The sequence below is a fragment of the Rhinolophus sinicus genome, chromosome 14 (assembly GCF_057876585.1).
Source record: "Rhinolophus sinicus isolate RSI-liver-muscle chromosome 14, RSI-T2T, whole genome shotgun sequence".
Taxonomy (NCBI): domain Eukaryota; kingdom Metazoa; phylum Chordata; class Mammalia; order Chiroptera; family Rhinolophidae; genus Rhinolophus; species Rhinolophus sinicus.
In genome coordinates, this window is record NC_142514.1 from 116,843,426 (window position 1) to 116,915,514 (window position 72,089).

The following is a 72,089-nucleotide window of genomic DNA, read 5'->3' on the forward strand; positions in this document are numbered from 1 at the left end:
TCTAGCTGAACTACAACTAAGGACATAGAGAAGCCACCTCGAGACTGGTAAGAGGGACAGAGACATGGAATGGGCTAGTCCCACATGCACGTGTGACCATTAAAAATTGGGAAGAATAGCTCAGCTTTGGCGGTCCCCCCGCAGAAGAGCAAGGGGTCCCAGCCCTACACCAGGCTCCCCAGCACAAGATTCCAGTGGTAGAGAGAGAAGTCCCAATAATTTCTGGCAGTGAAAACCAGCAGAGATTGTGGCTGAGTGAGATGGAGGGCAGCTAGAGTCCTGGGTGTTCCTCATAAAGGGCCCATGCACCGATTTACTCATTGATGGACTCATTTGCTCTGGGCTCCAAAACTGAGGCAGCAGGTCGAAAGTCATCAGGTACATACAGCGAGGAACTGAGTTGTCTGGCTTCAGGGCAAGGGCTGGAAAGGCAGCTTTCTCCCAGACAGAAGTGCTGGCAGAATCCATTGTTTCTTTGTTGAGCCCTGTCCCCTCCTGGCATGCAGACGCAGGTGATCACCATATTTGAGTCTCCATCCACCTATCTAAAATTGTTCACCTTCCATGGTGACTCCCTGAGACCATCCCACCCAACTTTCAGGCACACCCAAGCTACTTCCAGTGGCTTTCCATAAAAACAGCCTGTCTTGGCTCATGCTAAAGACTTTCCTAAAATCTTTTAAAGGTTTACAAAACCCAAACAAGGAGCATCTGGCTTCCACATGTCCAATAGCCTTTGCTGAGCAGTCCCAAGCACAGCAATGGCAGCAGCCAGGCTCAGTTGGCAACTTGGTCTCTCAAGGCACCTCTAAGCCCAGCATGGGTAGGGGCCATCTGCAGATTGCTTTGTGGCTCATGCCAGGTAGCCCTGGGCAGGGGACAGGCTGCAGTTGAACTTGGCCTGTGACAGGGCCCCTCCCAGGAGGTTCTGGGGCCGGCACACTCTGTGGCCAGCTTCAGACCAAGCCAAACCATCTCTTGTCTGCCTCTGAGGACAACACACACAAAGGGCAGACTGGACAGGCACCAAATCCCTACTAAAGAAAATCCTGCTCCATAGGGTCAGCCCCATCACAAGAGTTCCTCCACTGTAGTCACAGGAAGTCCTCACAATCAATCAGCCCAAGGGTCAATTCCTCCCATTGATGTACAAACAGCAACCTAGACTCAAATACAACAGGAGGGCACACACAACCCACATAAGGGACACATCTGGTGCACCTAGCTCAGGTGACCAGGGAGACTGACCCACTGGGCCCCACAGGACACCTACTACATAAGGCCACTCTACTGAGACTGGGAGACATAGCAACCGTACCTAATACAAACACAGGGAGGCAGCCAATGTGGGAAGACAAAGAAACATGCCACAAATAAAAGAATAGAAAAAAAGCTCAAGAAAAAGAACTAAACAAAATGAAGACAAGCAATCAACCGGATTACAGAGTTCAAAACGCTGGTTATAAGGATGCTCAGTCATCTTCAAAGAAAAGGCAATGCAGGGCTTGAGGCTGTGCCCCCTCCGGGGGAACTTCAACAAAGAAATAGGAAACATAAAAATGGAGATAGAAAACATTAAAAAGAACCAGTCAGAGTGAAGAATACAATAACTGAAATGAAGAATAAATACATTAGAGGGAATCAACAGTATATTGGATGAAGCAGAGCATCAAGTCAGAGAATTGGAAGATAAGGTAGCAAAAACACCCAATCAGGACAACAACAACAAAGGAATTAAGATAGTTGAAGGGGCCTCTGGGATAACATTCCCATCATAAGGATAGCAGAAGGAGAAGAGAGCGAGCAAGGAATTAAACACCTATTTGAAGAAATAATGGCAAACTTCCCTTAACATGGTGAAGGAAATAGATATACAAGCCCAGGAATCACAGAGTCCCAAACAAGATGAACCCAAAGAGACCCACACCAAGGCACATAAAAATGCCAAAAGTTAAAGACAAAGAGAGAATTTTAAAAGCAGCAAGAGAAAGCAGATAGTTACCTATAAAGTAGCTCTGCTAAGACTATCAGCTGACTTCTCAACAGAAACTTTTCAGGCAAGAAGGGATTGGCATGAAACATTCAAAGAGATAGAAAGCAAGGACTTATGACCAAGATTACTCTACCCAGAAAAGCTATCATATTATTACAAGAAATTTTAGAGGGACTTCTTTATGATGAAAGAAAAAAATAAAAAATATGAACGGTAAAATGGCAATAACTACATACTTATCAACAATTACTTTCCACATAAATGGATTAAATGCTCCAATCAAAAGATAAGGCAGCTGAATGGATAAGAAAATAAGACCCTTACATACAAAGGTCTACAATTAAATTTGGGAACTCATCCTACAAAAAGTGTTACATACCTCATTGCTGAATATCACTACTGTCACCTTTGAAGTACTCCCCTTGGGGAGCTATGCACCAATGCCAGCACCCAGTCTACCCTTCAAGGCAATTTTGGAACTCTTTTTCTGGAATGGCCATCAGAGCTGTCCTCGTATTACCTTGATATCCTGAATGTCATCAAAATGCTTGCCTTTCAATATTTCCTTTATCTTCGAGTAAAGAAAGAAGTCATTGGGGGTAAGATCAGGTGAGTACGGAGGGTGTTCCAATACAGTTATTTGTTTATTGGCTAAAAACTCCCTCACAGACAGTGCCTGGTATTGTCATGATTCAAGAGCCATGAATTGTTGGTGAAAAGTTCAGGTCATCTAACTTTTTCACACAACCTTTTCAGCACTTCCAAATAGTAAACTTGGTAAACTGTTTGTCCAGTTGGTACAAATTCATAATGAATAATCCCTCTGACATCAAAAAATGCTAACAACATCATTGCAACAAGTTCACAGACTTAAATGTCATACCTTATATGCTGACTACAAGAGAGTTACTTCAGATCAAAAGACACACAGATTAAGAGTAAAGGGATGGAAAAAGATATTCTATGAAAATAGAAACAAATAAACAAAAGCTGAAGTAACAATACTTATACTTTAAAACAAAGTCAAGAGACAAAGAAGGACCCAGTAATCCCATTTCCGGGTATGTATATGAAAAAACCCAAAATGCTCCTACTTCAAGGGGACGTGTGCTTCCATATGTTCATTGCAGCATTGTTTACAATGGCCAAGATGTGGAGGCAACCTGGATGTTCATTGATGGATAAATAGACAAAGAAGAGGTGGTACATACCAGGGGTGCCAAAACAATGTATACACGTAATTTGTATTCATCTTTTGTTATCAGTATATATTGAGTATTACAATTTCAATACAGTTTTCTCCTTTCTTAAAATATGTATACTTTTTTTTGCACCCCCTGTATATACAATGGAATATTGCTCTGCTATGAAAAGGAATGCGTTTTTGCTATCTGTGGCAGCATGGATGAACCTGGAGGGTATTGTGCTGAGTGGAGTATGACATACAGAAAAAGACAGATATAATGTGATTTCACTTATATGTGGAATCTAAAGAGCAAAAATAAACAAAGAAAACAGAAACAAACTCATAGATATAGAGAACATTTTGATGTTTGCCAGATGGGAGGGGGGTTGGGGGGTAGGTGAAAAGAGAGAAGGGATTATAAAGTAGAAATTGATTGTTACAAAGTGGTCATGGTGATGCAGGGTATAGCATAAAGACTATAGTCAATAATATGGTAATCACTATGTATGGTATCAGATGGCTACTAGACTAGTCAGGGGGATCATTTCTTAATTATATAAATATCTAAACACTACCCTGTGTACCTGAAATTAATATAAAATAATATTGAATATCAACTGTAATTTGAAAATTTTTTAAAAAGGGAGGGGAAAGGGGAATAAGTGGTTCAAATTTCCACGTATAAAGCAAGTAAGTCATGCAGATGTAATGCACAGCATGGGGAATATACTCATAGTTAATAATATGTGATAGCATAGTATGGTGTCAGGTGGTTGCTGGACTTATCATAGTGATCACTTCTTTAGGTATATAACTATTGAATAACTATGGTGTACACCTGAAATTAATATAATATTGTATGTTAGCTATATTTTAATAAAAATATATTTTTTAAAAGAATTAAATCAAACGGTAAAAGACTTTTTAAAAAGTCATCTGCTGTGCCCCAGTCTGACAACTTACAGGCAACCACTTCAGCATATTTAATTGTGTCTTCTGGTATTCAATTTAATTTCTCTAAATAACATGCTTATGCATTTATTTCTTGATTTATCTATTTTATACATTATCTACTTAATTCTATTATGTTCGGATTTAGCTCTATCACACTCCCAACTTTCCATCCTTTTTCTTCCCTATACTTTTTCTTTACTCATATCACAATTTTTTTAACTAAATCAATAGTTTACATTTTTGATTATGTAAATATTTTTACTTCTAAGTAAAAGTAAATTTTTACTTCTAAGTAAAAAAAATAAACACGTTTACTTCTAAGTCAAAATAGCTTATGATTCAACTTTTATTTACATATAACTGTCTCTTCTTCCTTGAAAGATTTTTTCCCTAAACGTTATTACTTTATTTTTCATTGTTTAGTTCTGTGTGTCCATTTCAAGTTTTTTCAAATGCTCCAGCTAATTTGATGTGTGCCTATCAATAATTATCCAACTCAAATAGTGTCTAGCCATTTAATTTAGTTCTATTTGTTTCTCCCTGAGGATGAAACTGTCCATACTGACCCAATAGGTCTCTAGCCTTGATACTTACCTGTTTATATTTAAACTGCCCTTCATTGCTTTTCTCTATTGGCTCCTCTTATTCCTGGATTCTGTATTTTCCTCTTTCTTGTTTCACCCTATCAATGTATGAAAACATTTATTTAAAATTTTTATTAAATGTATTGGGGTGATATTGGTTAATAAAATTATATAGGTTCCAAGTATAAAATTCTATAATACATTATCTAAATATTGCATTGTGTGTTCACCACCCAGAGTCAGTTCTCCTTCCATCACCATGTATTTGGCCCCCTTTACCCTCCTCTACCACCCCCATCCTTACCCCAAGGTAACCATGAAACTCTTGTCTGTGTCTATGAGTTTTTGTTTGTTTCTTTGTCTTGTTTGTTTTCTCCACTAACTTTCTGAGAGAGGATACATGGATAATTCAGATTGTTTTTTCTTGATATGTCTCTTGATTGATAGATTAATTGAGTATAAAAACCTAGGTTAAAGTCATTTTCCTCTAAAATTTTGAAGACATTTCTCTACTGTCTCTATCTACTCAATTATTGTAGTCATTTGAATTACATACTGGGATTTTGATTTGTTTTTTCTATTTTTATTTGCTTTTCTGAATTTCAAGGTAACATGCCTTGATGTGGGCCTTTTTGCATTTGTTGATCTGGGTAATTGGTGAAACCTTTCAGTCTACAAACTCCCAGCCTTCAAAGGAGAGAAATTTTTCTATTTCATTTCTTTGATAGTTTTTTCTTCTCTGTTTTCTCAGTTCTCTATTTCTGGAGCTCTTCTTGATTGGATGTTAGTTCTCCTGGTTTAATCTCTAATTTTCTTATATTTTTCTCCACTTTTTTACCTCTTCACATTTTTATTCTCTTTTCTGGGCAATATCCTTCACTTTATCTATTGCTTATATTTTTAATAAAATTAACCAATTTATTTGTATCAGTCCACGTACTTAGTTGCAAGCATTAGAAGCAAACTCTGGCCACTTAAACACAAAGGGAATGTACTTAAAACTGTTAATTCTGACTCCCTATAGCTAAAGGTTCCCCTTCATGCTGCTCCCTTAGCACACTGCATGATACTCTATTATGATATTTATCAAAAGTCTTTCTCAAGACAACAGACCAGGAAGTCCACAACCAAACTATCAGAGTTGGCACAATCTATATGCCTTGAATTGACCAAAGAAAAATCAATCAGACAACCAGCATATACACTGTTTTAACCTTTAGAATCCTTTGGTCTTGAAGAGTAAAGAAAAAGCAACAGCCCTACTTTACTAAGTCCGGGAATAGATCAAAATGAATAAGGTGGAAAACCTAGAAATCTGATGCAAACAGATGAAGATTTAAAAATAATGACAACAAACCATAGTTTGCATTGCAAATGGTGGTATTTGGCAAATCCCAGGAACTGAGGCACCAGCACTTTAACCCACCCATGAATGCTGCAATCTGGAGTGACCTGGCCTTTTTTAGAACCCTGTAATCAGCTCTGAGTCTAAACCTAGATGATGGGTGTTGACCTGAGCAGAGGACCAAAAAGAGAGGAAACAAGGTTGTATTATATATCTGGAAAGGAAGCACTATGTTGGAAAAAAAAAAAAAAATTTGAAGGAATGCAGTCATTTATTTAGAAGAAGAGTGCATGAAAATGTAATGAGATGAAGAAAAAGCTGTCACCAAAATCCTTGTTAGGGAAAGCACTGTATTTGTCCTGCAATAAATGTCTTAATTAACCACTGCTGGTCAGAGGTGAGAATCACCCATATCCTGTAGGCACATGCTCAAGAAACAAGAATTGATTGCTAAGCTGTTTTGTATAGTAGAGAAGTAAGGCATTAAATTCTCTTTAAAAAGAGGAGGAAGAGATCAGAAGAAGAAAATTCCCAGAGTGTTAAGAAAAGGAAAAACTGAGGGGCATAGATATATCAGATGGATAAATGAGAGCAAAAAATGACTTAAATATTATTTATTTTTAAAAAAAAATCACTTGGACCTCTATGTGACTTTCCTTGCCTGGATATTTTAAAAGAAAACTATAGGGTAAGCAAATGTTTGCAAAAGTTTAAACTCATGTCTTCTTAGAGGTAGAGAATAAAAGACCTTTCGAGACCTTCGCAGCCCTATGATACTATGACATTTCAGGGAATCAAGAGCATGATTAAACCTGAAGAACTATAATAAAAACAAACTTTAGGTGTAATTATAATACCCCAAAGTGCCTACTTCGTCTCTTTTGCTGCTGGTTCTTGTGTTTTTCACCTAAACAGCTTCAAACTGCAAATTAGCATTTTAAAAAAGATCCTGAGTGCTCAACGCAAAAAAAAAAAAAAAAAAAAGAGAAGTATTTCTGAATTCAGAACATGATTCTGGATCCAAGTCAATATTTTTGCTGCTGCTATAATTGATTCGATACAACAAATATTTGCTCAACAGCTCTCTGCAACTTGTATTAAATTTTATGGGGATGAGGAATCAAAGATGAGTGAAATATGATTTCCGCATTTAGAGAACTCCTAATCTAGTTTGGAGGACAGAAATATAATACATAATCCAAATAAAAGGAAGTAGGTACTACAATGGGGTTACGTGAAAATGCTTTCTAATAAGAGATTCTTATTTAAGACATGAAAAAATACATCCACTGCATTTCCTAAGTCTTGTCCTTTGTAATACGATTATATCCTCTTATCCTTCTTATCAAAACATGAAAACTGTATCAACTTAGCCATGTGGAGACAAACAACAAAACTATGACAATAGATGATAATGCCAAATGAGAGAAAGAATAAGGCTTTGAACCAGAAGTTTGAGTATAACTCCAAAAGGGCTACCATCCTGGTGGTCAGATTATTTTGCAGTGTAAACCAAAGTGTGGCTTCACCATTCAAATGGTCAAATAGGGTTGAAAGATACAACATACCCCAGAGTCGACCCTAAGGAGGTATAGGTCACGGCAGCCATTCCAATCAGATGAAATCAGGTTAAGATGAACATCAAGGAAACAGAAAGAAATTGTTAAAGGGCAATTTGCCTCTTCCTCAGGCTGGTGTGTGGGAGTAGAGAATGACTTTGATATGATGATGATGGTCTTGGGGAACAACAAATGCAAATGCTTCAGATCCCTTCAGCCACACCAGCTAAATCATGGTGTCATACACAACACTGTCAGCTTGACCTTGAGAGTTGGAGATCCCACAGGGTGACCACCCTTATTTGCTACTGTCTGTGGATGACCCAAAACCTGCTTCTCCTACCAAAGGACTGGATGTTTGCAGATAAAGAAACTACACCCCTTGTTTCAAAATTAAGGGTTGATATCTGAAGGACTTTATGGAGAAAAAAATTAATATTACTTAGTAATATGAAAACACAGATGAGTTTGCTTTCCTAATTAAAACTGTGCATTATAATTAGTGTGTAACAACACTACAAAGAAGTGACTCCTGGTACACTTTCTTTCTCGTTTCACTTCATATTTATTCCTCTTTAATAAAAATTAAGGGTGGGGAGGGCGGACACCAAATTTTAAATGACATGTGCTAGACTTCTGAAAAAATCATTGCTTCAGGGAAACAGGAACACCTATTTTAAGAAATAAAAGAAATAAAACAATGAAGTAAGAAATTTAAAAGGCTGTAACATATAAACACACGACAGCAGAACAACCAGTTCTGAGTGAAACAAAGCCAACTGCAATGACAAAATGAAAAATAAAAGCATTAACTAAAATTAAATTTCCCTTGAATTCAATCTCCAAGAAGAAAGAAAGAAACAAAGAATTAATTGAATGAATGTGTATAACTTTATCTAAAGTCCAACTAGTCACTGTTTTTGAAGGGATTGTTGAAGAGAAGACCTACCTTACAATAGTAAATTTGTTTTAAGTAATTGCTTTCCTCAGTATAGTAATAGAATAATCATACTTAAAGGTTAGAAATTTTCTTTTAAAACGACAGTAAGGAAATTGAGACATGAGAATAAAATCTAGAAACTTCTTATTTGAGCAGAGAAAGAAAAAAATGACAGATGGTAAAAAAAAAATAAAAATAAAAAAAATTGAAAATCAGCTTTGATGACCCAAAAGAAAACAGCGCCTCCCTGGGGAGAATCCAGCAGTGCACTATAAATTCAGACCTAGAAAAAGAAATCTATGAGAACTCGAACTCCCCAAAAGCTTCTTTCCATTCCCCATGGGCTCTTAATTTCTCAGGAATGAACATTTTCAGCCAGAGCCAAGTTTCCATTCTTGATACTAGAGTCAATAGAAGGTAAATATAAACAGGAAAACTCAAGAAGTTGAAGTTAAAAGTGACAGCAGGGTCAAAAGATGTTCATCCCTTACCTCCACAGAATAAAGCCTAGGCACTTAATGGGGTACAGAAGGCTGCCGTGTCTCCTTCTGTCTTCTGTCTTGCCCACTCTGCTTTCCCCTTAGGCTTCAGACCTACTGGGTTGTCATGTTCTTGGGCAAAGCAGGCTATCTCATACTGTCCCACTTCCTAAAATGCTCCTTTTCTTTCCTTTGTCCCGTTCACCTCTGCCCACCCATCATGGTCAGGAAACCTTCCCTGACCGCTGCAGTAATTCCATGACAGTGACAACCTATATCCGCCCTTGACCCCTGTTTTATAGTTGCTTTTCTGTATGACTGTCTTTCAGACCAGCTACTGAGCTTCTAAAGGACAGAGCTAAGTCATGTTTACTACAATACCACTAGTACCAGGCACGTAGCCATTTGTTAAGTGAATGAGTAACTAGGATATTTGTAAACTTGAATCAGCTATTCTTTCAACTTTTGCTGGCAAAAACGTCCTAAGCAATGTTTAGAGACTGTGGAGGAAAAAGAAAAAAAGAAATCCACAGTGAGCTCTGTGTTCTCAAAGAGAATGCTTTTTAATTGTGGAGTGGTTGTGTGGGGGTAGGAGAGATAAATTTAGGATATGTTTAAAAGATTGAGAAAAAGAAAAGTATGAAAGAGAAGAAAAACAGAGAGTACTCTTATAACCACTCATTAAGCTGTACAGATTTGCTTTGTGATTCTTTGAAGGGATTCAAGTCAAAAGAGAGTCTTGAGATGATTGCAGATAAATTATACCTTATGATTAGAATAATTACTATATACGACATTAAATTATAATTCTGTTATATATGTGTACATAATATGTAATACTATATAACACATAATGCTATATAATAATAAACATTATCCAGCACTTTCTCCCTTCCAGAGAGACATGGCCTATAAGAGGTTTCATTCAAAATACATATCAGAAACGACAGCTTCCCAGTGGTCCAGTATGGCTGCTCTAAGCACACAATACAGTAGATGCCCACTACATAGAGACTACAGGGAGAGTGTCAAGTGGAGTTTCCAGGAGATCCTTGAATGTATCTTTAAAAAACAAAAATCTGGGTTGAAAATAAAAATTTAGATTTCATCAGCATATATGTGGATTTTGAACAACAGTAATTAATGAGGTTATCCAAAGAGAATACGTAAAAGATGAGAGAGAACCCATAGAAGAGAATACTCAAATAAGATGATTAAAGATGGACCCTGAAGAGAGCCAACACTTAAAGGCCTGAATAAGGAAAAGGAAGGGAGAGACTAAGGAGCACAGAGACATGGGTGATATGCCTAAAATGTTGGGGTGAGGCCACAGTAACTGAGCATGGTAACGTAGATCTCTCTATAAATGTCATAATTTTCTTGTTTTATGATCTAAGCCGAGAAAATTTTTGAGATATTTATAAATTCAGAGAACAAATAAATTCATTATTTAATTTTCCCCATTTAGGATGACCTGCTCTAGGTACATTTAAACTTATATCACATTTCTGACCGTTGTCATTTTTTCTGGGAGTTTGAAAGGTCATATAACTCTTCTTCCCCAATCAAGGCTAGACCAGGGCTAAACTAATATTGAACCTGAAAATTTGGCACCCTTTCAAATTTATAATCTTTGACTATTTCTTCTATACTTATTTAAAGGAGTTCAAAAAAAATGTTTTCTATGAGTAAAAATCATATCTTTTAAGTATAAAATGAGATTTATCACATCACTTAACTCATCACAGCATAATATTTTAACTTATTTGGACCTACCTTTTATTTCATTTTTCTCTCACCTATTTAAGCAAGGCTAGAGTTAACTTGCATGGTTATGGTTTTATTTATAATATTTATTATTTATAATATTTGTAATTTTTTTATAATGTTTTTTATTTATAATATTTTTTAAAAAAATTTCTGGCTTGAGTGTTGTCAAAATAGTTCCTACCTTTCTAGAATATTTATTGTTCTCTTTGGTTGATACAAAAATTTTAATTTACAGGTAACTTTCACACTCTTTCACTAGCTCCTCAGAGCAACACTAGGAAGTAGGTCCTGCTGTGTAAGTCTGAGTCCTATTTTTCCAACATAGTAAATTGAGTCTGAATTATTTAGATGACCATTTTTTAAATTTTTTTTTTTTTTAAATATTTAAGTTTGAAGCAGTTTCAAACTTACAGAGAAGTTACAAGAATGGTAGAACTCTCACCCAGAGACCTCATTCAAGTTTTGTGCCAGTAATGTCCTTTGAAGATTCCGTGTGGCACCCAGCTGTCACATTCTTTTAATTGTGTTCAACCTGGAACAGCTTCTCAGTGCTCCTTCACTTTCATAACCTTTTAAAACTTATAGGCGGTTATTTTATAGAATGTTTCTCAATTTGGGTTTGTCTTATGTATTCTCATAAATAGGCTCAGGTTATATATTTTTGGCCAGAGCATTAAAGAAACTTTGTTCCTTTCTTTGCAACTTGTTGGGTGGCACATGATGCCTATTCATTATACGTGATGATAACTTCTTTCCTTGGTAGTGTACAAATTTTGTGGGATGATACTTTGTTATGATGTAAAAATCCCTTTCTTCACCCTGCTTTCACCCACAGTTTTAGCATCTCTTGATGTTTCTTGCCTGGATCACTTATCACTGAAATGGTTTCCAAACAGTTATTTTCTAAAGCCATTGTTCATTCTGCATTTATTAGTTGGCTTTCTACTAGAAGGAAGAGGTTTCTTTTCTCTCCATTGTTAATTTGTTTGTTTATATCAGTATAGACTCATGGGTTTCCTATTTTATTTAATGGACTATAACCCATTTCTATCATTATGTACTTTGATGCTCAGAGTGTCCCAGATTAGGCCAGAGAAGGCTCCAAGCTGGCTTGTATCCTTTTGGCCTGCTTCCATCACTAGTTGTGTACTTCCTTACTATCTAGCACCACAAGGTGTTCCAGTTCATCTTTGAATTTCCCTCCCCCAGCTCTACAAATTGCCATTTCCAAGGAGCCTGGTTCCTTTTAGTGGAGGTGGCTTTGGAAACCAAAATCTGGGTGTAAAGTGTGCATGTTGTGTCCCTGCTCCCAGGCCTTTCCACCCTTTCAGTGGACACTGATGGGAAATACACACACACACACACACACACACACACACACACACACCTACATGTGGCTCCATGTTTATTTCTATGTCATATTAGTTTACACCAATACCCTCATTCCCATTCTCTCGGGCTTCACTGTATTTTTCCTCCTGTCCATTTTTGTACTTCTCTTTTCTGACAGTGGGAAACCTGGCCCCTGTTATCTGTGTAGCCAGTCTCTTGACCCTGACAGGCTGCCACCTCATTGCCCCCCATTGCCAATCATTGCCACTCATACCTAAGTCCTGACACCGGCTAGGGCCTGCCTTCCCTAAGTTACCATCCCCATTTGGCCCTGGTTAATGGCTTTTTGGTAGAGAGGGAAGGAGGGGAGGGGGAGAGAAGAGGGAGAGAGAAGAAGGAGGAAAGAGACAAAACTCAAGAGGAAAAAAAATGGAGACTTCAAAAGAAACTACTATGCAAAATATCAGCTTCCAGAAATTGCTGATTCATACAATGAAATAGGTCTATAATTTAGTGAATTGACTCACTGAAATGACTGGGCAAGTGGAATGTGCTCCAATGGGACTTTTGACATCCTGCCCTTACACAGGCAGCTATAAACACATTTACTGTCCAACCTCAAAAACTCACATTGGTGATCATTGCATTACAGGCCTGGGATTTTCCAAGAATAAACAAAATGCTAACTAAAGACACTATGCTTGTCTTTCATGGTTCATGATCTAAGATAAACATAACTGTTAGCCCTCTGACCCTGGCTTCCTTACACCCTACCCCTCGCTGACCCCCTCACTTCCATCCTCACTGCCCTGCAATCTCTGCATGTTCCTTTGAGAGCAGTCTTTCTGTGCATGCAAACCCAATCCTGTCATTCCTTGGGAAGAACCCTCCAGTGGTTTCCCATCACAAACCATTAATGTCTACATGCCTTAGCCTGGCACATAAGGCTCCCATGACGTTACCTAGTCCACCCCTCTCTGGGCCCTTTAAATAAACTCAGCAAGCCCTCAAAAGCCCTTGTTGCGACTGTGGCTGCTCCAGACTTGTTTGGTGCCATTCTGTTCATCTTCTCCTCATTTTCTTTTTTTGCCAACCGTATTCCAGCTCTGTGTCCTGGAAACTCCTTTCAGTCCTGCTCCTTGGATCTGCAGCTTGGGTTCGAATGTTCTTCTCTCCTGGCTTTCACCATTGGCCATGACTCAACCAGCAAACAACTCCTGGCTTCTGCCTTCCTGATTCAGTCATCGGAACTGTGGGTGAGAAGCGTCCTCCAACAAATAGGTCTCTTGCCCACCTTTTCTGCCCGCTCCCTTGGTGCAGCTGCCAGATAACCTTGTATACGAAAATACCTTCAATTTCCTAAGAATAAATGCTCTTTGACATTTTTTCACCCCATAATCTCCTCAGCTTGGAATTCCTCCTCCCCACTTCCCTTCATCATCCCTCCTTTTCATCTCATGAATCTTGTTGGTGAAGTCTAACTCCTTTGGCAACCAGAACTCAACTAAAGCCCCACGCTATGGAAAGCCCACCCTGAACCCTCCTTTTCTCCATCCCACTCCCATTCTCAAATGAGGACAGACCTTTACATACCTTTATTATTCCACTAAATTAAGTGAGATATTTTGATTTTACATCCAAGTCTCTCACTGGAGATTCTGAGACCCTGGTAGGCAAGAACAGGTTTGTATTTACCTTTTTGTACTTAGAACACTAAGCCTAGTACCAGCATATAGAATAAATGCAAGAGATTTACACTGAGTAAATAGATGAAGCATGGGCAAACAAATGAGTAAGTGAAACAGGCCACGGAGTTCATCACTCGTGTAGGTCTTACATTTTCTAAAATGTAAACTAAACTTAAAGGGTACATTGATATAATCTTTCAAAATTTCACTTACTATTTTTTTTAAATGTATGGTAGCATTAAAGGATAATTTACAAGAATGGTTAGGTATAAGGTGTAAATTCTTACCATCTTAACACTACCATTTTCAGTCCTCTAAGTTTTCCTCCAACATTTTTGCCTATATGTACATACTTTTCTTTAGCAGATATAGAACCAAATTTGTACAATTTTGTATTTTGATTTTTTGGTTAAAATTGTTTTTGTTTTTTTAAATATTTTATGTATTGCTATTTCATTTCTCATGACTGAATTATTTAACATGGAGTTGCCATAACTTATGTAACCACTTGTAACCACTTCTTTATTTTTTGACATTTATGTTGTTTCCAAGTTTTTTTGCTATTATATCTAAGCATAAAATAAACGTTTTTGCTTTTATTCTTCCAAATGATTTTCTTAGCTAAAATTTTAGGAATGGAATATGGCACCAAAAATTATGAACCCTTTTATATTTCTTGGTATGAATTACATAATTGCTTTTTAGAAGATTTCTACCAATTTGCAATATAAAGGCACATTTTTTTGTCACAAAGAGTCAGTTTTTATCTAAGATCTTACTCCAAGTTCTCAATCTTATTGCAGTAGTAAATTTTGAGCTCCTAGAGTGTAAAAATAGTGTCTTGTATCTTTGTATTCCCAGTGTCTAAAAAATAATTGATGCTCAAAAACTACTTATGAAACATGTGAATGAATGTATACATATATATATACACACAAACATACACACACATATATGTAATATATATATTTACATATATATATATATATATATATATATATATATATATATATATATGTAAATATATATGTAATTTGACAGAGTCATCTAAGCTAACTTCTCCACTACACCCTGAACCCAAGCAGACAGGCAGAACCTCACATAATTCAATCTTTTCTAAATTCATGGTCTTCTGTCCTATGGTCAAAGTCTTTCAGAGGCAACTCCACAAACTTCTTTAGTACGCGTTTTAATTGCTATATTGAACAGTTGTTTCCATCTCTCTAACCAAGATAATCCATGATACAGGGTAAATCTGTTTTCCTTTCTTCTTCTCTTCTCTTCTCATTTTTATTCCTGTGCTTGGTGAAGATAATAAACAAGTCATCTTCTGAAGAAAAGCTTGCTATGCCCTCTCTGAGCTTCTCATTCTCATAAGTGATATCAGATCATTTGCTTATTTTCTGTATGGGATTCTGAGGGTAGTCTCTGGTTTCAAACACACTATTTCTTTCTTCTATTTTTATTCCATCTAATTCTAGAATATTTGTTTACCGAGAAATTCAGAATATCATTTAATGTTATTCTCTGTTCATAATAAAACCATCTAAACTTTTAAAAAATAATAATATTATTATAAAATAGAGTATGATGTTATTTACAAGTTAAATAAATGAAAAAAAGTTTAAGTCAGGTATTCAGAGTGGGATATATTTACTGGAGAAGTTGGAAAGAAAGACTGTGGTAAGGCTGGGAAGCATTCTTCCAGACTGTGACTGAACTCCATGGAAATCCAGAAATGTAATCACCTCTCAAAGCTAAATTCACTAGAGATTGAAATATAGAAAGCAGAATAACAACTGGATCATTGGCAATGAGAAATATCATCATCAGTCAGGGAGCTTGGGCAGTCTGGTTGGCTCATCTTCACTGTAGGCAAAACTCACAGCAGTGCTAGAGAACTGCTTGGCAGGTGGAGTCAGCCAAGGGATCCACCCACCAGCCAACTAGAGGTCCAGTGTCTCCTAGAACACTGCTCGGCATAGGCATCAATGGGTGTATGCTTCCCGTACCTGTCAAGAACACAGACATTGAACTCAAACAGATCTGGAGTAAAATCTTAGAGCTACCACTTAATATCTATGTTCACATCAACCAATTTTTATCTTCCCTAACCCCAACTTTCATCACCTGAAAAACAGGATGTCTTAAAGTTGTTTGAAAAATGTACATAAAGTGCTTAGCTCAATGTCTGGTGTATAATAAGGGTTTAATAAAAGTTCTAACACCTAACGGTAATGCTACACACCTTTGTGTAGTTTATTTAAAATCTATCCCTCTGAGGACAATCTTGTTTTTCTTATTCCTAACTTTACTAATTCAATCAATTGCTCATTCATGCATTACACGTTCAACAAGTGTTTATTGAATACTTATTTTGTGCCAGACACTGTACCATATGCTAGGGATACTAACAGCATATGTAGTCCTTATCCTTATGGAGCTTAGAGGTGAAAGACAACACAGAAAAAATATATAGTATGTCAATGTGTACATTTAATGATGTACTATTTTATTTTTTCCCACAACTGTTATTTTAATCAATGGTCAATTCAATAAGCAATGATATCTTAGAAAAAAAATGTCACATATTTAGTTTTTATTAATCCATCACAATATTTCTGGGAAATTTTCACAAATCATGGTGAAAAGCAATTATGAAGTCTCATTTATGAACTAGACTGACCACTAAGGAACCATTAGCCATTTTAATCCTCTCAACAGCTTTCTGAGATAGGTTATCTCACAGAATATCATGAGATTATTCCCCACGTTACAAAACAGGAGATAGCTTAGGAAGTTTCACAGATTGTGGTGGACATTTTCTGGGTTTGGTTTTGATTTGTTCTTTGGTTGTCCAGCACCAATTTCCTCTCTGGGAGACATTCCCATTACATATATTATTGGTGGTCTCTATGGACTGCATCCTGCCTCCCAGTGTGAAGTCTAAGTTGGAAAGGTCTCCCTGTTTCTTGCTTCTGGACTTGAGGGTGACGGCACGTGATCCACGCCCAACCTGGAGACTCTCCCATTGAAGATTCCGAATGATGAGGGAGTGAGACAAAGACAATTAGAAACAAGAGCCTAATTGCAATGGCCTGGACTATCTGGCTGTGATATTATCTAGTGGTAAGAGTCAAGGGCCCAGCAATAGATCACTCCTTGGCTTCTTCTGCCCTTGGTTCTGATGCTTTGCCTACCTTGGTGCTCCAGCCATCCTGGCAATTCTCTGCGCTACCTGACTGATATATTTAAACAAAACAAAACAAACAAACAAAAATATATTTTCTCTTAAATTAGCCAGAACTGGATTTCATAGCCTGAAACTTAAGAACACTGACTGGTAACACATCTAGAAAGTGGTCAAGTCAGTGTTTGATTCTAGATCTGTCTAAATACAAAGCCTGTGCCCTTTGTAAGTTAGACAAATAGGCAGTCAGTTATTTATTCAACAATTATTCATCGATCCATCACATGCATAGCAGGCACCATTTCAGAAACCTAAATGTTAAAGATTTACTAAAACTCCTATGGAATTGAATTCAGCTAGGATCTAGCAAGAAGTTCTCTGCAGTCAACTCAATTCTATAATTTAAAACACTTTCCTCCTTGTATTAGTGATGTATGGAAACTTGGATTCTATTTAAAGGTTCTAAGAAATCTGCAGAGTCCCCAAAATATCACCCCTGCCCAGAGGCTACCAACTTCCTGTTTCATGTACACATACGTTATTTTTATCATCCAATTTTTCTACAGACACTGTATTTTCTACAGTTCTCTATGATACAGTCTTTCATTTCATTTCCTTTTAGTCATGGACTTGCTTTGATATGATCTTTTTAGGTTGGAACGATTTGGATTTAAATTATATTTTATACAAGACTGATAGAAAGAAAGCAGACTTTTCTTCCCTGTGAAGAGAAAACAAAATCAGGCAAAGGAAACACCCAGTGAGATATTATTACCAGCTTGAGTTTGTCATTTTTTTTGTAAAGGTCAAGGATGTTGCCTTGTGCTAACATTGAGGTGAAATTTATTCACACTTAAGTTTAAGTGACTTACAAGAACATAAATGGCTATTCCTCTTCAGTTTTTGCACTTAATTGAATTGTCATACTTAGGAATATTGGGATTGATTGCATTCATGCATTAGGAAAGTGGATACTGGAACCGTGTAGAAATATCTGCATCACACCTTATAGGCAGGAATTTAGCATACTCTCTAGAGTTCCAGAGGAGAGAATATCTTCTCTCTATTGGTCCCAGAGTTTCTTACTGTCATTCCTCAACTCCAACGCTCCCCTTTCTGTCTGCTTTTGCATTGGGTCCATCACTATAAGCTGGAAAAGTGGTTTGAGGAGAAAACAAGAGAACAAGATGACGAAGTGGAGGCAAGTATTCAAGGACTCAGTCCTTGCTCATCAATTTTAGCAGCTGCTATGAAGGTATAGTACTAGTGCTACAGAGGACAGGAAAGCATACAAGTGCAAATTTTGAGAGATTATTGTAATGTTCTTTTCCCTTCCTCAGACCAAAAAGTGACTGTTAGTATGTGTTTGCACATTCATTCATTCATTAAGCAAATTTGATTGGAATTTTTAATCACTCAGTTTTCAAGGAGCTTACAATTTAGTGAATTAAATGAGTCTACTAGATCTCTGGTTTCCTTTCTCTTTTTCTTCTGAGAATCATGTGTTGTGTGTCTCAGAGTACATGACAGAGGTAATGTTCACATGTGTGACAAACTTGAGTACCTGGGGTTATACACTAGACCCCACACATCGGCTGTAACTCCATCGTTTTCTCTTCCACACAGGGAAGTACATCAATGCAACAGAGAGAGCAACAGGGAGAGCGAGAGATCACTATGGGAATAACCTTGAATCTGGTCTAAATGTGAAGAAGGTAAGTCATTCACATACCTTCATGGCTTAACAAGTATTAGTAATAAATTATTGGCAACAGACTTCACAAATTACTTCCAGATACGAGGTATGTCATCACTGGAAAACACTGCTCTGGAAGACAAGGGCAGTACAGAATACTTTCTGGGACTGGGATGTTATTGATACTTTCTGTACATGTTTTCATTTCCTTCCAGACCCTAAAATCTTATTTCCTCAACTAATCCAGTATGTTTTCTAACTGAGGTATGCATCAGAATTACCGAGAGGGCTTGTGAAAACATAGACTGCTGGGCCCCATTCCCAGAGTTTCTGATTCAGTAAGTCTGGGTGAGGACTGAGAATTTGCATTTCTAACAAGTTCCCAGGTAATAGTGATGCTTCTGGTCCAGGAACCAACCACACTTTGAGAAGCATTGATCGAGTCATCCATTCATCCATTCAGAAAACAGTTATTAAAAGCCTACCAGGTGCCTGGCACCAAAGTAAAAAAAGATAAATTGAACATTATTTTTTAAAAACTAATGTCTACTGAGCACTGTGCTAAGGGCTTTGTTATGACCTGATTTACTCCTTCATGACAATCCTACAGAGTAGGATTCTTTTCCCTATTTTACAGATGAAAGTACCACAACTGAAAGAGATTAAGCAACCTACTCAAAGTCATATGGACACGTGTTTGAACTAGGATTCAAACCCATGTCTACCGGATGCTAAGCGGTGCCAGCAGACACCGTGCTATATATATGTTATGCTATCCCTATAACACTTAGAAGCTTACACACAATATTATTGTCAGTCTTTTGCAGATTAAAACAAAAAATGATGTTCAGAGAAGTTAAATAACTTGCCCAAAGTCACACCGCAAGGAGATACCTTTTAAAAAATGTAATCTCAGTTTATCTGATGCCGAAGTGCTTTTCCCACCTTTTTCCATTCTATCTCTAGATCAAGATAAATCTTAATCACAACCAGGAAAAAGGGCATGACCCCAATTAACCAGAGTGAGCAGAGAATGGGTAGTTTTGTCTACTGTCTTTGTTAACTAAGACATATCTCTTCTGCTAACTTTCTAACAGTTATCGGTTCACTTTCCATCCTAAGTCAGCACAGCATAATGTAATGTTTCCTTGATGATTCAGGATCTGACATACCCCAGAACCATCATTATAAACAGCATTCGTTACTGAGAAATGTCAAGTTAGATGTAGAAGACACAGATGATTGGATTGAATCAAGCCCAGAATTACTGAGGATAAATTAAATTATATTCTAATCATTTACCTTTTCCGTAATCAGAAAGGAAAAACGCCCCCAAACTGAGACTAATCAAATGTTTCAGTTGAGAGGGGTTCAAATTCATCAAATTTACCCCAGTTTGTGTAAGGAGCAGACAAATTTCATTAAAAGTGACTGTTTTTCTCCTTTTGTGACTTGGTAAATCACAAAGAATGAAGCTTTCCCTGACTCCTGTGTACCATTGTGTTACCCCATCATCAGGGAGAGAAATGAGCTGTATAATTACCTTTTGAGACATGAATCATCCTTGCTCTGAGGGTCCAGACCTGTTTGACTCTATAAAAGCAGCTCAAGGTCGAAGTGCAAATGTGCATTGTCTGCCGTCCCCCAAGCTGATATAATTACCAAGCCACCTTGAGGAGATGAAGTTACTCCCTGCATCTGGCCTCGCTCTCCTACTCATCACGGCTTTGAACTTTTCCACTGCGGCCCCCTCCCTATTTGCAGCCACCCCCAGGACCTCAAGGAACAACTACCACCTCATACAGGTTTGTGAATCTTTGCACAATTCCCTCTTCCTCCTGCTGCCCCAGAAAACCTAAAGGGGTATAATGAGAAAATACGGAAAAATCTGTTATTAATTTAAAATCATTTTTTAAGACCATTGATGCCTAGTAGATACTATCATCTGTGCAGCTAACACAGATGTCTGGTGCTCATTAGGTGTACGTATTGCATGATTGAATAAATAAAGGAATAAATATTTATCTAGGTATCTTGCTTCTTATAGAATTTGAGGTGGCTTGCAAAAATATATGCAATACGAAAAAAACAAAGAAACATTAGAGGACTAATATAGGACTAATATAGAGGACTAAGAAAGGCAGAAAAATAAAAATCTAAGTGTAAGATTCGCACACTAGAGGGGGATTGTAAATGCATTGCTAAAAGTTATAGCAGTTGTACTCAGGGAAAACTTGGTCAAAATCTAAAGTGAACCCAGTTTTTCCTGGGTGCCTACCTCTTTTCATTTGAGAATCTTTGCTCTCTAAAGCACATTCCCCAAATACCTCTTTACTTCCACTTTCTGTATTTTCCCCTTTTAAAATCTCTCCCAACTGACTGTTGGAAAGGATTTGATACAAGTAATTCATACTAGAACTTTTGCAAAGACCAGCTGTGACTCAATGTGTATTTGCTTCTAAGCAAATTTTGCATCTAATGGGAAGGCAGCTGTCTTTAACCTAAAGAAACAAGTCGTTAATGGTGGAACTTCCAACATTTGTGAAAGGTGTGTGGATGAAATGTGTTTACACCAGGACTTCTCTTTTGAGAGTGACAGCACATCTGTGATTACCAGCCCACCTCCGGAGTGCTTTCTTTCCTACCTGCCAGACTACACCATGTCCTGCTCCCCCAGTTGCCCTGCGGAGCTGTTTGTCGCCCATACACACCCACCAGCATGTCCCTACAGATTGTTTATACTACTCATCCATTCTAACTGGTCAGTCCCCTACCACACCAATTATTAAACATTTAGGATATCAGCACTGCATGTAAACAGTACCGTGAAAGCCAAGTACAGGCCTGCTGAATTGAACATTTTTTGACATGAGCTCACTTTTAAGATGAATTGAATTCAAAACAACGTGTCTCAGAATTGGGATCCATTCAAATTGTATTTCACTGGTGCCCCCTAGCTATGGGTCCCTTCTCCCCAAATGTAATTTTTTCCCAAACCCAGCTTCATGCCACTCTGATGCAGAAACTACAGTCTTTGTGACCTCCTTCTGAGCCAAAACCGATCCGAGGTGGCTGACAACCCTGTTTCTAGTCCACGTTCAAACAAACTGTGGTCATTGGCAATATCGGCCACAACTACTTGTTTACATATTGTCTATTACTGTTTTGTACCACAATGGAGTATGGCAAAACCAAAAATATTAAATATCGGCTGTTTACAGAAAAAAATTGCTGACCCCTGATGAATCTATGCAGGAATAAGGCCATACAAGACTTGGGAAAAGCGGTCCTTGCTAGGAGTATTTGCAAAGAATTAGTAGCCTTGGAATGTTGGGGATTTTACTGATCCCTTATTTCTTTTTCTCCAAAATAAGTGAGCACTCCTCAGTCTCTTTTATGACATACACTCAGAAAGACCTTTGACCAGGGACCAAACTTGTCAACAACTTGCCACCCGGCAAACTGCAGCTTCTCCTGCCGTCAATGGCCCAGCCGTCTGCTCTGGGCAGGAACAGGTTTCACTCTAGCAGGTTGGCAAACCTCTAAAGTGGGTCCCAGTGACAAGAAAAAATAATGTCCCATCTTACAGTTTATAGAAGCATATAACAGCTTTGGCAGCCTCACAATACAACAAATGAAAATAGGCAGTTTAAGTTCATTCATTCAACAGTTATTTATTGACTGCTTACTGTGTGCTGTGTGCCAAGATCTGTTCTAAGTACTGGATAAACATCAGTGACCAAAACAAGTAAAGTCCCGGTTCTTAGGGCATTTACATGGGGATGAGAGAGGGAGTGGGAAGGTCCTGGAAGGAGATAAACAAGTAGCAGTCAACAAGTGCCCAAGATTATTTCAGAATGTGACGTGATACTGGGAAAAAGTTAATTAGGATATAAAGAGTGACTGGGACAGTAGGGGACAGGCGGACATTTTCACCTGAATAATCCAGGCAGGCTTCTCTGAGGAAGTGACATTCAAGATGAACCTGAACTTCATGAAATTGCCAGTCATGTGAAGATCTGGAGACAGCTTTCTAGGCAGAGGAAACAGCAAGTACAGCAGCTGGTGGGGCAAAAGAACTTAGAAGCAAGCATCAGGCTAGTGTGGCAAGAGCTGAGACCACAGGATGAGGGTACTGGCTGAGTCTCAGAGACAAGCAATGCCAGTGAATTACCTGGGGCGTGGGAACCCGTGTCAGGATAAGCAGCTTCCACACTGCTCTCTTTCTAGATCTCTCACTAAGAGAGAACAAATGATTGCTTGTGCCTGGAAACACCAGATAGGCAATGTTTCCAAATTTCACACACTTCTTCCCAAGCCTACAAACACAATAATCTACACTTGAAAAAATGAACAGGTTTTTAGTTGATTTACTTAATGCCCACCTGTATCCTTTAAATTCTGATTTGCTGATGAACATAAAGGCTTTGAAGTGATGGAATGATAAAATGCTTACTTAGTCTCTTAATCCAGGATTTTATTCTGTTTTTTTGTTTTTTAAAAATTAGTAATATCAATACAAGATTCAAAACAGGTGTTAAATTGTCCTTAAAAATAACATAAATTTTCATTATCACATTACTATGAACTCTTAATTAAAGAAAATAGAAATAAAAACCTTCCAAATACAAACTGCTAAATTCAGATGTTTTTACCACCATTTTGCTTTCTGTGCATACAGATATTTTTAAATTGTTATTATATTTGATTCCTACTTTTCTCACTGATTATTATGTCACAATAAAATTTTGATTCTTATACTATTTTTATAAACATCATTTTAAAGAGTTACACATATTCTAGAATATAAGTGAGTTATAATTTATTTAATCATTTCTTTTGTTAGACACATAGATTATTTCCATGTGAATGTTTCTATGAACATCTTTGTACATCAGCCTAATATAAAGGGTTATTTTTTCAGGCTAGATTTCCAGAAGTGGAATTATTGAGTAAAAGGATATACATTTTAAAGTCTTTTGATGTATTTAAAAGCATTTTCACAATGAGAACCTCATTAGATCCTCACGCTGCTGTGGCCAGTAGGGCAGATACCAACTCCATTTTATAGATGAGAAAGCTGATCCAAAAGAAATGAAAGGAAGTGACCAAAACCTGTTAGCATCTTATGCATGTTTCAAAGAAAAAACATTTTATTGTAAAACGTGTATATGTTCAGAGTAGAAAAATTATAAAACATATATAACTAAAAAAGAATTCTTCTCAATTCCATCAATAAGATATAACCACTGTTAATCCTTCAGTCTATATATCTTTCAAAACACTTTTCTATGACTCAGGCCAGAACTAGGGTGAGGGGAGTGAGGCAGGACTGAACACTGTGTTTATGTAAAATTTTTATATTTTGTCTATCACGGATTTCTTTGCATAAATTTCAATCTTTTAAATATTGCATTAAAATATTATTTTTCTTGATTACTGGGTTTTTAGTAGTGCCCCACCCCCACTTCCTCACTGTACTCCCAGTTTGTGAGTATCTGTGTGTATGTCCACATGTGCACACTTTTGTTGACAAACATGGCTTATGCTATAATAATAGTTGTAAACCTACTTTCCACTTAATGTATCATGAGCTTCCTCCCTTATTGTGAAACCAAGAATTGTCAAATCAGAATATAGAGTGTAACATACAATCTAAGAAGAGAACAAAATATTTGAAATCAAAATTATCTCAGAAAATAAGAAGCATCTGGTCTTCTGCACAGAGCTTACCTCTGAAGAGCATAATTCAGATTTACCGTGAGCGTCGCCTTATCACAGCAACAGCTAGAGAAGATAGGTGGCTCCGAAAATCAATACCATCTTGTAAAAACAATCACAAACATAAAATGCGTACTTAAGATGGCCCAACCAGAGATGGACATGGAACTTGTCACACCTTTGTTTCCGAGAGCTTCATCCAGGCTTCAGGACGTGACCCTCCATGCTGCCTCCCCCTTTCCCTGCTTTAGGTTCTCATGTCATTAGATTTGTACAAGGGACAATCACCAGGGAAGTGAGCTTCTCTCACAAGCAGGGCAGGTAGCAAGGATCGGTTGACCCCATAGTGAAGAAGCAGAGCACCTTGTTCAAGTGAGTGAGCAAGTCTTACTCCTTTTTATTTTTTCCTTAACAATTACAGTCCATGTTCATAGCAGAAAACTTTGGCTGATAGGAAAGGATAAAAAATAAATTGTCGCCATAATTTTACAACCCAAAGGTAAACAAGATTAATACTCAGACATATTTCTTTCCATTATTTATGTTACTCATGTTCATTACATATGATGTATATTATCAATATATTAATTAGTATCTTAATTTAAAATATTAATATACATATTAACATTACAATAATATACATTATCATGAACATGAGTATAATATAAATATATACATATATATTTGGTTTGTTTTATTTATTAAATTATGATTATAATCTGTATAAAGACTTATCCTCTGCTTTTCTCAGTATATTGCCATTATATGGAGTGCATGATTGCATGCCATTAAATAGTTTTCAAAAATGTGATCTTAGTAGAGGCTTAGTATTATTTCACATGAATATATAATAATATATCTAACAAATTCCCTATTGTTAGACATTAAGATTATTGTCAATATTTTATTATTTATATGTATAAATATGTGTATATAACAAATGTTTCAAATATATACTTTACATAGTATATAAATAAATGTATTGTTAAAATAGTGTATAAATGTTATTTATATACAATTGATATACCTCATATATAAATATAAATTTTTATATGTAATAAAATATGTATATAAATCTTTAGCTGCTCTTTGTTTATTTGCCTGCAGAAAGTTGGGTGGGTGAAATTCCTGGGCCCACAGCACGCTCTGACCTGGCAGTTGCATGACCCTGCCTTACTCACTTTACCTTAAGCAGTCATAGAAAAGTGTTTTGAATTTTATATATATATTAGAGGTTTTAATGTGCAAATGAAATTTTATAATGTATGGTTAATTTTATCTCAAAGAATAAAAAGCCTGTCCCAGGAAACCTATCCCATGCAAATAAGTTCAACTCTACATATGAACACCCCTGGACTGATTAAAAGCCTCAATTGGGAAACAGATTGACCCTCTGCCTTTGCATAAGATGAGAGGCTGAAATATAAAGCCCCTGAGAGTTAAAAACACTGATCTTGCATAATGTGTAAGGAAAATGATACTTACCAGAGAAATGGGACAATCTGTCTTGCAAATTGGGTACAGGTATCAAAGACAAACAAATGACCTATGGGGGGAAAAAAATGTTCATTTCCCTTCCATTATTTTTCTCTCTTAAAAATACCTATTCATTGTAGGACAACTATAAAATGCAGGTGAGCAAAAAATAAATAAATAAAAGATAATCATTGTTAATAATTTGGCATATTATATATCTTTCTAAGCTTTATCTGTGCAAATGTATCAAATTTTTTTGAAAAATGGGGATATGCTTTACACACTATTTTTGATACATCGAGAAAATATTGTCCCTGTCATACTTGAGCATGAGTATTTCCTAGAGATTGCTGTAGATGTGTCAGCCTGCCTCTCCATTTCAGGCGTATCTTGACAAGTATTACACAAAGAAAGGAGGGCACCAGGTTGGTGAGATGGTTTCACGAGGAAGCAGTTCCATGGTAAAGAAGATTAAGGAGCTGCAAGCGTTCTTTGGCCTCCGAGTCACGGGGAAGTTAGACCGGTCCACAATGGATGTGATTAAGAGGCCTCGCTGTGGGGTTCCTGATGTGGCAAACTACCGCCTCTTCCCAGGTGAACCCAAATGGAAAAAAAATACTTTGACATACAGGTAATAAGACCTGAGTCTTTCCAAACTCAGAGAGAAACACCCTGTCTCTCTTTCCTTCTTTTCTTTTAAAAATATCTTCCTTCTGATCTGCATAAATATCGTGACTCATCACAACCATAAGAAAGAATAACAACTTTTAGGCCTAATCGTTAGACAATGACAATGGAGAATTCACTAAAAACATATGATCTCAGGATCATTTTAATGGCTGGTCATCTTAGGCACTACAAACAGTTTTACCAGAGACAACACATTTATTTATCTTCAGAGAAAAGTAATCTAAGATTAGTAACCTGCCAAAGACCAACCAGTTTTCTTAAAGCAACCTGTTCAATCAGAAGGGTATGTTACAACTCACCTATCAATAAATTAATCATGTTCATGAATTTAAAAAATCATGTATTGATGACTTATTAAGTGCCTACTATAGGCACTCAATTTTGGAGATAAATTGTCCTTGATGGGTGGGCCCTAAGCCCCAGGCTACCCCATTCCCTCCCTTATGCCTCTCTCCACCTCCACACTTTAGCATGTCCTCCCTGGTCATCCTCTGACCTCCTCCTGCCCGGAACAAGGATTCTCTGTAGTTTGAGAGGACACGTCCAACCAGAACCTACATTCTCCCTGTGCTCTAGGCCCTCACACAGGAATTCCTTGCCCAGCAGCCTAGACCCACTTCTGGGCCTCCTTCGCATGTCAGCCTCTGTTGAACCATCCATGGTGCCCATCCTTCCTCCTGAGGCTGGGGTTGGAGGCAGGAAAACGCTCATGGTCATGTGGGCTTCATGCATGCCAGATAAAGAGGCAGCATTGGAGAAGAAGGGCAGCCTCCCTTTGTATTTTTGCCCCAGGCCTTACAAATGTAGGGGTTTTCCAAGTAGAAATGCAGACCGAGCAAATAGCAGAGTGGAGTGGAATGGCCTGGTGTGTGGGCAGCAGTGCCACCTGCAGTGCCCCGGGAAAGCAGAGAGTGCAGGAAGAGGAATGGTGGGAAGTGAGGCTGGAGAGGCAGCCTGGAGGGAGCTAGAATGTGAACCTAAGCAGTTTGGACTTTATTCCCAGGGCAATGGAGAGGCAGGCCAGGGTCAGAATCAGATTTTTTTTTTTTTTTTTTTTTGGCTGAGCCCATCTGGTCGATATCTCAAGATGGGGCAAAGCTGGACTATTCAATAGTCCCAGCAGTGGTGTGCTGGAACTGACTACTGACAGCTCAGAAATACGTACTTGAATTTCCTGCAATTTCACAGCCTGTTACTAAGTTTCCAAAAATTTTGTGAGCTGGTTGCTACAAAAAAATTATGTAAACTTACAATTAAATAAATAAATTATATTAAAAACAATGATAATCAAAACATTGCTTTTAATTATTACACCTCATTTCTCTATGCTCACAAAGTCATTTACATTTATTTTGTACAGTGAAAATGATGTGCTGTTGCTCAGTTCTTCCCAGCTTTGTGTTCAGTGGTGGCAGGTTGGTAGCTTGAAATTAGCCATAATGAGAGTGTTTACAATATGGAAATCGGCAAACCCTGCAAATCAAGAATTTTCCTCGTAGAGCCAGTTGATAAACTGTACCAGTTCACCGGTTGGTCCCTGTGAGCAAATGAGGGCCCAAACTAGGCTGCTATGAGCTCGTGAGTCCATACGGTGGCGTACTGAATACAATTATTAGTCGTCTTCAGTTAAGAATTCCACAAAAATCAAAGCATTTGTTCCCCTTATGGAAAACAATCCATAAAGACTTGAACATACAGTGATTATGAGATGATTAAGGGTAAAACAGGAAAATTTTATATAAATCCATGGAGTCTTTTCCATCATTTTCTTAAAACTGTATCACAAAATTTTGGTCTGTGAGTATGCACAGCAAAGACAAGTTTCATAGATCAGGATAATTTGGGACCTGGAGAAGTACAATATTCTTATAATAAGTTAGGCAGCCCCAAAACCCTCTCAACCCACTCACACTGCCCATCCACTCTTGCTCTTGAGCAACTTCCCTGCCGCCTCAGGAGAGTCTGTCTTAGCACACTGTCTATGTAGATACTAGATCCCCGAATAACTTCTTATAACAGAGGATTTAAAAAGACAAAATTAGAAAGAAAAAAAAAAAAACAAACAATATATATCCTGGTGCTTAAGTGCATCAGCTTTGAAGTCAGATAGAACTGGGCTCAAATCCTGCCTAATCATAAAATGCAGATCATTATTATTAACTCCTAAGTGTTGTAAGGATTCGATGGCACATCACATTAAAAACTGCTCAGAACAGTGTCTAGCCCTTCGTATGTGTTCAAAGAATAGTAGCTATTATCACTATTATCAGTCTGTAGACTGTGGGTCAGGACTTCTCTCCATTCTTTTCTGATGCTCTTCCTTTCTGTCTCTGTCTTCTCCAACCCAGCACGCTGTCAGCTCAAAGATACGCTGACTCATCTATAATGTGAGGGAATTTCAAGGTACTAACTACGTAGAATCATGATAAACCACAGATTCATGTTATACAGTGGGCTTGGCATATTTTGAAAGCACTAAATGGTCCCTTAAGGGCCTGTCTGGTTTCTCCTCTCAACATTGTAGTTCTCTCATCTTGGCCCTAACCCCTGGAGTTAAAGATCTTGTTCCTTCCCTCTCCAATGCTGAGTAGAGCTATTTACCATCCTCTCTGTGGGACATGGTCTCTTCCTGTGGGGCCCCTAGGATTACCTCTGTTGGTTTCTGGTTGAAATTGTACCAACTGCCTCAGAATAACCTAGGATACTTGTTCAAATGCAGATTTCTAGGTCACACATGTGCATTTTAAAATCTCCCTAGGTAGATAATACAGGTTCTAAAATTTGAGAATCAGTGAGTAGGTCCTAAAAACCACTAGCTTTTATTCATTAATTCATCTATTTATCAAGTATATTTGCTAAATACCTGTTATATGCAAAGTACTGGACTAGTAGCTGGAGAAAGAGAGAAAGTAGGCTGGGTCCTGCTCTCCAGGTTGGCTGTCACAGACCTGGCTTCTCACTCTGCATCCATTATTCCATCTCAGCCCAAAATCCCCAGTGAAATTCCTCTCTCCAGCCTTTCCTTCACATGCTGCCAGCCCCTAGACTCCAGAGGAGGATGTCTTAGAGGACCACCAACTAACTCTCTCTCTTTACCTGTTTGTCAAAAACAAACAAACAAACAAACAAACAAACAAAAAACCTCTATACTTTTCTGCCTGTAGATGTCATTGTCACATCAGGACTTGATGAAAGACGAGACTTTTTCTGAACAAGGGAGCATCCTTGTTTAAAGCTAGCATTTCCTCTTTAAGAAATGTATTATTTTAAGAAAAAACTTTCCCCCGTGACCCTGGGGAAATCCTAATGACCTTTGAATCAGAATAAAACTACAAAACTCCACATTTTTATTTTTAAAAACTGAAAATTTTCAGTCCCTTATGAGGAAAAAGAGATCCCTTCTCAGTTAAAACCACATTAGGTAAAATGGACTTCTTGGTACTTGTAAAGTTACACAAGGTATTATTCTTTAAAATTATGTGTGCTGCCGAAACGAGCACATATTCTTTAAAATTAGTGATAATCTAATAACAGTGAAAGCCAAACTGTTTCGGCATCTGATTATCTCATCTCTTTCATTTCTCCACTCTGTTTTTCTTACTGTTTCACATGTTTCAGTAATTTAACAAATATGGAAACAAAATAAGAATCGTTGTTTTGGAGAAAAAAATCTAAATTATAGATTTATGTTAAATATTTTCATTTTTAATATAGACAGCATAATTTTTGGTTTCTTCACTGAGGAGCATTTACTGAAAGAATAACATGTCCCTTCTGTTTTCACAGAGTATCCAAATACACATCTTCTATGCCTTCTGCTGACGTGGACAAAGCTATTGAGATGGCTTTACAGGCCTGGAGTAGTGCCGTCCCTCTGAACTTTGTGAGAATCAACTCAGGAGAAGCCGATATTATGATATCTTTTGAAACAGGAGGTACTGTGGTGCTTCTTGGATTTTGTCTACTAATCCAGAGGAGAAATGTTCCAATACTTTTTGTTCCACAATATTTAATCCAAGTGATCAGCACAGTCCTTCACAGAGTGCTGTGATGGGCGGAGGCCAAGATCATGGCAAGTCATGACTTATCCGGCCAGAAAATAGAACCAGAGGAGTTCTCGGCATTTCTTGTCATCCTTAGCCTGAGCTGTAGAATGGGTGCGATATAACCAATTTTCATCATGGTTTGCCCCATTAGGGATAGATTCTGTCATATTTAGCTTTCCCATTGGCTGGGAGGACATAGGACCGCATGCCACATCCATGGTGTTGTTCATTGCTATATACACCCTTCCATAATACCCAAGAATCTCCAACCTTGAATCTTCACTGAAGGAAGTAAATTCCAGTGGCCCTGACAGCTTTTCCCCTGCAGCAATGGGTGGGCAGTGGCGTTGCTATCTTGCCTCCACTAGCAGACAGACTGCTTTGGGAATGACCAGGTCTGCCCCCAATGTGCCCACTTTTTCTCCATCCCCCACTCGCCCTGGTAAGCAATAGAAGCACAACTTTACACAGGGTTGGTGGAACACTCTGAGCCTTTTGCAGAGAAACAGTTCTAGTTAGACAACAAAGGAAAGGCCGTGAAATTACTTTCTCTTCTTAGCTTCCTAATAGTCAAGTTAACCATCCAAGGATAACATTTCTAAGTGTCCCTGTTATTTCAAGTCTTGATTGTAATTTTTATCTGATGTCACTGGGGGAAAACATGCTTAGAAGCTAGGAGAGAGAAGATCAAGCAAGTCCTGAGTCTGAATCCTTTAGAGACGGCCCATGGTGCGTCCTGGTCAACCAGAGGATCAAGGCCACCATAGTATGGCTCAGGGCAGCTTTGGGGGCCATGGGGTTAACATCCAGAGCTCCCTTGATCTTTCACAGTTGGGCCCTGTCCCCTAAAACACAAGCTGACTAAGGACCACACTGCCATTTCACTAGATGCCTCAGGGCATGCAAGCTGATTAAACTGCACTGCACCTAAACCTGGGGAATAAAACACCAAAACATTGTTTTGTTGGTTTTTATTAAAACAAGGCATCCTCACTAAAGTCCTAAAAAAACTTTGAAATGTAGCTTCCGTACCATCCCTCACTTTATTCTTCCTCCTTTCCTATTACTGTAGAAATGAAGTGTTAATGAAATACAGATAATAAAACAAAAATATATAAAACTTTGAAAGTTAGGATTTTATATATACCTTTATTACTTTCATGACTTTTACACATGAAAGTATGTCAAAATTACAGAGAAATTTTTTTGAGACTTCCTTAAGTTGTATTATATTGTCTCGTGCTATAGAAACACAAAGCACATGCTTATTTACTCAATTTGCTGTTACTGTCTTAGCTGAATCATATGTTGAAAGCTGTATTCTGCCAGCACGTTCACTACCCGTCACCTTCCAGTCATCTGTGCTCTCTCCTTTTGTAATCTATGGAATAGGCATAATTCACAGTATGCAACATGTCAATTAAAGCCATAGCAATAAAAAACAATAACAGAAGGACATTTTTTTAAATTTTTAATGCTTCCTATCTTTGAAGTACAAAAATAGCACTTTTGATTTTCCAAATTGATAGATTACTCATTGACATTGAACTTCTTATTATAAAAAAAAAAAATCAATATTGAAAATCTATTTGTATGAGAAGTGTCAGTGCTATTCAAAAAGTTGTCCATTCCCTGTAATGTTATATATCCCTCCAAATTGCTGGAAGGACTAAATGCTGTTGGCATTTCTCCCGACTTGTTTAGATCACGGGGATTCCTACCCATTTGATGGGCCTCGAGGGACTTTAGCCCATGCATTTGCACCTGGAGAAGGCCTGGGAGGAGATACACATTTCGACAATGCTGAGAAGTGGACTATGGGAATGAATGGTATATATGCACAATTCACCATAACCTGGAAAATATTGTACCTTCTTCTGGGCCTCCATCATGAAACCTTGAGGTTCAACGTCCCAAGCCACCCTTTAACTAGGGGGGCTGGCTAGGAAAAACAAGTAAGCCAAAAATCCAAAAATCTGAAAGGGAACACCATAAGGGAAAAGCCCACCCTCAGTCGTGCTATAGACTTGTCTGATCTCTGGTTCATAGCATATAATCTCAAAAAGTAACAATCCCCTCCTCAACACACAGCTCTTTTTAGTCAGCTACATAGTATTTATTGTTTCTTACTTGTACTTGGAAATAGGCTACATTCAGAAATGACCTGAGGAAATCAGTACTTTCCCAAAAAGTATGATGGGGCTGGGTATAAAAGTTCCAGAATATCATGCATGTTGTCTGGAAATCTTCAGTGTGACACGTGTGGATAAAAAGTAGCCTGTAATAGCAGAGAACTAGTAAAGCATTTGTGGCCTAAGTCTACCTATTATTGCCACTCTTATCATTTTGCCACTATTAGCTCTAATTAGACCCATTTTTATCAATCTACTAAGCATCACTGACAATGAACAAAATGAGTTGACTTACATTTCCATTCTTCCAACCTCAAGCCCCTTCTAGCCAAAGGGGAAAGAACTAAAGCTAGCAAAGCTGAGTGCCAGAATAACCTACCAACCTTTGACTAACCCAGCATGAAAAGAAAATGAGTTAATTGTGATTTGGGCATAAAGTCTCCTGTAAAGACAAGATGTGGAAAATAAAACCCTGTGTTGATGTTGTCTTTTTCTCTCTCATATTATCTAGGTTTCAATTTATTCACCGTTGCTGCTCATGAATTTGGCCATGCACTGGGCCTGGCCCATTCCACAGACCCCTCAGCACTGATGTACCCAACTTATAAGTACCAGCATCCCTATGGATTCCACCTCCCCAAGGATGACGTGAAAGGGATCCAGGCATTGTATGGTACAATCACTATACTTCTCTGATGACTAACCCTGAAAGTACCAGGCATTCAGTCTCCAACTTAGAGAAAGTATACTTTGCCAGGAGTTAACCTGCAGAGGTAAAGATGCAGCTAGAGACCACAACCCCAACTGTGCCTCTTATGAAGAGCTTATTTACCAGATGTGAACATTGCTCTCTTCTAAGATGTGCAGTTAAATTTTACCTCTCTCCTCCACAGCATATTGGTCCCTCAACAGCCATAGAAAATACAATCATTTGTCTGTTTTTTAAATGTACATCAGGATTTAGACATCGGGACAGGATGGATATATTTTATAGTTCATATTTATGGTACTTACCTATTTGCAGATAAGTGACCTTATTTTACTAAAAACAGCAATTATGATGATGATAATAACTACACCACTCAGTTGGACAGACAATCTGCAGTTTATAAAACATGTCATATGCGTTATCCTACACTGTCTTCATGACCATCTTGTGGGGTGTGCAGTGATTTCATTTGATAGCTGAGAAAGCTGAGGCTCAAAGACAGTGAACATCACAAAATATTCAAAATTATCTCGTGTTGACATTCTTTTAAAGATAAGAGAGGATTATTAGAAACTCTATATCTCATCTAACTTAACAGAAAGACAAATCTATTAATCCACGAGAAGGAATCTTGATACATCCTTAGACCTTGACACTTTTTCTTTAATGGATGAAAGGCCAGAAACATCTATAAACTGATTTTCCCATAAGCTTCAGAGCCTGGCTTTCAGCCTTTACTTGTTGGAGCCTCTCCTCATCTTCTCAGCCTAGAAAAGGGCCTGGAGAGCCAGATCCCCCACACCTTTCTGCATTTAGACCAGCCCATCTGGCTGTTTAGAAATGGGCACACGCATCTGCAAACAGTCATATTGCAGTTGAGGCATAAAAGACAAATTTTCTCCAGATAAGTGTTCAGCCAGTTCTACCCACTTTCAGAGGGTAGGTGATAGTTCTGCTCCACCCTTGAGTGACAAAATAAATACTGTGCACGTCTCCATTTTTCAAACATGACTCCAGAGCTCCCAGGGGCAGGGAAGCAATTCACATGAGCAGCCAAGTCTAAATACTTGCCTGCCCTTTACAGGTCATTATGCACTGGAAATGCACCACCATCCTCATGGCGATGGTCACTCAGCCAGGAGCTGAAGCCTATCTTTTGACATGGCCATTTTTGCACAGGTGAACAAAGTATGAAAACATAGTTTTGTGTTGCCAGGAGCATACCCCTCACCCATGTCTGACCACCTTGCCACCTCTGACCCTTAGCAGAGTGCTTGGCACATAGTAAATGTCCAAAATAAAAGTAATACATTTCCAATCTACCCAATTTCCAGTTTCTGATCTTTTCCCAAAGCCTCACCTGATCTCTGATCTTCACCTCACTGCTGACCCTACTCAGCCCTGATCTCACCCCTCTCTCACCCTTAGTGGGCCTGTCCTGTGCCTCACTCCTTCCCTGATCTTCATCTCTGGTTACAAGACTTGATCAAGTGCAGGGACTTGTGAGGGGCAATGGCTCAGGCAGCCCCAGGTCATTTCTACAGCTGGCAGATACCGTGTTTCCCAAAAAATAAGGCCTAGCTGGACAATCAGCTCTAATGCATCTTTTGGAGCAAAAATTAATATAAGACCCAGTCTGATTTTACTATAATATAAGGCCAGGTGTTTAAGAATAGAATAGAATAGAATAGAATAGAATAGAATAGAATAGAATAGAATAGAATAGAATAGAATAGAATAGAATAGAATAGAATAGAATACCGGGTCTTATATTAATTTTTGCTCCAAAAGACGCATTAGAGCTGATTGCCCTGCTGTCCGGCTAGGTCTATTTTCGGGGAAACAGGCTAGTCCTCAGGAACACAGAGTGAGGGATGAAAACTCACGAGCAGCTCTCCTAAGGAGTCAGCCCGTGCTTTACAAGAGGATCCACCAGAAGCTGTGTTTAAATAAACACCTTCAGTGTATTTCAATGCCACAAGAATTCTCAGTCTTTCCTGGGTGTCTCACAGGGCAGGATGCCCTAAAGTGGATGAAAATTATACAAAAACACAGAAGAATCATTCAATCTTATAGAGAACAAAGAAATTAGTTACAATGAAACGATCAGTGGCAACTTTAAGAACACATTTCCAATTTGGAACATGTACTGGTATAGCTATCAAAGAAGTTGTGTATGATTATAAAATAATAGCTACCAGTCTTTGAACATTTACTACTATGTGCCAAGCACTCACCTACGTAAGTGCTTTTCAGGCAGTATTGAATTCTCATCAAAACCTGAGGTAGGTACTATTATTGCCCCACCCATTTTGCTAATAAGGAAAATGAGGCTTTGAGGGGTGAAGTTATTTGCCTGTTTATCACACAACTCAGTCACTAGTGAAGCCGGAATTCAAACCCCGGTCTGCCTGCCATCAACAGCTGTGCTCTTCATCACCTTGTGAAATACAATGAAAGTGGGTCTCTGGAGCAGGAGTGTACAGACGCTAGATTCCTGGCACCATCTGACCAAGTCACTTTGAATCCTAGGACCTCGGAAAACATTTCCAGGAAAGCCCACTGTGCCCCACGTGCCTCCTCATACTCCGTCCAACCCCGACCTCTGTGACTCCAGCTCATCCTTTGATGCAGTGACAATGCTGGGGAAGGAGCTCCTGTTCTTCAAGGACCGGTAAGCCCAAGAGCGACTTAAAACAGCGAGGTTGTCCTACAAGTGGGAAGAAAATAATTGGTAACTTTTTTTTTCACTCAACAGTATCTCATTTTTCCATGTCAATGAATTTTAATTTTATCTCTAAGTTATATATGTATATATATTTCAGTGAATAGACATAGCATTACTTAGTTAACTGATCCCATCCTTATGAACATCTATATTATTCCTAATTTTAAAAAAATTAAGAACATCTTAAACTAAATCTTTAACAATGGATGGTCATCTGCTTTTCAAAGGCAAAATAGAGCTGAGCCCAGAAACTCAGGCTTTAGCATCAGGCTAAGTTGGTTTAAATCGTGACCGTGCTTCTTACTGATCAAGTGACCCTGGACAAGTAATGTGCCAAACACGTGGTGAGTTCTCCATAAATATTTGGGAATCAAAAATATGTACAATGGATGAAGTCTTAGATACTTGAGGCATTTTTTATTGTTATTTATTTTGATTGATTTTTTTTTGATAAGACTCCTCGATTATTGACTTTCTGTTTGTTGATTATTACCAAAAGTAAACTGAAACAGAATTGCTAGCGTTGACCCAGAAGTGACTGGCTAGCCACAGAGCAGGAGGAGTCTGGAGCAGCGTGATAAGTAATGTTGACTTCATCTGAGGGATAAGGTTGTAGAGTTTACATTGCCCAGCCAGGTGCCTGCAGCACTCACTGAGTGATCGAGAAAGAAGGTGCTATCCACAGTGTAGCATGTAGATTATTCTTTTGAAAAATATCAGTGGTTATGATAGGTGCAAAGGAAACAGTGCAGTCAAAGATATTACGCCCTTCCATGTGTTCTTAAAAAGAAAAAAAACAATGTTTAAAAACGCTCTATCAAACTATGAGCATTTAGCAATTACTAATGACTATTTGAAGTAGATACATCTTTTGACAAAGTCTTGACTATAAATACTAAAGATGATAACAGAATAGAAAGGGAGGCATAGATGCAAGGGACATTTAGAAATGTGTGGTAGGGAGGGATTAGGGAAAGACAGATGGTTGACTGACATGTACCTGCTGAGTCATCACCTTCTCATCTCTTCTGTCAGATTTGATGAGCTGCTGTGATAGGGCAGGTAATTCCAAAAAACTAGGAAATGCTAGAAGGAGGACAGGGAGTCAGGAGTGGTCCCCTTCTGGATTTACCAGTGACTTGCCATGGGACCTTGAATTTCTCTTCCTCCATTTTAAAATGAGGTGTTGTGTGACATGAATAGTGACTTCAGAGTGCTCAGTAGTTACTATCTAAACACTTTGTTATCAAATCTTTGCAATGGCCCTGTGAGGTATGAATTATTATTCTCTTTTTATAAGACACAGAAAGGATAAGCAACTTGTTCAAGAACACATTGCTAGTGAGGACTCACACCTGCACGGTGGCAGGGCCTGTGCTCCTCCCTGCCCTGCTCTACCACCTCCAGAGCTAGAATTCCATGACTCTAAAGCTCTGATCCCCTACTGGCTGTCACCAAACGTCCCAAAGTGCTTGCTAAGCCTGGACAAAGAACAAAGAATTCTTTCAAGTCACAGCTACAATGGCAAGCTGGGGGCCATTATGAAAGGGCTCCCAGTCTGTTCCCTCCTACCCGCAAGCCTGGAATTCCCCATCACCAACAATAACCTGTTGATGAGATATTTCAAACTGTGGATGTAATAACCACATGATTTTTTTTCCAAAGCAAGATGGAATGCAGTACCTTTTAAAGTCACCGTGAGATTGTTACATAGCTCCATAGTGAATAAAGGAACATCAGTACATTCAAATGTTCTGCTTGAAGAGAAATAAACTTCAGCTATAATAAGCTGAAAGTCATATATATATATGACATATATATATATATATATATATATATATATATATATATATATATATATAATTCCCATACGTTTCTTCTTTATATAAATTTCCAAATATTATAATAAATATTTCCAAATATTATATTTCAAATATTCCAAATATTATAATAAATATTCCAAATATTGAGACTATCCCAGATGTCCTCAGGCACTTAAGGAAGAGAAGAGGGCAATGATTGAATTACAGCCATACCAAAATTATATTTGCATCTCTCAGATTATCCTGAATTTTGCACACTATCATTTTAAGGCTAAAATCAAGAATATCACAATTAGCATTTTACAAATGGAATAAGTTTAAAGGTTGATCATGTCCAAATTCTTCGTTTTAGAGACAGGAGACCTAAGCCCAGGTCTCTCTCAGCCCAGCAGACCCTCCACTGCAACCTCCCAGTCCCGATTCCATCCTATCACAAATATAGAAAGCCTCCTGACTATGCAATGGGACTACCAAGAGAAGCACTGAATTTTGGCTTAAGTGAACTTATTTCTTTTGCCTGGTATTTATTTGGTTAGTAGAAAAAGCACTCAGGGCTGCTCCTGTGCCCCTGGGACCTTGGCCTGCCGGACAGGTAAACAGGCACAAGGAGCCGGATGTTAGACTATCTAAGTTTCCCAAAAATGTCTGATCGGCTTCTGCGCATTCTCTTTTATTCTCAAAATAGGATTCTTTAGTTAAAAAACAAAAACAAAAAAACTATCAATCACTACTGTCACATCACTACTTTACCATCATTGAAAGATGTTCTGTATCTTAGATTAGAACGCAAAGAAAGACATTTTTAAAGGTATACAAGTAGGAGTTGAAGAGAAGGATGGATGAAAAAGGCATTCAGAAGGAGTCACCAGCAGGACTTGGGCACTAATTTGGTGAGGAAACAATGGAAAAGAAAGAGTCAAAAGTAGCATCGTCATTCACATAGATAGGAAAATCAAGATTTTTGGGGCACATAAAGAAACACTCAATTTTAGTTAGATGTGTCGAATTCCAGGTGATGATGATTCTAGTGGGGTTTTATAGAAATAAGCTCGTGCTCAGAGGAAGGGCCACAGCTGAAGGCTTCATAGGTTATGGAATCTCCCACAGGGAGGAGGCAGTTAAAGGATGTGAAAATTAATAATAATAACAATAATAATAACTGACATTTCATGATCATTTGCAGTGTGCTGTGTATTATGATAAGCACTTTCCAGACGTTTCCTCATTTACTCCACACTGCTATTATCCCAGCTGGAATTTTAACCTAGGTCTATTTGGCATCAGAGACAGAATCCCTGTTGTGGAACCCAAAAAAAATCAGAGAAAAAAGGCTTATCTTTTTATTTAAGTAAAGAAGAGAGGAAATGCTGCCCCAGGTCACCAGATTGAGAACTGAAGAAAAGTGACTGATCGGCCAGGATAAATAAGGGATGTAGTTTCAGTGGAGTAGTGAGGAAGGAAGATCACGGGCAGTGAGAGAACAACTGGTGAGGAGCAAATGGAGATGGTAGCCATAGATCATTTATTTGAGAATTTTGTTGATAACAAAAGAGTTAAGTCAAGATAACAGCTGGAAGAGGAGGCAGGGTCAAATGAAGATTTTTCAAGATGGGTAATACCTGGACATATTTGACGACATGAAATGGAACCAGTAGGAAAAAAAAAAAAAAGAAATGCAAAGCACTGTGGGAAGGAAGGACAGTAAACTCAATAACCACTACGATTAGGTATTATGCTTGGAATCTAGCATTTCCTGCGATTCCATGGGCTTGAGGATAGCCAGTACAACTGAAGAGGAAGTCTTCCTCCTTCACAGTCTCCTTGGAGATGTGTCTTTTCTACAAGGTTGCGTCACTGAAAGTAAACAAATGGCATTGTATTTACTTAGGCCAATTCTCTGTTATGTATTAAGAATTCAGACAAAGAGGCAGAAGGTATACTAAGATACCTGACTCACTGTTATTTCTGCTGAACTCCCTCCTTCTGGCTGAGAATGGGGCTCTTTACATCTTCACAGGTTAGGGCTTATAAATATAGATCCCCATTGTCTTCTCAGATGGGTACAAATACTTAATTTAAGAGTAATATGCTTTGACTATTTTTAATCCACACCACTGTCTCACCGTGAGTTTTTAATTTTATAAGCTGTATTTTGCTTGGACTCAGCGAGATGGATGATACATGGTTGATTTCTTGGCCTCTAAAGTATTCTAATAAAAACAACACTGGTTAGTGAACCCCTCCAAAGGAATGGCTTCTCAGCCAATGATGTGACAGCCTATACTTCAAAGTTTCCAGTGACAGAAATATTTTATATCTGGGAGACAAATTTAGAAAGAAACTTAGTTGTATTGATAAACTCTAAGTTTAAGTTTTACATATCATCAATTAATACATTTGTAGAGTGAAAATAAGTCTCTTTTAAGTATCTAAAACTAATTGTAAAAATAGTCCAGAGTTTATAGAATGCTTCATATGCATTATCTCAACTGATACTTTGAAGTATTAATGTTCTTACTCTTATTTGACAAAAGGAAATTGAGTCTCAGAAAAATTAAGTGACTCATATGAAGTCACATATCCAATGATAAAACAAGGTTTCAAGCACCCCTTTCTTCTCTTATTGCACGACATTGCCCGGTCTCAGGGGACAGGAGCAGCAGTTCAATTGTGAGCATCAAAAAGACAGAAAGAAGAAAGACACCTCTTCCCCCTGAAAGTAGGGAACAAGATGACAGAGAAAGACAAAGTCAAGGAAAGGAAAGGAGTGAAGAGGATGGAAAACGAATTGCCCATTCAGCTCTTGCTGAAGTTTCTTGACAGTCCAGCCAATAGGAGGTGAAGGCATCTCCTGAAAATGAAAGGCTAATGGGATCAGCTTAGGAAGGGGGCAAGCAAACATGGTTGGGTGTAACAAAAAAAGAACAAAAGTTTAACAAACGTGGGTCAAGTCCCTCAATGTGCCAGGCACTATGCTAAACTGAGGATAAAAAGATGGATAATACATGACCTTGGCCCCAAGGACTACACAGAACAGGCAAAGAGCTACAAGAAGCCAGGTAAAGGTTATCAGTGATCTAATCTCAAACTTGATGAAGTAGTCGCTGTTCTTCAGTAAAAAAGAATGCAAACTTCAGAGAATATGAAAATCGATGATCAAATAATTTCCCCTCAACCCTCTGGCACCCATGCATTTTGCCAACAAATACTTATTGAGCCCTGACTATGTGCCAAGCACAGTGTTGGTTCCTGGGTATACAAATTAGTGCAGCTAATATCTAATCAGCTGGTCTATAATATCAATGAGTTCCATTGTTTTGCCTTCGTTAGCAAAGATCAGATTAGACTGTTAATAGAATCTGTTTATCTATTTTCACTACTGGTTACAATACATCCTGCAGCTGTTCTTTTCCAACAAGCTCATAGATTTTATTTATTTATTTATCTATCTATTTTTTGGCTTATATTTTAAATCCATTTACAGACATATTATGAGGTTACTTACTATCACCTTTTTTATCAACTTTAATTCATTTATTATTGTAGTCTCTAGCTCTAAGGTTGTAAATCCTTCGCATATGTGTTTCATTGCTTTATTACCCACCGGACATAATTTTTCTTCATTAGTGAGTGTACTGAAAATCTTCATGATTGTAGGTTCCTTGTGGAATTTGTGTTACTTTATATAAGTGATAGAGAGTGTTTATTTCTACCTTATGATACAATGTGTACATTAGGTCATAACAGTGTTTAAACCAGGGTTTCTCAACTTTGGCACTACTGCTGTTTTGCACCAGATCAGTCTTTGTTGTGAGGGGCTGTGTACTGTAGGACATATAGCAGCATCCATGGCCTCCACCCATTAGACTCCATTAGCACTGCCCAGCCCCAGTTGTGACACCAAAGATGTCACCGGACATTGCCAAGTGTTCCCTGGGGCACAAAATCACTCTTGTTTAGAATGACTACTCTACCTTAATTGAATCCTCACAATACCCACAGTATCCTAAACCAGGCTTTACTTAGTAAGAAATTTAAGATTCTACCACCAGTAAAAAGTTAGAAAAGTACCTTTTTAGTTTACCTGCAGTCTTTTTTAAATACGTTTTTTGTTTTTCAATTACAGTTGACATACAATATTATATTAGTTTCAGATACACAACATAGTGATTAGATATTTATATAACTTACAAAGTGATCACCCTGATAAATCTAGTACCTATCTGACACCATACATAGTTATTACACTGTTATTGACTATATTTCTTATGTTATATTTTACATCCCCATGACTATTTTGTAACTACCAATTTGTACTCCTTCACCTTCCCCTTTCTCACCCAACCCCCCTTTAATCACTACACTTTACTACCTCTCCTATTGAGTCATTTGGGACATCAGTGTCTTATAACTTCAAATAAGAGATGGGGTTCAATTTTGCCTGGAGTCACTTGTTGATTTTTAAATGAGAAATGAAAGAAAATACATCCCAGCTTTAGGGTGCTCAGGGAGAAAGTCAGCTGTACCTCATTAGAGACGTAATGCAGAGAGAGCCTAGTTATCAGAGGATGTATCTGCTGCTCCCCTTGCCCGCTTTCCCCACTTCCTCATCCCCACCATTATAATCCCCTGAAATGCACACTTCATGTTAGTGAGCAGCGAGCACAATGGCTTAGCATTTCAGAACTATGTATTGAATTGAACTCATTCCTCATCAAGTTCCCAATTAGTCCAGTTTCGCCTTCTTCAGCAAAGATCAGAGTATGGACAATTGACGTGATCTGTTTATTTTCATGACCGGATTTTTCTGGATGCTCAAACCGGTGCTCATTTTGTGGTGGTAGAGAAAAAGGAGAAGAAAAGCCAATTAGACCTAGCCTTCAGAAAAACCTAAGTCGGATTGGACAAGAGGTCAAGTTATAAACAAAGAAAAACCAAAGATCACAAGGCTGAGAATGAGCAAGTTGTTGGGATAGGGTACGTGATGAAAATCAAGACAGCTGCAGTCTGATTCAGGTCTGTCTCCCCCTAACCACCAGGTGAAATTTGGGACCATCAGCCTTTGTGGGTCTCAGTTTTTCTTCTAGTAATACATATGTCCTAGACAAACCTGTGATGTGTAGGGCCTAGGGTGAAGCAATGTACCCTAAATGAACTCCTGCCACCTGTGTATGGTCTATGTATGTGCCCAGTTAGTGAGTAGTTAAGGCCTAGGCAAGTAATAATTTTTATAATTATAAAATATAATATGTTTACAATGCAGTTTCATATGCATTATCTCAGCTGATCCTCAGAATGATCTCATGAGATAAGCCAGGTATTATTATTTGCATTTAAGAGATGATGAAACTGTGGTTTGGAGATGCTGGTCAGCATACACCTTCCAAAACACAGTGTGCTTTTTCCTTCTGCATCATGATGCCACTTAGGAAACATGAAGAGATATTTTTCTCTTCCCAGTATAGCTCACTCTTATATTTCATCATCGGCTTAAGTTGCCTCATCTGGGATGCCTTCACCAAACCCCCAAGTGCAATGGGGTATCCCTCCTGTGTGTTCCCAGAATATTCTGAACTTTACTCTTTGTAGAACTGATCACTCTAAATTAGAATTGCCTAATTACTCATCTGTCTCTACTACTAGATTGTAAGCTCCTTGAGAGCAGGGCCTGGGTCTTGTTCAATGTTTTATTCTCAATGTTCCATAAATATTTGTTAAATTAACTGACTAGGAAAATTCAACATAAGATTCGAGGAGTTCCTAAACAAACTACAGTGGTACCTTGGTTTTCAAACGTAATCCATGAGTTCTGAAACATTCAAAAACAGCAGACAGCTGGGCCTCAGGATCTTGCACTCAGGGGAAACCGCGTGACATGTTCGACTTCTGAGCATTTACTTCCGGGTTTATGGCATTCATAAACCAAAATGTCTGTCAATGGAGACGTTCGAAAACCAAGGTACCACTGTACATGGAAAGTTAAATGTTAAAACTTTATTACAGTTTCCTCATCCACAAATAATTTTCTGTACCGATTCTAGCTTCTATGGAGTCAAGTCAACTATCTGTATTTTATAAAACTATTTTTGTCTGCAAAAATCAAACTGAACCATATTTACATTAAGAGTTTCAGCCCACAGCCCTTGTGTATACTGTCATAATAGTATGGAAATAATATTGGGTAAGTTGATGCATGAGTTGTTAAACCTTAAGTTGATTTGTCTCTTACCAGATTTTCTGTTAATTAACCATCAGGGTCAAAGATACAAACACTTTCAATAGATAGAGAAATAGGCAACACAACAATTTACAATTGTTAACGTTTTTGCTTTTTTTACTGGGAATAATTAGCATCTCCCAACCACAAAGTTTGGATTCACTTATATAATATTCATAATGTTTATCTGCATCATACTTATCTTTGTGAGTTTTTAATTTTTAAAAGGTCAGAAAAGGAAAGGGAAATTTATATCAAATGCTGTTTTGAATAGGAACGTGCACAGCTTAAATGTGTAAATCATTGATGTTATTTCCTTGCAATATCCTTCAATATTTTGACCATCCTTAAATAAATGAAGGAAAGGGGATTGTAGAGATGCTAAGAAAATAAAAAGGGAAAAGAAACTGTTTGCTAAGGTCAAAAATTTATGTTGTCCTTCAAAACAAGACAAGGGGCAAGAAGCATTTAGCAATGGCCTCTGAAGTGTGACTTGCAGTACATTTCAGTCCAAGTTCAGTTTGAGATCTAAATCAACCCTTGATCTTGATTTCTTTTGAATTGCCCAATAGGATTTTCTGGCGTCGGCAGGTTCACCTGATGGCAGGGATCCGGCCCAGCACCATTACCAGCTCCTTCCCCCAGCTTATGTCCAATGTGGATGCAGCTTATGAAGTGGCTGAGAGGGGCACCGCTTACTTCTTTAAAGGTACCCTACAGATCCTCAAGAAAAGAAGTGGCAGGGTACAGTGCCCAGAGTGTTTGGAACATGCAGCACTGCCAGCATTTCTTCAGTGATCACGGAGTGTGTTTCGGCCACTCCTCCTCAGGCTGGGTATGAGATGCCACCCCACTCTGTTGTAACAATGACAGGATTGACAATGACTATCAAACAGTTCTCAGGGCCAAACTTTCATGCTGGTGAGTCTCCATTCTGAGGGACACTGCCCAGAGAGCTAGAAACCTGGTCTCTGCCCCCCTAGGACCTCTGTTCCGAGTGACATGGCATACCCTTTTGAGAGCCTTTAATTAACAGAAGCCAACATAGAACCGAATGTGAGGAGAATAATACCCTTGCTTCTGTGCCAGAGCATTTTTGTTTCCCTTTGTGTTATTTGTGGTTGGGAGATGCCTCCAGGGCTAATTTAAGTCTTTTACTGAATTGAATTGTTAGATATCTCCTACTGGGATGCAGCCATGGAAAATATCTCAGAAACTAGTCCCATTGATGATCCTGCTTAGAAATCCTCATGAGTGAAGTGCATCGCTAAGTGGTACAGAGTTTTTGTAAACTTTGATTTCTGTTTTCAGGCCCCCACTACTGGATAACAAGAGGATTCCAAATGCAAGGTCCTCCTCGGACTATTTATGACTTTGGGTTCCCCAGGTACGTGCAGCGAATAGATGCTGCCGTCTATCTGAAGGATGCACAGAAGACTCTTTTCTTTGTGGGAGATGAATACTACAGGTACGGCTTTTCTCCTTTTGATTGCCCAGATGTATCCAATGGGAAGGACAAAACCTTTTGCAGAAATGAATGCAAGGCAAGTGTGCTATAAGACCATTGACTCTTCTTGGCCACTGGGGTGCCATTTGCTGATGGTTGACACTATCTTCTAAATATGGAACCATCCAAATGATAAGTGAAACATTAATTCAATAATCCTATTCTTTGGTCTCTAGGACACCAAACATCCTGATCTTTCAATGCACTCATTAACTGGAACCCCAGTGACCTAAAAGAGTGGATGCAGCATCCCCAAATACATAACTACCCACTGGGAATGCCTGAGGGGAGAACTGGTTCCCTGTTATGTGAGTACCAATGCATTCCAGAATACTCTGTGATTTTGTGCAAAAGGGACATGGTTGTGACTGTGGGCCTCTTTGAAGGAAAGTTCTGCTAAAAGGAAGGGCCTTATTGCTAAGTCCTTTCATCCAACCTAGAACGTGAACATTCTTCTTATCCAAAGTGACTCATATACAATTTCCATGACAATCTTGCAGATTATTACAAACAAATCTGAATATGGTGTAACGTGTCATCCAATCACTGCACACAGAGTTACACTTCATTTCACCTAGTGGGTTTCTATCCTTAATTGATTCATTTTGAAGGACGAGTGCAACTCTTTGCCAAGCTTTACCTCTGCACACCTCTCCTCGATTCCCAGTTTTCACTTTGGAGTTGTTTGTTTCTCTGAACTTCAAAAGAGAGAAGCAAAAACAGATTCTAAGCAGGTGACTATGCTCAACATTTTACGGTTTGGTTGGAAGCAGGCAAGCACCCAACTTAGGCCCAAGGGGTTTTATTTTATTTTATATCACTTACTTTTAATAACCATTTCTGTGGCATAAAAATTTTATAAATAAATATTTGTCATCTTCCACCTGACTGATATTGTCTTCCCTGATTTGGAGCTGAGAAAGTAATATAACTGGAGCATAGATGTATTTCATGAAAAAGAGAATTTATTTTATAGAAATGAATGTCAAACAAATGTGGACCCTGCCAATTCTTCTGGTCACTGAGAGTCCTGGTAGCATTGCTGAAATTATCATATGATGTTATGAATTGTTACTTCCAGTCCAATTAAATCACCAAGCTAGCATTTTTTTTCAGAACTTCCTTTCTGAAAGTGATAGTAATTCATTTATTAAGTCCCTAATATCGTGTTTCCCCGAAAACAAGACTGGGTCTTTTATTAGATTTTGCTCCAAGTGACACATTAGGGCTTATGTTCAAGGAATATCATCCTAAAAAATCATGCTAGGGCTTATTTTCCAGTTAGGTCTTATTATCGGGAAAACACCATAGCTGCTGGGCAGATTCTTCAAAGTCTTTCTTTAAGATAAGGTAGCTGTAATCATAGTGCTGACATATAAGAAGATAGGCAATAAGAAACCTGATTCCCATTGTGAATTTTTAGAGAATGAGATCGGGAGATCATGTGTGAGTATGTGTGTGGGAGTGTGTGGGCATTTATGTTATGATTATTCAGTTAATTTGTCAAAGCTTGTTCACAGCCCGATTCTCACGTAGGGGATTACCCACTCTGCCATTATTGTTTTTCTCCATTAATCATCAGGTCTTTGGACTAATCCAGTATACACCAGCACCTATAGTAAAGCACACACCTCCAGCCAGGCAGAACTGAGGCTTAACAACCAACACAAGAGGCTTGGTGAAAGGTTTAAAATTATCTGCAAATTTAAGGTTGGCGAGAGAGAAGGTCTCTGATTTTAATCACGCCTGATGCCCCCTGAGGAAATAATACTGAATCTTTCCAACTGGGACTCTACAATTGTCGATTAAGGAAAAGTCTTTAGAAATCTAGATAAAACAAACGCATTAAAAAGTTGGTCTAGGGCATTAATTAAAATGTTAAAGAGCTCATTTTGCTGGTAAGGGAAGGAAACCATGGTAAGCACTTTCAACATTAATCTTCCTATCTTATTAAGAGTAGGAAGTGATATAATGCATGTAGACACCTAGCACAGTGCCTGGTTACTCAAAAAGAGTAACTTCTATAATAATAGGAACTTATATGGCAATTAACAAATAATTGCTTTAAACATTGTGATAATTAACCAATGATTGTTTAAACCTCAATATTTCTCTGACAGGCAATCCAGTCAAAGAGATGGTCAAAGGGAGTTTCCTTTCAGTAAATACTGAAGGACCCGACATGACCCTGAAATGATTGCTTTTGGCAAACCATAGGCAATCCTTTCAACAATGGGAGTCTTCTACTGTACACACTTCAATACACACACTGGTTTATTCACTAAAGAATAAGACAAACCCCCCTGACTCACAGCTCAAAAGTTCAGAAAAAGCTATTGTGTCAGCTCTATTAATAACCCCTCTGCCTGAATTCCACACATTGTGTTTAGCAGGACCTCACGCGTGTGACATCTTATCGTCATGTGAAGCCCTATATCAGTTAGAAATTGCATTCAGCTACTAAAAACAGACACACAAAACTATTGTGCCTTAAATATACAAAGGGTTTGTTTTTCTCATAAATGTAAAATGTCCGAAGTGTAACAGATTTAGGGCTGGTAAGGTAGGTCCATGGTCATCAGGAACCCATGTTCCTTCTAACATTTTATTCTTAACACATGGCTTCTACTCTCGTGGTGGCCATGAGATTTGAGGTGGCCAAAGGAGCTCGTCATTACATCTCTATTCTAAGCAGGAAGAAGGAGGAAGCTGGGAGGAAAAGGCAAAGGAGACAAATGAGTTTCTACAGGTAAAGCACTTGGTCATACCAAAAAATACAGAAGTCCACAGCCTCAAGTTATAGATGAAAATTTTACTATATTGACATCCATTGACAGTGTTTTAGGACTTATTTGCGTTACTCATACCTTGGGTTCTGCTTTGGTCCTCATGCTAGTTCAGTCTGTGACACAAATAATGTGCCAAGGGAAGAAGTCTTTGGATATGCTTTGTTGTCAGGGACAATCTCCATGAACTCCTAATGCTTGGGACCAGTTTTACTGAATGAAGCACAATGAGAAAACTATTGGGGAACTTCCTCCACTGAGGATTGAGAGTTGGCTTGGGACCAGGTTGGTTTAGACTCTATGAATGAGAACCCACATGCTAGCGTACTAATAATTTACAGGGGAGCAGCCCCCAGAGAACTACAAAGTAAAATCCAAAAAGGGGGTTCTACCATGCTGAGGCCATTACATCCTACATCACAAAATGACATGCTGGTTAAATTTTTACCTCATGTCCATTTACCTTTTATTATTTCCTTTCTTCTTTCTAGAAGGCCTCAGTGATCCAGCAAGATATTTTTTTTTTCACTCTTCTTCCACCATCTGTGGCTAATTTCTCTAGTAGATATTCTTTCTTGCCTACCAATAACAGCAAAGGATACACAAAGGAGTTTCTGGGGGGTGCCATCAGTTCCACCATTCTTTGAGATGGTCAGTGTTTTTTGTTTTGTTTTTTATTTTATCTAAAGTAATTTGCAAATCTACCTGTCCCCTTTTCTACCCCTATATCATTGTTTCTATGCAGACAGACTAGAGGCAAAATTGATGCAAGATAGGACAAAATCTTCCACATTCTCTCCTTCCTGAATATCACAGGAGTACTGGAAAGGGATTTGTTTACTTACAGATTCTATAGTTAGTCACCATAGAGAAACAAATAGTAGGTAATAAAAATAAGAAAGGTGAGTACAGTTCAAAACCTTGTTTTGTAGTCTTAAATTTTTAAAAATGCATCACCAAAAGACCACATTCAACCTGCATATATTGGACATAACTATGTGTCAGACTCTGTACTAGGAACTGACACCAAGAGAGACACAGAATTTGCTGTTTAAGAGTGTGGGCAGGAGTAAGAGAGTGTTAATCTCAACTCTTAACAGCAGTCATCTAGCAACCTGGATCACCCTTCTGTCTCTGTTTCATTATTTTCAGAATGGAGGTAGAAATAATATTGACTTCATAGAGTTGTGGGAGTGAATGAGAAGAATGTGAAATAGCTGTCTTAGTATAAGTACTTAATGCATGTTGGGTACTGTTAATGCAGCTCTTACAGTTGAGAATAAATACGTGGATAAATAATTAAGAGCAATTCAATTGCCCTGATAGAAGACTGCACAGGGATCAGTGGGACAAAATAAAGAGGTAATAGCCAGGAAAGAATTCTTAGAGGAAGCAATGACTGAGCTTCATGTTGAGAGCTGAGTAGGAGTTTCCCAGTCGGGAAGTAGGAGGGGTGGGGGTGGTTTCCAGGCAGAGAGAGCAGTTGAAGCAAAAGCACCGATGAAATAGCCTGTGTGTATGGGAAAAATCTGAAGAAGTTCACTATGACTAGAACATGGGCTAGAATAGAGATGTGGCTCAGGCATAAGCAGGGTGTAGATCATGCAGGACCTATGCTTTTCTAGGAAGGTCAGTATTTATTCTATAGAAAAGAGGGATATCATTAACTGTCTTAAATAAGAGAAGAACCCAATAAGATTTGTGTTATAAAATATCATTCTGGCAGCAATGTGACTAGATTAGAGGGAGACAAGATTGGAAGTCAGCTAAACCAGTTAGGCCAGAAGGTAATGGGAAGCATATTCAAAATGTTAAAAAAAAAACAAAACAAAAAAAAAACTATCTTTCAGAAGTGAAGGCAAAATAGAAACATTCCTTGATAAACAAAAACTGAAAAAATTCATTGCTAGTACACGTGCCTTACAAGAAATACTAAAGGAAGTTTTTCAGGCTGTCCCCAGGCAGTAATTTAAATCCACAATTAAAAAAAAAAGTACCAGTAAATGTAATTATGTAATTATAAAAGATAGCATAAATGCATATTTCTTCTCTTAATTGATTTGTATGAAAGAATATGTATATAATTATGTTGTTAGGCTTATAAGATATAAAAATATATTTGTCAATAGTAGCATAAAGGAGTTGGGTAGGAGAAAAATTGTATTAGGCATTAAATGACACCAGATAGTAATTCAAATTCACACAAACAAAAGAAAAGAACCAGAAATGGTAAATAAGAGGTTAATATAACAAATGGTATAATTATATACTTACTCTTTTTTCGTTTCTCAGCTTCTTTAGAAAACATTAAATTATATAAACTAGTAATTATAACAATATATTTTGGGGTTTGTAACAGATGTATATGTATAACAATACCACAAAAGAGAGGAGTAGGGAATACAGGTATCTAGGAGTAATGTGTTGATATCCCATTGGAATTAAGTTAGTATATATCTGAAGCAGATCATGATAAATTACAATTTATATGGTATACCCTATAGCAACCACTAAGGAAATAATTTTTTTAAATGGAGTGAAAAATGTATGAAAGAAATTAAAATAGTACGTTAAATTTTTTTTCACTAACGCAAAAGAAAGCACTACGGAGCAAGAGAGGAACAAAAAGAAATGACACTGTAAAAAACAAAAAGTAAAATGGAAAATGTAAATCCAATTTATTAATAATAGTAATGTAAATGGGTCAAACAATCTAATCAAATGCCAGAGATTATCACACTAGGAAAAAAACTAAAAAACAAGATTCATCCACATGCTATCTACAAGAGGCACACTTTAGATTCAAAGATGCAAATAGATTGAAAGCAAAAAGATAGGATATTTACATATATACATTTCCATTCTCACCACTTCTGCTCAACATTGTACTGGAGGTTGTAGCCAAGGCAATTAAGCAACAATTAATGAAATAAAAGACATCCAGATTGGAAAAAACTATCTTTATTTGCATGTCACACGATATTTTATATAGAAAAACCTAAGTAATCCTTAAAAAAAAAAAACTATTGGAACTAATAAATGAGTTCAGCAATTTTGCAGAGTATGAGGTCAGTATGCAAAAATGAGTTGTATTACTATCTACCTCAATGAAGAATATGAAAATGGAATTAAGGAAACAATTCCACTTACAGTAGCATCAAAAAGTACTTAGATATACATTTAACAAAAGAAATTAAAAACTTATACTCTGAAAATGATAAAACATCACTTAAAGAAATTAAACAAGATCTAAATGGAAAGTTATCTCATGTTCATGGAATGGAAGCCTTAATATTTTTAAGATGCCAATACTCCCCAACTTGATTTATAGACTCAACACAATCTCTATCAAAATACCACTGACTTCTTTGTAAAAAATGTCAAGCTGATCTTAAAATTCATATGGAAACTTACAGGACCCAAAATAGTCAAAATATCTTGAAAAAGAATAAAGTTGGAGGACTGAGACTTCCCAATTTCAAAACTTATCACAAAGCAACAGCATCAAGACAATGTGACACCAATGTAAGCATAGACTTATAGATCAATGGAATAAAATCTAGAAATACTCTATATATTTATCTATGGTCAGTTGATTTTTGACAGGGATGCTATGGCTATTCAATGGGGGAAAGAATAACATTAAGAAGTAAAGCAGAATTAAAAGAATAAATAGGCATTCCCTTTTGTACATGTAGAGTTTGACATGCTGGTGGGATCCAAGAAGGCAAATGTCCAGAAGAGAGTTGAACACACAGATCTTAAACTCAGAAAACTCAGGCTGGAGAGATAAATTTGGATTTTATCATATAATCAGGTGACAAATGAATCCATTGATATTTTTTCCGTGTTGCTACAAATTCTTTGTTCCAAAACTTTCTCACAGTCATTTTCCTCTTGGGGTCCTAGTTTCTGGACTGTTGTCTGAGATGGCACATGGCAGCTTCTCACTCTTCTCCCTTCCCTTTATTCTGACCACAATCCCCTCTGCCCTTCTCTGGTGTAGATCACAAAGGCTCCTTGCTCCATGAAAGCCATGTTATTCCTGGCTAGAAGTAGATTATTAACTTCAAAAAAGATTCCAGACTTCCATTTCACTAGAAAAATCTCTTTGAAAAAACTTCCTGAGAGCATATATCTTAGATACCTTATCAATAAGTTCCCCTTTTTGCCATCCTTCTTCACATTTTTTTTAAAGCATCTTTTAGCAGACTCAACTCCTCATTCAGTACTTCAAAGGAGGCAACATAGAGTCAGTTTTGCCATTAACCAATGATAGAAATCATCACAATCAAAACAACATTCAGGCACTTTACCAAAATAATCCCCAAGTCCTTAGATTACAAAGGTGGAGAGTAAGATAATGTATCTCACAAAACCACATCAGATATCCATTGCACTATGATATTGTTAGTCAAGTTTAACTGTCATGAATGATTTATTTAATATGTATACTTGTTAATCAATATTAAGTGGTGACCAAATGCCCAAAAAGTAAATAAATTCAGTTACAGGTTAATAATTTTTAGGTGGTATTTAGGGTTCACAAACAAGACCCAGTAATGAGAAAATATGTGCAATGATTTTAGCAGGTACCTAGCATATAATAGATTCACAATAAAAATTCATTTATTTCCTTAATGTTCAAATTCAGATAATATTTATTGATTATTTATTATGTGTTAGGAATCATACTGAGTATTTTTCTCATATTCTCTCATTTTCCCTTCTTCCTTCTCAACAATCTTGAGAAGGAAGTACCGCTATCTCCATTTAACAATTAAAAACTACATCAGAGAGACTAAGTGATTTAGATGAAGGTCTCACAGCTAGAAAATGATCCTCTGAAGCTGTTTTTCATGTCCTCTGAATCCAAATCCAGAGGTTCTTCTTGTTCCCCACTTATAGTCATTCTTCATTCTCTTCACTATTTATTTATTTACGGTCTATTATAATATCCATGCCCATGATTCTCATCATATAATTTCCTTTTCGTTTACCTTCAGCAAAATCCTCAGCATACAGTAGACTTTCTTAATCTTAATCCCTTCCCTGCTAAATTCTCTAGACTGCCTCCAACATTCTCCAGCCCTCCTGATGAAGTCTGTTTAAAGATTAGGTAAAGATTAAGCTCTTTGATGATTTACGATTCCAGATTGAATCACAAAGTTCACTCAACCTCATACAAGCCAGTCACAGTTAATGATTCTGAGGCTAAATTAAAGTACAAAGTCTTATGGCTTGGGCCTGCCCTGAGTGCCTACATGTACCAGGCACTGTGTGTGCGAGAGGTGTGTGTGTGTGTGTGTGTGTGTGTGTGTGTGAATTGTCTCTCATTTTCATGACCACTATTTCCCAGATGTGGAAGCCAGGCCTTAGAGCACTGAGCACTTTCTCCTGATCACAGAGCCAGCAAATAACGGAGTCAGAATCCAAACCCAAAGCCATCTAACTATACAAGTTGTGCTCTTTGCTTTGTAATGGAAATTCTCAACTATTTGTCCACAAACCAAGGGCTAGCTCATCACAAAGTTTTTGTCAGTCCGCCGCAAAATAAGAACCGTAGCACAGTATTACACATGTCAGGGGGTGGGAACTGTGTCAGTATAAAAACACATTATTGGAAATAACCATCTTTTATTCTGAGATTATGTTTTTTCAGTCTTTTTGGTTTTAAAGTTTCTTTTCTTTGTGAAATAATAATGAAAATAGGTGGTAATTTTTTTTTTTTTTTGATGGTTTAATGGTAATATTCTTACTTGGTAAAATGGAAAGTAGGTACCCCTATGTTTGTTAAGTAGGCCATGCCTACATAATGTGTACATAAAAAGTTCAAATGAAATATTAATATGGCATTAGCTAACCCCAAAATGGTGATTCAGTTTCAGGCTGATACTTCAAAATAGTTTGTTGAGAGTAATATTCTCTGGAAATCAGTTATAACACAGGAGGCGAGAAGGCAGAGACAGGCTGATATAAAGGGAAAGGGACTTTTAAATATAAAAGTGGTAGAAGAGATGGAGGAAAGAATCAGTAATTTCACACTTTTGCCGAGGATTTTTGCCTAAGTTTTTATAAATGTGATTGACAATTAAAATTCACAACTGGACATTGCTTCTTTAAAATTTCTTCTGAAATTTTATTTACATATAATATTATTACTTTCATTATCCTCTGAATAGATATACATAAGATTTTAGGTGTCACCACCGCCCACCTCAGCGAACTAAGCCGACAGATAAAAGCGAAAAATTTCTTTTTCAGATCTTTCTATTAGATGATTAGTCATTGTTTTGCCTTTTAAACTTATTTCTGTATTATTTAAACTGTGTCTTTATTCTCAAGAAAGCTCTTTGCTCTGTCTTTTCTTACTTTCCAGACTTCTCTATCCAATTTAAATATCATACAAGCAGATCCCAACTTGTAGCAGGTTTCTCTACAAATATTCTTTAGTCAGTCACTTGTTTGGCGCTGAGAACACATTTTGTCATAAAACACTATAAATGGTGGTTACATTCTCAAAATTACTTATCAATGTCTGTTTAACATACAAAAATGGAAGGAACCCTAATTATAATAGCTCAGCTTCCAATCCTGTATCCAGAGCTGACAAAAGATGATAAAGGCATGAAAGGAATTCCACCATTTCCCTGAGCATAAGGTCAATATTAGCAAAAGAATTCAAAACAGGTTGTTCTCTAGTATCCTCCCACTGGGATTCCCTCTGTATCTACAGACATGCCAAATGCCTCTTAGTTGCCTTGTCTTTTCTTTTGCATCCCACTCCCCAAATATTTTAAGCTTTAGAATTACCTTCCTCACTCCTTCCAATCAAAGTTTCCATTTTCTCAATACAGCTATCTCAGGGAAGCAAGAGAAGAAAAACAACCTAGTGAACAAAGATTAACATGTGAACAATCTATACTTCCATTTTTAATAAAAGACTCCAGATTTCAGACTCTAGAACAAAGTGAACAGAACAAATCTAGGCCCTGGGAGCGCCAGTGTGCCCAGGCTGTTCCTCTTTTTCTCCATTTCCCCCTAAACTCCACTCCTGATACCTTGCAATCACTCTTTCTAATAGTGTATGGGTGTCCTGTATTGGTACTTCTGATGATTATAGAATACAGTTAAGTGGTTTCCATTTTTATTGGTGCTACAGTAACTCATAGCTCAGTTTTTTCGGAGGTTCTAATCGCTCTCCTGGAAAGAGTTTGGGAAAGTTACCTTCTACGCCTATCCTCAAAGCTCCAAAAACAGCTCAATCCTCAAGTCAGTTTCAGTCTGACTAGTTTCAGCCTGACTTCTTTCCCAGTGTTTAAATACTGCTCAGTATCATAAGAGATCTGTCCCTTTGCCTGTGTAGTCATAGCCACATGAGAGGCACATTTCAGGAGAAGGTGGGTGTGATCTGTTGCCACAAGAAACTGCCCAGTGGCCCAGACACCAGAAGAAACTGTCTAACCTTTTGGTGGGAAAGCAGTTGGGTGTCCACCCTGAGAATGTCATCATTGTGAGCTCTGCGGTGATGAAGAAGGGGCTTCCTTACACTTTAAATGAAGTCTCCTTGAAGAGGTGAGAGTCAGCTCTGCCTACATGCTGAGCTCACACAAGTCATGCTGACTCATACAAGTCACAGTCTTTTTTACAAGGGTGCAGTTTTGATCACAAAGAGATGTATTAACCAATCTTCAAAGGTATCGCTGAATGGTGATTGCTAATCCAGGAAAAGTTATCTAATCTTTTCGGTCAGTCATACAATCTTTCTCCAGGAAACAAAAGCAATTTCATTTGATTAAATTGACTTGAAAGGCAGAAGCTCAGTTAGTCCAGATTTTCTTCCTTTTTACCTTTATCTATTGATCATTCACACATTTGTTTATTCATTAGTTGTGCATTATTTGTTCAATTCCTCCTCTGTGGGTGCGTAGCAAGAAGCCCATGAATAAAAGTCCCTAAGAAGGACTTTCACCTGTTTGCTGACCCCCCCCAAAAAAAATCATTCATGGAGAAGGTGGAGGGAGAGAGACATTGAGAGAGAATAATTACAATAGTAAATAAAGCACTAAAAATATATGTAAAGTTCCTTTTGAAAGGCAACATGCATTTTTAAATTACAGGAACATGTTGCTATAATATATAGAATAACTAATTCTAAGCAATACATCTGATAATTTTTTAAAGAGACTGTTTAGAGCAAGCTAGTGGTCCCAGAATTTCAGAAACCTGGGAAAGTAGTGATAGAATGTGTGTGTGTGTGTGTGTGTGTGTGTGTGTGTGTGTGCAAGGGAGGGGAGAGAGAGAAAGAGAGACAGAGAGGAGAGCGAGAGAGACAGAGAGAGCTAAATAAATCATTATATAGCCCTGACTAAATATACCTGACCAGCATGATGTCACCTACAATCAATTAAAACCTCTTATTAATATTATTAATGAAATAATACTCTTCCAGCTATGATGAACGAAAAAGGAAAATGGAAAAAGACTATCCAAAGAATACTGAAGAGGAATTTTCGGGAGTAAATGGCCAGATAGATGCTGCTGTGGAATTGAATGGTGAGTGTTTTCACTAAAAACTTCCTTTGTGGAATTGTAACAAGAAATCTGGACTCCGCTTCAAGGGAACATTAGGTTTCCTAATGGAAGTCCTCAGCTCTAATTTTTTGTCCTGAGTCCCTTATAAATTTAGCTAACCAGATTAACCACTAAAAGGAGTCACTATAAAGGTCTGCCATTGTGGTTCTCTCTTTGCAAATGGGAAGTTTTTAAAATATAGTTTCAATCCATTAGTCAGCTACATTATAAAGTCTAGCTGTTCAAAATTACTGTTTTCATCTTTAAAATGCACATACTGTCAACCTTCCCCGTGCCTTTCCCCACTCCACTCCTAAAATTCAACACTTAGCTGGAAAAGTTGAATTGAACTGAACTGGGTTGAATACATTTAATTGAACTTTTGAATCAATCAACACATTCTTCTTGAGTATATAGCACAGAGCTGGAAACTTCAGAAATGCAAAGACAGCACCAGATATGGTCTCTGTTTTTGCAGAATGATTAACTCCCTCCAACACAGATGAAATTACTAGAAAATAAGTCAATCTATAATTTGGTATTGAATTGTGTGGTAGTCTTCCAATAATAGCAAGAGGTGATCTGAGAAAGAAAAGATCAGAACTGACATTCGTAGTTGGAGATTTCATGGTAGGATTTCAGCTGGTTTTTAAAGAATGGCTAGAGGTTTGACTAGGGAAAGAAAAGGGGAGGGGACTTCCAGGAGGGGAACAGCCTGAGCAGAAGAACCAAACATAATTGAGTTTGACCTGTTAGATGGCCCCAAAGAGCAGGCCGGAGCCTGGCTGGAAGAGAGAGAAAGATGAGAGATGATTGAGGAGTTAGAGGTGTCAGGTTCTAGGGCTCACTGAGAATTGTGCAGAGGACTTGCTAACTGCCACCTGACACATTCCCGAATCCCCTTTGGTGCCACCTCAAGAAAATTATAATTACAAGTCCTCCCACTTACAAATTTGCAAGTCATTTTCAGTAACCACAATTTCAATTTTATCTCTTTTAGGCTACATTTACTTCTTTTCAGGACCAAAAGCATACAAGTATGATACAGAGAAGGAAGATGTGGTTAGTGTGCTGAAATCTAGTTCCTGGATTGGTTGCTAAATAGAAAGGTCTAGTCTTTCCTAAGGAATGAAGACTGCAAGCAGCTGGTAACTGGATCTAAGGACTAAAGCAGAATGTAGGGTAGGGATTCTTCCCATGGCCTTCAACTCTAAGGGTGTTTTAAAGTTCATTGAAAATAATTATGCTTCTAAATTTTTTCATAGTTGTGGATTCATAATTTTAATCCAAATGAGAAATTCCTGTCTAGTCGACTTCATACAAAATCAAAAACTCTTCAGTTAGACACCTATTATTTTTTTCTTACCTAATATACTGAAGCAAATGGATAAGTTTGGTTTTTATTTCCAAAAAGAAGCCTACTTGTGAATTCCCTGACGAGTATTATAATTCTTTTAATAGGAAATGTTATTACCATATAAATTATAATTATTCTTTACGAGTAGTGGCTTTTGTGGCCCTAACATTTGTGATGATGAATATAAATGTGTCCACCTATACTTTAAACATATCACAAACAATACACTGTGCAAATTTTGTTACTCGTTTGTTTGTTTAACTTTATCAGTACTCATTGGTCTTTGAAGTAGGTTATGGCAGGAAAATCTATTCAAATGAATTTTCATACTATGTTAAGAGATAGGCACTTTTTAACAGGAAAACTTTTAACAAAAGCCGGTTAAAATATTGTATAAGAACAGTTTCTCATTTCTTTTTTCAGTTAGTATTTATTATATTTATTAGCTTCTATCACATTTTATTTGGCAACAAATTCTGTGCACCTATGAAAAACACAAACCTTGAGGTAGTATTGTGAGTATACAGACCCGGAATAAATAACAGTAATTCACTTTATTTCCTGCTTACTGACAATAAAATACCCTCAGTGAAATTATCTTTAGACCATTAAGGGAGTCTCTTCTGAATAGTTTTCCATTTAAGGGAGTTCATCTTTTGCTTTGGTTTTTCTTACTTCAAGCTAGACTTTTTTTCCCCCATCTAGTCACTAATACAGATAAAAACACAGGAGTCTGTCATTCTTATGATATTTTAAAAAATATTATTGTCTAGAAAGTAAGGATTCTAAAACAGTTTAGTGGTTCTAAAATCAGATGATAAAATACATTTAACATACTTCATAGACTGCCTGGAATATCTACAGTGTTCAACAGATGTTAGCTATTATTGTTACCATCATTAATTACGTTTGTTTCATACACTCACTAAAAAGACTTAGTATTAAGAAGGGATGGGGCAGTTACTCAAGATTACTCTAAGATTTCCTTTTGGTTTCCATTACCGAAGGTGGCCATTTACAGCCCACATGCTGAAACCTTGACTTGAAGACAAAGTCTAGTATGCTTGTTTTCCAGTATCAACTGTCTCTATAGAGAAAGAAAAGTCACTTTTACAAAAACAGTCAGATGAGGAGAATTTCTTAATATTAATAAACAAGGAGGGAAAAATAGTCTGGCAGTTCCTCAAACAGTTAAACCTGGAGTTGCCATATCTATAATCCAACAATTCCACTCCTGAGTATGAGAAATAAAAACATATGTCCACATAAAAATGTGCACACAAATGTTCATAACATTATTCACAATAGCCCAAAAGTAGAAACATGTCCATCAAATGATGAATGGATTTTTAAAAATGTGGTAAATTCATACAGTGGAATATTATTCAGCAACAAAAAAGGACTAATACATACTACAATATGGATGAACTTGAAAACATTACACTAAGTGAAAGAAGCCAGACAAAAAAAGGCCACATATTGTATGATTTTATTTATGTGAAATGTTCAGAATAGGAAAATCCATAGAGGCAGAAAGCTGACTAGTTCTTGTCAGAAGTTGGGGGCAGGGGAATGGGAGGTGACTGCTAGTGAGTATGGGGCTGCTAGTGAGTTGTGGGGTGGTGAAAATGTTCTAGAAGTGATGGTGATGGTTGCACAACTCTGTGAATATACTGAAAGCCATTAAATTGTATACTTCAAATGGATGAATTGTATGGTATGTGAATTATATCTCAATAAACCTGTTATATTAAAAAATAATAATAAGCAAGGATCTCAGGGTGGTGTGATGATCTGTGTAAGTTCGTGCCACCTGGCCAGCTGTGACAGGGACCACACAGCAATGAGGTGTCAGCTGGAAGACATCCCGTCCTGGGTACAACCAGCCAGATGTCCTCTTTGTGTCCGGTGGCAGGCCAGGAACATACAAACTGTAGACACTTCACTAAATACATTAATGTTACTGAAAGCATCAAAGCACGTGCTCTGAGGTCTGACTGACTGGATTCAAACCCCAGATCTGTTATTTTTAGCTGTATGATGTTTGGTCAAGTTCCCTAATTTCTGTCTCAGTTTCCTCCTTTGTAAAGTTAGAATAGGAATAGTTCTAACTACCTAGAGATAGTTAGAGGCTTAAATATAATACATGAGTCAAAATATGCAAATCTCTGAGATAGTCCCTGGCGCTCTATAGGGATCTCTATAGTTGTTTTTAAAATAATTAGAATTAATTTTGTTTTGAGATACTTTGGAGAATTTATAAATATCCCTTGAGATAGCTGAAGATGTGATAACAAGGATTGATAACCAGTGACTTCAAATTTTTCTTTTCCAAATTCCAAATTAAATCAATAGTCAAATAATGTACTGATTGTGGCTAACCCCCATTTCCCCAAAAAAATAATTCTTATAAATCATCATTCCTTTGTTGAGTAAGAGAACTCCTGGCTCCGAGATATAATTGCATGTGTTTTGGAAAGAAAAATCTTTCTAAGCACAAGAAATAGTGATTGTGTCAAAACTCAATCAAGACATTTATATGCTCATTTGAAACACGAATTTTGTGCAGAAATAATTTATAATATATACTCCTCACTTGGCTTCAGAGTAATTGAGTCCAAAAATGCTTTGTTTAATAACATTTTTGAACAAAGTATGGTTCAATTGCTCCTTTGGGGATTAAAACAGTGTTTGTTTTCTGATTACTTTTGTATATTATCCTATTAACCTCGGTCATAACTATTTATGGTTGGCCCAGAAGCCCTTGGAAAGCACCAGAAAGGCTGCTAAAGGAAGAACAGATTCATCTAGTGGGAAGCTTCCCTAACAGCTCTACATTAAATTTTCTGTAGCTGCAACCAAGCTCACTTCCATTTAGCCTGGTGTGCAATGGCAGAGCCAACTTTGTCTGTTAGACCCTCTGTTCTTTTTCAGATGTTTTTGTAGAAGCACCTTAGATGTACATTTCACATAGCAGATGGCAAAAGAACTACACAGTTTTTTTATTTGGAATTCTGTGTAATATATTTTAAAATTATCACACAGTTTTCAAGTGTTTTCATTTACATATTGTCCAGGTTTTTTCTCTTTATCCCTGTTTTTAGTCATTTCCCTCTACAGGCAATGATATTGAAGGTTCTTTGTGAATATTCACAGTCAAAATTACCCAATGAAGTGCCATTTGAGAAAAAATACATAAGCTGGTCAACAGGTTATAGTTTTAGACTTTCATAATGGAGCATTGGAAAGTCTAGGCTAAAGATTTTCTGTGTGTCTCGCCTGTAGGCCTGAGTAAAAGGAAGAAACTGCAGCCTCTGATCATCTTTCATCTGTTAAGTCTGTCTCTGGTCCCATTCCCATCCCCAAGTGACTTATCATTAGGACCAAATAAAAGTGCATCCTGTTACACTCAAAATGCGGTAATCCCTATCTTGCTCCCACCACCTAGATTCTTGGAATTTAAATAGAAGCAGAACTGGGAAGCCTGCTGGTAAATAAATTATAGTAGGAAATTAGTGAGTGACTTTGGGGTCAAAAGGACCCCACGTGTCCTCATTTAATGCATGTGTCCTCATTTTAATCTTTTCTCCATTAATCTTAATCCAACATCCTTTCCTTTAATTCAACTTATCATTTTAAATGATTAGGGATGAAATTAAACTTTTGCTTCACACAGTGAAGCATGTTGTTCTGAGAAGAGTAGGAGTGATCAGAAGAGAAAAGGACTAGAGAAAGTCAATGAGAAAACAGTTACAAAATACCAGGTAAGAAATGTAACATTTAAATCCATTTTTTATTATCTACAGTGGGGGAAAAAAAGCATGTCTGTATAAGTAGTCGGCAATTTGTTTAGTCTTTTAATGAAATGATAAATAATGTAAGCTTTTGCGGTTGAGTAGTAAATATGTTTACAGCTGCCTCTATAAAGGATAGGATGTCAAAAGTCCTAGTAGAGCATATTCCATGTGAATCGCAGACTGCCTGATGATTGTAGTATGTGACCACTAAATTTTAGACATATATCCATAAATGAATTGGCAATTTATGGAAGTTGATAATATTATCAGCCATTTCTTTTGAAAGACTTCACCTCGTCCCTAAAATAGTTTTATCTTCACAAATAATCAATCTAACATTTTTTGAAGGATCTAGGTATCCCACCATATCCACCCTCAGTATTCATTTTTAATTTATTAAAAAATAATTATTAAACACTTACTTTATGTTGGAACCAACCTAGGCTCAACTGCTTTCTAAGTGTAAACTTTTGCCCTCTAGGAGCTTACATTCTAGTGAGAGAGACTAATATTCAATATTCAAATAAATAAATAGATCTAGATATAATGAAAGACATTGAAAATGCTTTGAAAAAAGAAATAAAGCAGGGAAGGGGATAAAGGGCATTGGAGCTTCATTTTATAAAAATACGTTTGAGACAGAACATACTGAGTCGGGGATATTTATGCAGAGAGCTGGAGGTGGAGACCAGTGGGTCTCAAAGTTTCAGGTAGAGGTAGCAGTGAGAGACCTTGAGATAAGAAAGGATTTGGGCATATTTGAGACACCGCAGGAAGGCCAATATGGCTGAAGGCAGTGAGGGAAAAGAAAAGTAGGAAAAGGTGAGGCCAGAAGGGAAGCCAGCCAAACTAGAGAGAGCCCTGTGGGCCACCTAAGGAGATCAGATTTCACGCTAATAAGAAAGGTTTTGAGCAAGTGCCTAACATGATTTCAGTTATATTTCAAAAAGTCACTCTGGCGTCTGGGTGGCACACAGCTTATAAAACCATTGTGAGTGGGTGCAGGGACACCAGACAGTGGCATTTTCCAGGGTAGAGATTATGATGGTACTGACCAAGGAAGTAGCCATGCAGATGCTAAGAATGGTCAGATTGAGGAAAATTTTCCAGGTAAAGCCAACAGGATTTGCTCCTAAAGCATATGTCGGATTTAAGAAAAACAAGGGAGTCAAGAATGACTCCAAGGTTTTTGGCCTAAGCAAGTGGGAGAATGAGGAGGACTAGAGAAGGAGCAGGTTTATGAGGGCTGGAAACCGAGAGTGCAATTTTGAATTTGTTGGGTTTCAGTTGCCTATTAGACATCTAAGGGGAGATGTCCAATTAGGTAGATAGACATAAAAGCTTGAGTTCAAGGAAGAATTTGGAGCTGGAGATAGAAATTCTGGAGTCAGAGTCCTTATATTGTCATCTACAACTCTTTGAGTTCCCGCCCCCACAGACTACAATGGAGATAGGGCAAAAATGGATTTTAAAAGAATAAGAAGGCACAGCACAACCAACTTTATTTGTGAAACAAGGAAAATAAAGGCTTACTTCTCTTAAAAATAAAGAAGAAGAAGACAGGTAAACATGTTCTCAAGTTTTTTAATCCCATTCAGTGCTCAGTTTACTAATCCATTCTTCTCTTCAAGAACATGGTTTAATTTTCAACAGGAGTTTTGGAGGTTTTGAGGGGATTTTTTTTCTTGCTTTTTATATTTCCTGGTACAAAAATTAAAAAACAAATCACAAAGAAAAATACAAAATCTTAACGATTGCTCTTCTAGAAAACAGTTGTTGGTAGCCTAGGAACTTATTTAATAGGTTAAAAAAACTGTTCACGATTTTTTAAAAATCCCTTTTGTTCATACAGTGAAAACACCTGTGTAATCTCATCAAACCTTACAGAGGAAATGACTAGCAAGGTCTCTACCGCATTCTAATGTCTTTGCCTGAAAACCAGAATCTCTGCGTCTTTACTTTACTTCAGGTCAGGGCATTCGCCAGTACCCAAATCAATCTTCAAGACAACAGTTATGCCTGGAACCTCAGTCCAGCCATCCAGTGGATCCTGTATCAAAAGAGCCAGTCTTGCTCTCCAGTGGGCCAGTATATGAAGGACTAAGATGAGTCCAAGATACATACCCCCTTTCCTGCCTGACCTATTGTGCACAACCAGGTCTCTGCTTCACTTTCCTTTCCCAGTAGACAGATTCCTAACCCTGCTTTTTTCCTAACCCAGATCACTTTGCTGGTGTCCCAGAATTGTGTTCAGCATTATAAATTTTCAAGCATCATTGCTTGCCTAACTTGCTTTGAGACTCACAATAACCCTGACAGGTATTAGTATTGCTTCCACAGTCGCACAGATAAGAGTAGAAATTTTCATATACAGAGAAGAAAATCAATGCTAATTGCCAAATGAGTGGCATGGACCACACATGCTACGAGAACTCAGATATAAAAAAATGTGGCAGAGAGAAGGAAAGAGGAAAGGAGTCTTGGATTTTCCTTCTTGTAAATGAATTTAAAGTTCATTTCTGTTACTTCCAGGGCTTCAACCTTTCCATAAACACAACCAGATAATCTTTCTCTCTCTCAGTATCTGTCTATTCCTCTGTCTCACCCCTTTTTCCCTCCCTCCCTCCCTCTCTCTCTCTTAGTCACAAAAAACATTTGCATGAGGTTCAGCCAGCTCAAATTTAGTTTGAAAGCCTGAAACCTAAATAGGTTACATGTATATGAATGGAAGTGTTACTACATTGGAAGCAGACTTCAAACTACTACAAAAAGTAAAGGTTCTTCTGAAAAGTATATCATATGAAAAACTCCAACAATCTGTTTCTGGATCTTTTGATATTTCTGTATGTCCTCAACACTTCAGCCCAAGGCTTTGTCTTTATCAATATGGAAAAGGAGAATGAGGAATGATTTATTAATTCTTTACTCACTCATTTAGGATACTTATTTATCCATTTATAAGAAAAATAATACCCGTAATTAAAGCCTTTCCAGAAACCAAAGACACAGGCTCTAAAATATTTTTGCATTCTAGGGAAGCTGGTCTGGGTTTATGGCCTTCGTTTATCTAACACTGTGTTTCCTAGCTCCCACCACCATGGGAATGAACTACCCTCTCTTACCTCAGGGAAATTCAGCTGAACTAACATGCCTTGTAACTAGTTCTCAGAGTTCCTAGTGGATCTCCCATGTGTGCTCATGAATTACTGCTCTTAAATTATTTAATCTGACAATTTCTGGGAATATCTTCTATTGCTGTCAACACTGATGGCAAAGTCACTGCAGTGTACCCCATTCTACATTTAATCTCATAATTCAGCAAGTCATTGAATCCATTGGCATAAAGTGATTTTTTTTCTGATATATATTTTTTCCTTTTTTAAATTAAAATTTTGGGGGTGACAATGTTTAGTGAAATTACATAGGTTTCAAGTGTACAATTCTATAATACATCATCTATATATCATATTGTGTGCTCATCGCCCAGGGTCAGTTCTCCTTGACACAAAGTTTTTAAATAATATTCCCTTGTGATCCATTTAATGTGTGTAGTAAATATATAAGGTCCCTTCCTTCATTTCAGAAATTGGTGAGTTGTATTTTGACTCCTTTTTTCTTAATCAGTCTAGCTAATTATCTGTTATTTTTATTTATCTTTTCAAAGAACTTCTATTTTCATTGATTTTTCAAAACTGCATGTTCATTTTCTATTTTATTGATTTTTCAATCTTGTACTGATTATTTTCAGACCTCTACTTACTTTGGGTTTAATTTGCTTTTCTGTCTTTTTTTTTTTTTTTAATTTTTATTGGGAAATATTGGGTAACAGTGTGTTTTTCCAGGGCCCATCAGCTCCAAGTCATTGTCCTTCAATCTTGTTGTAGAGGGCGCAGCTCAGCTCCAAGTCCAGTCACCGTTTCCAATCTTAGTTGCAGGGGGCGCAACCCACCATCCCATGTGGGAATTGAACCAACAATCCTGTTGTTAAGAGCTCGCGCTCTAACCAACTGAGCCATCCGGCCACCCTAATTTACTTTTCTATCTGAAGCTTGTATATAAGACATGCCCCTTTCCACATCCTCATATTGCTTATCTGATCCCTTCTTTTTTTTTTTCTCTTGATCAGTCTCTCCAGACATTTTCTTTTTCCTTAGAAGCACATGTTGTTTGTTTCTTTCTTTTTTTGTTATTTGGGTTTATTTGTTTGTTTGTTTTTTTACTTCTTAAATTAGACATTAATTTTGAGGAATCCCTGTTTCCTAATGTAAGCACTTAAGGCTATAAATTTTCCTGTTTTTATATAAACCCCTAAATTTTTAAATTAGTGTTTTCATTATTGTCTGGATCCAAGTACTTTAAAATTCACAATATATTTTTTTCTTTGACCTGTGAGTGAAGTGTCCACATGTCTGGCAATATTTTCAATTAATGTTGTTGTTTTTTTAATTAACTTCTAACGTAATTGTATTGTAGTCTGAGAATGCAGTCTGAATGATACACATTTTTAAAAATTTGCTGAGACTTGCTTTAACTTGTCTTTTGACTTAATACATGATCAAATTTTGGTAAATGCTCTCTGTGTATGCAAATATAGGTTTTCAGTATGTGAACTTTCTTTTGGTCATATGCTGTCCCCAGTCTCACTAATTTCTTCTATGAGCTCACATGATCAATTTTCCTGGCTAGGGGAAGGATGAAGGTGCACATCTTAATTTGTGCCTTCTTGCCTAATTTAGGGACTGGGGAGGAATTGAAGCACCTCAGGGCAAGGTGCTTGGTGATGAAGTCTGGACTCAACCACTCTCATTTCTCATCCTCGCCATGGTTCTTGCTCTGTGCTCTTGCCCATCTTTGTTGGCACCCAGCATCAATTGCACACTAATTTATTCAAAAATATTCATTGAGCATCTACTTGACCCTTGGATTATATCAGCAAACATAACAGGAGTCCTTGCCCTCATGGAGCTTCCAATGTCCCCGAGGAAGACAGGGAATAAGTAATAGACATAATAAATGATTAAATTATATAGTATGTTAGAAGATAAGTTCTATAGGGGGAAAAATTGTAGAGCAGTGGCAGGCAATTGGGAATTAGGGGTTGAGGTGTAGCTTGTGACTTTAAATATGGTAACTCAGGAAAGACCTCAATTTAGGTAATACATTAACTAGCATATTCACTAGAAAACAAACTCCCTCTTATTTTAAAATAAAATAAAATGTACGCTTGTATATACTTAACACTGATAAATCAGAGAAAAGACAGCTTTTTTCATAAAACCAAAATTATTAAACAATTCTGATTTACCAAAGACTTACTATTATTATGTGAACTTAAATTCTTAAGATGTTTCTGAGTCAACAATCTCTGTACAAAAAGAATTTGAACAAAATTATTACATCTACCATGTTAAAACTTTAGTTTTCTTATTTTTTGTGAATTGGGAAATACTAGAATTATGTAAGTGCTTATTTACCTCTATAAATAATCAGAACAGAGCTTCTTTAATTAGGAGACATTGTAATCTAATTTATTAATGCCCTCCAGTGTTAATACCTTCTAGAAGTTGGAGAGTATTTCTCACTCTTACAATTAAAGGATAGTGTGTTTTTCAGTTACAGACATTAACACACAAAGACACATAAACATTTTTAAAAAGCTTATGGCTTCAGTCTCACACTTCAGCCATGATTCAAGAATAAATACAAAAATACAAAAACTAACTGATCTATTTAGACCTCAAAGAGCTAGTTTCCTTCCCACTGGGGACCAAATTCTGAATTGATTTGAGCTCACGAATAGATGAACAGATAGACAAACAAAAAAGACTCACCGGCCAGATTCTCTGTTGTTTCTCACTCAACAGAGAATTCATCTCCATCATCTAGAAAGATCTCAAAATGGTTACTCTGTAAAACCATTTTCCCAATCATTGATGCAACCTATTGAGAATAAGTTATTGACTCTGGGCAAACCAGAATGAAAAACTAAACAGAAAATCCATAGAGAGAGAGAAAAAGGAAAAACTAGAGAAACAGAGCAACTCTCTTTTGTTACTTGGAATTTACTCTGAAAACCAAGAAAGGATTAGCAGGTTAAGCAACTGTTAGAACCCAGATTAAGCAACCATTAGCGAACTTCTCCTGAAACACAATTTACTTGATACTTTGTCAGGAAAGTCCACTAAGGTTTCTGGGTGGAACCTCCAAAACTGCTAAACTATAATATTCTAAAAGGCAAAATCATGACTATAAAACAAACATAAAATGAACATGTGTAAAAAATTTGTTGCTCCGTCCCAGTAGCTCAGGTGGTTGGAGCGCCATGCTTCTATCGCTGGTTCGATTCCCACTACTGGCAGCCAACTACCTGGGGCGGGGGTGGGGGGGTAAACTCAACTCAAGGTTCATAATACTGGCATGGACTAGGGAGCTGTGTCCTACACAACTAGACTGAGAAAACAACGGCTTGAACCCGAGTGGGTTGGGGGTGGGGGGAGGCGGAAAAAGGGGGATACATTTTTGTTTATTCAATTAATTAATGGGAGGTACTTGTAATAGATTTTGGACAGTGAATATATGTAATTAGGAATGCTGAAATGTTTTCTAATAAATGCAGAACTGGTTAATATCCTATAGGTCCACAAAATATAAATTTTACATTTAAAAATTCTATCTCTATGGGATAACATGCCTCTGCATTTCTATAGACAAAACAGTTTGTGTTACTGTGGACAGGAAAAAATTGCATTGCTACCAATTTTCTACAATTTACTTTCTGTCCTTACAGAGCTATAAAATAACTGAGTCAATCAGAGATACTCAAATAATCAAATAGAATCAAATAATCCCTGGAGGATCAGCTCCAATCAGGACGACTCCACTGAAAGAACACTCAGTGTTCTCTCTTTTTTTTACCCATTTCCAAGTCTGATCATCTTTCCTGGAATTTAAAATGAATTTAAAAAATAAAAATTCCCACATCAATGTATTCAGTCCCATAAAATTATTTCTTTGTTCAGCTGGATTGTGGGCCAGCAGTCTGCCTGCATAGCTCCATTTGGGCTGAGAACAACTAGCACTCCTACTGGTGATTACCAGCATTCAGTTAGAGTTAGCCATTATTTGAAAGTTCATTCTCATACGTATTAGTTTCTAATATGATGGTGGGACTTTTGGTTTAATTTTTTAAATTTTCTTTTGAAGTAATTTTTACAAATAAAATCAACATATTTAAAGTTAAAATTAAATAAAAGACAGTCCTCTAAGTCAAAATACTACTTTCTCCTCCCATTTTGCCAGACACTATTCTTCAGAAAGTTCATTATTAGATAGAGCTACTGAGCGATGGGACATCTGAGAGAAGGGATACTTCCTGGAGCGGGCCTTTTGAGGACAATTGATGTGGCCTCTGGAAGTTCATCTGAGCTCCTAAGCACAGTGCTTGATATGTGGTAGTTTGTTGTTCCTTCATATCTGGGAAAGTACAGGCAGGTCCAGAGCCTCCAGGCAAGAACTAGCAGCTATTCCCTTGTCTGTATTTACCCAGAAAGCAGCCCTCAAACTCATACCTGATGAGTAATTGGAAATATGTCTATTACTGAGGCAGTACAATGCCAAATAATTGGCTAAACGAAATTTTTTGCATCAAGTATTTTTGGATACAACCAAAGTTTTATCAAAAGCATAAAAAAAACAACCCTTGGAATTTGAAGTTTTTACCATTGGTGGGTGAATAAATTAATAGACGAATAAGCAGAGAAAACATTCTGAGAAGAAAAATGGTTTAAGTGGACAATAAGGAGAAAATACTATAACTTATAAAGAGAATTATAAGGAGTTTGGACTGTTATATTGGGCTTACATTGTGAAAGATTCTGGAAAATCAAGCTAAAGAACTGGCCTTTATTCAACAAAAAATGCAGGTTACAAAATGGAATTTTTTTAAAAAAACAGAGCTGAGTAAAGGAGGTATTTTAAATAACGGTTGTTGGTTCACGACCTGGGGAGTTCCCTGATGAAATTTGAAACTGGACCCCATACACAGAGGGAGGGCAAGGAGAGACTGAAGAAAGAGGCAGGCGTCTCCATATTGATCAGTAGCGGGTTTAATAAGCAAGAGAACTTATTTAGACTTGTCCGGGGCAGCCACAGGAGAAATAGATTTTCACGAGTGCCCACCAGAATCTTAAAGTTTATACAGAGACCTTAACTGGGTTCAGTCACATATTAGTCCAGGTGCTCTCAAAATTACCTTACTCAATGCTACATCCTTAAAATGGCTCTTAGCTCAGGAAGGATGGGCAGAATGTACATTCCAAGGACAGGGGAGGAGGTGAGGAGTGTCTGATTGCCCGGATCCCGCTCGCAGGTCAACCAATGGTCACATCCTCTAGATGACCTCCTCCAACAGTGGTTAAACTACTATGTTGCCATTACGTTCACTGAGAGGAACAATTGTTTACCTACTTTATGTGACTATACTGGACTTTTAAACAACACATGTAAAGAAAAAGGACAAGAAGAAGAAGAAGAAAGGAGAAGGAGGAGAAGCAACAGCACGTGACAAACTATTTGCTTCTCTTCAGAAGATAGTATTACACACATACTCAAGAGAGATAATATTACTCTAATAAATTGCTTATAAGTTTATAAATGCTTACTCTCAAGTTCTATTAGATATGTCCTAACAGACTGATAGCAAGCAGTTTGCAGACAGGCATTGCTCTGTGGACCACATTTTAGGTAGCCCTGGTCCAAATGACATAGACGTTCAAGATGGTGTGCCTTATAGTCAAACTTTTACCATTTCAACAAGTTTTCAAACTGAGGGTGCCATAACTAAGAGTCATCTATAAGTGTTTCTACATTATATACATTTATATTTATGAAATATCTAAAAACAAATTACTGAGGATATATAAAAAAAAGAAGAGAAGGAAGGAAGGAAGGGAAGAAGAAGTGGAACTGACAATTTTATAATTGCACCAAAAATTATTTCAATAAGGCCTTATTCATAAAACATTGTAACCAAGTATAAAAATTCTGCTGAAGAATAAGAGACAATTGAGTTAAATTTCACCAAATGAGAATTTAATGAATTTAATTCTTACCCTAAGCAAGAACATTCTCAACAGTGAAATCTGTCAAGCATTTCGGTGTAATACCTGTCATACCAAGAAACCCTGCCTAGTGGCCTCACATCATGGGACTTACCCTTGTCTATTTGAGGAAGTCAGCCAATTCCTACCCAAGATTTAATTATTCTTCTCGTAACAGAGCCCAAAATTCCCAAACATGACAATGTGACTAACCTGACCATGCCAAGAACTTCAGGTCAGTAAAGCTCAGGAATTTAAGTATCAAAGAGCACCAACCCACACTGCTATTCATAAAACACAGTGCAGACAATCCCCAAGTTATTACTGGGCTGTATTTCAAAACTTTGCTAGCTAATTCTTTAAAACTCAGAACATGTTTCTTATGATGATGATCTTATAAGCTAACAAAAGACAAGGGGGCTATATACCTCCCAGGAGAATTGTTGGTTCATAAACTATGCATATGTTCAGCTTTATTATATACCATCAAATCATCTTCAAAAGTGGTTGTGCTGATGTATACTCCAGCCAGCAGTGTGTGAGTACCAGTGAACGGTCATTTTTATTAGCATTTATTATGTATCAGGCACTGTGTAAGTGTTTTACACGTGTTGTTTTATTTAATCTATCACTGAGGTGGCTATCACTGCTTTTTCCATTTTCAGGATAAGTGAACTTGTCCCAGACATAGCTAAAAAGAGGCAGAGTCAAG

General features: G+C 37.5%; 1 protein-coding gene across 1 annotated transcript; it reads left to right on the forward strand.

Moving 5' to 3' along the window:
• Positions 1–20,365: 20,365 nt before the first annotated feature.
• Positions 20,366–58,328, forward strand: MMP20 (matrix metallopeptidase 20). The gene is made up of 10 exons (XM_019712680.3): positions 20,366–20,521; positions 26,297–26,544; positions 30,390–30,538; positions 32,354–32,479; positions 33,293–33,454; positions 36,023–36,164; positions 44,831–44,967; positions 45,570–45,726; positions 57,004–57,107; positions 58,126–58,328. The coding sequence occupies exons 1-10, from the start codon at positions 20,396–20,398 to the stop codon at positions 58,224–58,226; spliced, it is 1,452 nt and encodes a 483-aa protein (XP_019568239.1). The 5' UTR covers positions 20,366–20,395; the 3' UTR covers positions 58,227–58,328.
• The last annotated feature ends 13,761 nt before the right edge of the window (positions 58,329–72,089 follow it).

Bases quoted from the DNA above. Each gene is read 5' to 3' on its own strand.
- MMP20 (XM_019712680.3), top strand. From the start codon at position 20,396: ATGAAGTTACTCCCTGCATCTGGCCTCGCTCTCCTACTCATCACGGCT. The intron at 26,545-30,389 runs GTAATAAGACCT...CTGTTTTCACAG, and splicing joins AAAAATACTTTGACATACAG to AGTATCCAAATACACATCTT. The intron at 36,165-44,830 runs GTAAGCCCAAGA...ATTGCCCAATAG, and splicing joins CTCCTGTTCTTCAAGGACCG to GATTTTCTGGCGTCGGCAGG.